Genomic DNA, 71,048 nt, shown 5'->3' on the forward strand with positions numbered 1-71,048 from the left:
TGTGGCCATTGCACTCATAAAAAATTAAGATCCATTTGATTAAAAATATTTGAAAAATCTGGAAAAATATTATATTTTGATTCAAAATGTTGAGGTAAAAAAAAAAGTTTTAAAAATGTTAAAGTGGCATTTGATTAAAAAAAATGAAACAAAATCAGGAAAAATATTACATTTTGATTCAAAATTCTAAGGTACATTATTTTATATAAATAAAAAGTGGCATTTAATTACACCGATAAAAAAAAAATTAAAATGATAGAAAATTACGAAGTCTTTAAAAAAAATCTATTAAAGGTGACATTTGATTTAAATATGGAAAACTTAAAATAAATATGACATTTTGATTAAAAACTATGACGTCAAAAAAGTTGCATTTGATGAAAAATATAAAACAAAATCAGGAAAAATATATATTTTGATTAAACAAATTATGAGGTCATGTTTCTAAGCAGTCCTTGATTAGAAATATGAAATAATTTGGAAAAATATCACATTTTGATTAAAAAATTTTTTTTTAAATAAATATTAAAAGGGACATTTGATTTAAATATGGAAAACTTATAATAAATTTGATAATTTTGATTAAAAATTACAAGATCAAAACTTTGTTTTATTTTTTCACTGAAACATTTTTTCAAGTAGTTTTAAAAACTAAAATAACCCTGATTTTTTTTTAAACATTATTAAAAATATGTGAACATTTACATTTTTATAAAAAAATAATGAAGTCCAAATAATACAAATATAAATATATACATAATACACATGGACGAATCATTCACAATCAAATGAATAACATACATTTATAAAATAGGCAGGGTGAACTTTCATTTCATGCTGAATTTAAACAGCAAAAATGAATGAATGAATGAATGAATGAATGAATGAATGTGGCCCACACTATTTTAGACCATCAGAAACGCTCTTTTCCTGCATGCTCAGGTTTGCTGAAGTCATGGATGGCATGTTTTTGGATATAAAACCAACAGCATCCCATAAGTCTGTCGATTCATGACCTCCTACTATTCCCCTGTGTATTTCTCAGGTTCGCCCACCCCGGTCATTTCCTGGTCGAAGCTGCGGGCGCCGTTGCCGTGGCAGCACAGCGTGAGTGGAGGGAGTCTGACCCTCAGTAATGTGGGACGACAAGACTCAGGTACAGAGTGAGTGAGGGAACGAGGGATTTACACACAGGATGAACTGATATTACGGTCAATTTTTAATTCTAAAATTTATTTCAATTTTTGTGTGAAATTGTTTCTGTGCTATTCCTTAACGTTTACATAACCAGTCATAAGAAACAAAAATAAAAAATAAATTATAAACCTGGACATTTTTGAACATTCAGAAATAACGTTTGCATTACTTAACGGGAATTTAGCAAAATTCTTAAATATATAGCTGGGTAGCTCAGTCAAAACAAAAGCACATTATCTGAAAGGAAACTGAACTTCTGCAGGTTTCTGACATCACATTGACAAATAATAAAAAAGATGGAAAATGTATGGTTCGGCCTCAGTGTAGTCTCATTTCAGTCTCTCTCTCTCTCTCTCTCTCTCTCTCTCTCTCTCTCTCTCTCTCTCTCTCTCTCTCTCTCTCTCTCTCTCTCTCTCTCTCTCTCAGGTCAGTACATCTGTAACGCCACGAGCGCGGCGGGCTTCAGCGAGGCCTACGTGCAGCTGGAGGTGGACTGTGAGTGACAGAAACACACTCTTATCACTGCTGACCTTGTTGTCGCCGTCAGACAGACGTTCTGTGAGCCGGTCAGTGTAGATGGTAAACGTTGACTTTAGGCGGAGATACTGTAAGAAATCTGAGCTGAACCCACAGCAGCCGCGGTCACTGAACTTTGAGCAGATGCTGAGCAGCCAAAGCCAGCCTAAACTCATGGGAACTGGAAAAGAGCTGCATTGAGTGTTTTTTCTTTTTTACAGAAATCAAGAAGAGCGCGTGTTTTTAGATCAGATTAGCAGATCTTTGGACTGAGGCGTAGTAAGGGATCGGGGTGAACGAGCCTGTGTGTTAACAATAAGGGAGTGTGCGGAAACATTACACAATTTATAATGAGTTATGCTTCGTCACATTAAAAGATAGATCAGCCGAAATTGAAACGTACCCTATGATAAACTCACCATCATGCTAGTTGTACAGACAAATATCTGAATTATTAAAAAAATGTCTTGGCTCTTTACTGCAAAAAATGCTCTTCTTATTTAGCTTTTTTTGTTGTTGTTTGTTTCCAGTCCAAATATCTAAAAATTCTTAAATCAAGATCCATTTACTAGATCAGTAAAATGACATAAGATATGTTTTGCTTTCTGTGGAAAACTATCAAAATGAAAGTGAGAAAAATAATCTTATTTCTGTTTGGGACGGAAACAAGAAACAAGATTTCAGTCAGAAACAAGATTATTTTTCTCACCCCATTGGCAGATCATTTTCCTGTTTTAAGCAAAAACTCACTTCATTTTGATTTTATTTTCAACAAAACAAGAAAATATCTTGTGATTTTACTTATCTAGTAAATTCATCTTGATTTAAGAATTGTTAGATATTTAGACTAGAAACTAGACACAATGACTGAGAAAATGACAAAATGCGTGTTTTTTGCAGTTTTCCAAGCATTAAATTAGTGACAATGATGTCGGACTTAGTGTAAATAAGCATAACTGGCACGAAGCAGTTATATGATGGATAGATGCACTTTTATGTCCTTAAGATGCATCCATTCACTGCCATTACAAAGTTTGGAAGAGCCAAGACATTTTTTAATATAACTCAGATTGTATTTGTCTGAAAGAAGAATGTCCTATACATCTAGGATGACTTGAGTGAGTAAATGTGTATTTTTTAACTCTTTAACTGTCTCGTCTCCTCCTCAGCGCCTCCATATGCCACCACACTGACAGATGAGATTGTCGCTCGTCCCGGCGATGCCTTGCGTCTGCAGTGTCTCGCCCACGGTACTCATCCAATCCGCTTCCGCTGGATGCGTGTGGGCGGAGCCTCCATGTCACCAGGGGCGGAGTCCACCAAAGACGGTCTGCTGAAGATCGCTCGGCTTAAAGCAACAGACAGCGGGACGTATAAATGTGTGGCCACCAATCACGTGGGATCCAGCGAAGCACTGACCAAAGTCACCGTCAAAGGTGCGTGAAATCTGGAAATCACTAGGACTCCATTGAGTAGTTACAATAATAATGTTTATCCATTTCTCTCTCCTTTGCTTTTACCTCCCAATAGCTTGATCAGAGATGTCCGGATGACTGTACAAATCTGCCCATTAATTATGAGGACATCAAAGACCTGCAAGACAATGAAGCTCGGACACAAAACACACACATAACATTTTGCTATGGTGTTCAGAACACCAGCCTTGTCTGTATGTATTCTGCAATGGCATGGCGGAATGCTTTAACTTTGGCACTGAAGTCTAATAAATAAACCCATAGTGAAGGTCACCATCAGAGGACTGTGTGTTTATGCTGTTTTTACTTAATGAACATGAACCTCTATGTCATTGACCAACACAAACCTGCTCTAAAGTCAATAATGCAGTATTTTTTGTTATTTAAAAGGTGTGTTAGTAATATGAGCCTATAAGCAGTGCACAACACGCAATACTATGCTTAATATTCACACATTTTTATATATAATAAAGCTATATATAGCTATAGTAAGTAGTGAATCCGCAATGGCACGAGCACAACTGGATTTTAAAGGGAAAGGGAGATTCTGATTGGTTTATTGCACGTCATGCCCAAAACACACACGGCTCATTAAGAGATGAGGAACGACCCTTTTAGACTGGGGCGCTAAACATTTTGTCTGCTGTTAAACTAGCAAAAGTGGATGCGGACACACCCTAAGAGCAGCTGTGCCATGAGCTTCAGACCAGGAGCTGAGATCGGTACAATAGGGCCCTAAATGTTTTCAGTGTAGAATATATCAGTGACATGTGTTTTCTTATGACCACCACTTGATGACCATATATTAACAGCCATACAAGCCAACACAATCAGCTACACATCAGATATAAAACCAAGCTGGTTTCAAAAATTTAAACAAAGAAAACGAGCATCCAAACATTGGACGGCAGCGACAAATTAGTCTGTTCTGTTGGAGCCTCTAAAGCACCTTTCACACTGCACGTCGGACCCGCAATATTCCCGGAGCATTGCCGGATCGCCTTCTGTGTGAAAGCAACCACGTCCCGAGGGGGACGAGCGCAGTGTGAACAAAAGCCGAAACTAATGCCGCAGCGTGTGCGTAGTTATCGTGCGACTCCTAGAGCTTGTTTTTTCAATAATTCAACCCTGCAGTGCCAGAAGAGCTATTCGGTGTTTTAAACGCAGAAAGTGTTCGTATACAAAAGAAACTAAAATTAAACAAGCAGAAATGAGCGCAAACTGGACACAAGTCGAGACCACGGAGCTCCTTACTATCCGCGCTGAAGCGGAGATCGCTCGCCGTTATCCGTCACATCAGGATGTCATGTGTCAACTCGACCCGGGACCGTTACGGGTTGTGTGTGAAAGCGCACATATTACGGTATTTCGCTGGCAGTGTGAATGGACCAAATCTAGCGGCCCGGGAACAAATGCCGGGTCGCATTATCCGTGTATTTGCCAGAATCGCAGTGTGAAAGGGGCTTAAGAAATCAGTTTTTAAGATTATGTGTCGCTTTGACGCAAGTCGCTTTGGATAAAAGCGTCTGCCAAATGCATAAATGTCCAATGTGCCTCATCATTCACTCTTCATTGACTGACATGTGACAACTTAAACCAGGGGTCTCCAAACTCTGTCCTGGAGGGCCACCCTGCGTCCCAATTCGCATTCTATCCATCCTAAATAGTATTCGAAAATAGATTTAGTATGTTCCAAATCGTAGTATGTTGAAATGAGTATTCCAAAGATTCCCGGATGGTTTACTATTTCCAGTCCGAATTCGAAGTATGGATCCATGGGCACTCAAACGGCTGATATTACCCACAACCCACTGCGAGGCGTACGGGGATTCGATTAGAACTACAAACGCGGATAAAAAGTGTTAAAAAACTACAAATATGACGGATGTGCGAGTCAGACGGTTAAGTAGAGAAGTTTAGATAAAGGGGTTTGAGTGACCAACTATCAATATTTAACCTGACAAAAATATATTTATTCAGTGTTGTCACATTATATTTCACCTGCAGCAGCATTGTGAACTTTTTTTAATGACACGTTTGGCCATTAACTTTTAAAAGCATCATTATATTTAAACTGCAAACACATGAGGAGAGTCTCTGACCCAAAAAGAGAGATCAACACACATGGCAGATCAACGAGCGGCTACATTTCTCTCCGATACGGTAGGAGATTAAACTGAATGTGGAGGATTTGAACTGTGACGAATCTGACGATGATTGACAGGGCAGATAAACGGTGACGGGATGCACGCAACTAAGCTACAGAACCCGTTAAAGATGGCGAAATAGTATGTCCCGAAGCTTGCATACTTTTCTGCTACACACTCTAAAGTATATACCTTTTCTTCACAAAAAGAGTACATACTTTTAGGACGTAGTATAAGTAGGCGAATTGGGACGCAGCACCACTATCCTGCAGAGTTTAGCTCCAACCCCAATTAAACACACCTGAACAAGCTAATCAGTGGCTTACTGGGGCCTTGTACCAGAATCTACAAGGATATTCAGATCTCTTTACTATTTCTTGAGTTATAAGCATGCAAACTTGAGGCAAACAACAAGTGTTTTTTGCCATTTTGAAACCATCGCTGTTAAGACTACACAAAGACTACTAAAGTCAACGGATTTGTCTCATAGATAGACCTACCAATCTCTGTAAAAAATAAAACGATGCTGCCATCTTTCTAAAGTCATTTTTACACCCCTGTAAACTGGCTCCAAATCTCAGGTGAAAATTGTAATTTTGACCCCCCTCTACAAAATAGTAGATTACTAAGCAAATATACATCTGTGAGATTTAATTTTGTGGCTTTTTAATATTTATGTTTGTCTTTCTACAGAAAAAATATGAACAAAATCAAACATTTGAGTCAGGGACATATCTGGTTGAGTTGGCACAGAATTACCCAAAAGCAACAACAACAAAAAACCTTACTGCAGTACAGTACATGGTAGAACTTGACCCCCATTTGTTAACCTTAGAAGAACTGTCTACTATGCCATTTCCGCCATAGTTGAGTAAAAAAATATGATTCTTTAAGTCAAAATAATGAGAAACTTTCTTGAAATATTGACTTAGTATCTCGAAATAATGAGAAACTAAGTCAATATTTTGAGAAAAGATCTCAAAATAATGAGAAACTTTCTCGAAATATTGACTTAACATCTCATAATATTGAGAAACTATCTCGAAATATTGAGAAACTAAGTCAATATTTTGAGAAAGTTTCTCATTAATTCGAGATGCTAAGTCAATATTTTGAGAAAGTTTTTCATTATTTCGACTTCAAGAATCATATTTTTTTACTTAACTGTGGTTGAAACAGGCTTCCATAGTCAGTCTACTGTACGGTCCTTGCTTCAGTCAAACGGTGGGAGTGGACGGGGGGTGGAGCAGGATTTTGTGTTGCTGTTGATTTGAAGTCCGTTTGCTATTTGGGGAATGAACCCAACGCTATGATTGGTCAAACTCTTTTTTTTTTGCTGTTTTTTGTATTGCTGTTGCTTGATTGAGTACTGCACATGCACAGAGGTGTCACCAATAGCTAATTTTCTTTAGTTTTTTTTAAAAGTTTTTTCTTATAGACAAAATTGCACCAGCGTACAGGTTGGCATGCATGAAGCTATGCTTATTCTGGGGTTGTATTGTTTTACTGTAGTGAAACAATAGGACATTGCTTTGGTTACTCTTGTAGAACCATGCTTATTTTTCTTAAGCTAAGTGGGCGAAGAAAAGCTTCATTTCAACTTATTAAAAAGACAGACAAATAATAACCTGAAACACATAAATAATGTTAAACAGATAAAACTCACCATTAGTGCTACAGTTGTCTTTCTTTCTTCAGGGGTTTTACCGGTAGATGAAATAGCATCACAGCGCCTCCAACAGTATGAGCAATGGCATAAAAGACTAGAGATTAATTTCAAGATTCAAATCTGTAAATAAATGCGGCTGTCAAGCCAAAAAACTAACATTGTGACTTTAGACCATTTTACTGTACCTGATGCATATCTATGTCTGGATCATTTCAGCTTTGTGTAACAAATTGACTGAGGGGAATAAATCTCATTCCATCATGTTTTACAGTAAGTATTAAATAATTACTAAAATAATTAGGCCTAAACTATCTTCAAGTGCAAGGTGTAGTTATTCAGAAAACAAGTCACAGTCATTGACCATTAATGTGTGTTTATAAATAGAATTTAAAGATAAAGAAAATATATTAATTAACTGACTTTTATTTAGACATCAAAAAATTATGAACGAAAGAATATAATACTTCCAACTTAAAAAAATCAACTATATTACAAATAGGCCTACATAGATTTTTGTGAGTTTTCACTCATGAGCCTTTGTTTAAAACATGCGCACATTTACAAACATATACAAATACACACATACAGTGCACCCGGAAAGTATTCACTATGCTTTTTTTTCACATTTTGTTTTGTGACATCCTCATTCCAAAACTAATTAAATTCATAAATTTTTCCATCAATTCTATAAACAGTACTCCAGAATGACAACGTTTGTTTGAAAACTATGCAAATTTATTAAAAATAAAAAATGCAACAAAAAAAAAAATCACATGAACATAAGTATTCACAGCCTTTGCTTAATACTTTGTTGAAGCTACTTTGGCACCAATTAAAGCCTCAAGTCTTTTTGAATAGGATGCTACAAGCTTGGCACACCTATTTTTGGTCAGTTTCTCCCGTTCTTCTTTGCAGCACCTCTCAAACTCCATCAGGTTGGTTGGGAAGTGTCGGTGGACTGCCATTTTCAGATCTCTTCAGAGATGTTCAGTCGGATTCAAGTCTGGGCTCTGGCTGGGCCACTCAAGCACATTCCCAGAGTTGTCCCGTAGCCACTCCTTTTTTATCTTGGCTGTGTGCTTAGGGTCGTTGTCCAGTTGGAAGATGAACCTTTCTCCCCATTTTGAAGTCCTGAGCACTCTGGAGAAGGTTTTCATCAAGGATGTCTCTGAGTCTGTACATCGCTGCATTCATCTTTCCCTTGATCCTGACTAGTCTCTCAGTTCTTGCCACTGAAAAACACCCCCACAGCATGATGCTGCCACCACCATGCTTCACTGTAGGGATAGAATTGGCCAGGTGCTGAGTGGTGCCTGATTTCCTCCAGACATGATGTTTGCCATTCAGGCCAAAGTGTTCAATCTTTGTTTCATCAGACCAGAGAATTTTGTTTCTCACGGTTTGAGAGTGCTTTAGGTGCCTTTTGGCAAGCTCCAAGCGGGTTGTCATGTGCCTTTTACTGAGGAGTGGCTTTCGTCTGGCCACTGACCCATACAGCCCTGATTGGTGGAGAGCTGCAGAGATGATTTATCTTCAGGAAGGTTCTCCTCTCTCCACAGAGAAGCGCTGGAGCTCTGTCAGAGTGATCATCGGGTTTTTGGTCACCTCCCTGGCTAAGGCCCTTCTCCCCTGTTTCGCCGGGCTGCAGCTCTAGGAAGAGTCCTGGTGGTTTTAAACTTCTTCCATTTACGGACCTGTTAATTGAAACCTTCAATGCTGCAGAAATATTTCTGTACCCTTCCCTAGATCTTTGCCTTGATACAATCCTGTCTCAGAGGTCTACAGACAATTACTTGGACTTCAGGGTTTGGTTTGTGCTCTGACAGGCACTGTTAACTGTGGGACTGTATATAGACATATAGTGCCTTTCCAAATCATTTCCAGGATGCACTGTACATATACACACAGTGTCATCAAAAATCAACCCAATCGCTTCTATGGTTCGTATCTCTACATTCAAATCCTTCGTTCCCACTTTCCCGGTAAGCTGCTGTTATTTGCAGATGGAAAGCATACAATTACTGTAATACGCCGCATATTGCAGAAAAGCGCATGTTATCTAGGAGCCATTTGAATTATTTTGATAATCCAAATAGCTGAAGAAATAAGGCCTGTTCACACCAAGGAGACTAACTACAAAGATAACAAAAAAGATATAGTTCTAATAATATCTCAATAGTAAAGAATAGTAGAGTTCACAACACAGCTATAACGATGACAATATCGTTAGAATCACTTTCAGAATGACTTTATCCTGCTGATGAATGGGTCTCCATGGTAACACGAATACAGCTTGTTTGGATGTGTTGGCGGTTGTACACTCATCACTACAGTGCATTGTGGGATGGAATGAGTACACGCGATAACGTCCACTTATGGTTTCGGACACCCCTAAAAATGGCCGCCTCCTCAAATAGTGTAAAATCTTGATTAGCTGGTTCAGGTGTGTTTGTGTTGGACCTAAACTCTGCTGGACAGTGGCCCTCCAGAAGCAGGTTTGGGTACCCCTGTTTCTAAACGCATTTTAGTTTTTTTTTTACAACCATAAAAAAATGTTCCCGTAACAATAAGGTCATGAAGCTATGATGGTTCTGGGGCAGCGTGTTTCTTCTGGTGAGTCTGAAATCCCCATTTAAAAGAGAATCTCTCGCCACAGATGGAGCAGCGGTACGGTTTCTCTCCGGTATGCCATCGCTCATGGATCTTCAGGTCACTTGATCGAGTGAAAGTCCTGCTACAATGTGAGCATTTAAAGGGTTTTTCTCCAGTATGAATCCTCTGGTGGAGTTGTAAGCCACTTGCATTAGTAAAACCCTTCCCACATTCAGTACAGGGATACGGTCTTTCTCCTGTGTGAACTCTCTGATGAACTTTGAAATAAAATGGACTGGCAAAGCTCTTCCCACAGTAGGAGCACAGGTACGGTTTCTCTCCGGTGTGAATCCTCTCATGGGTTTTGCGGTGAGTCGAATGATAGAAACGTTTCTCACAATGTGAACACTTATATGGTCTGTTATCAGAATGTATTTTTTGGTGTAACTTTAGAGCACTTGAGTTTGTAAAGGTTTTCTCACATTCATCGCACTTGTACGGCCTCTCATTGGTGTGTGTGAGTAGATGATTCTTCAGACCCGATGCCTGGTTGAAGCACTTCTCGCAGTGAGGGCACTTGTACAGCTTCTCATTGGAGTGTATGAGTAGATGGTTGTTCAGATGGGATCCTTGGTTGAAGCTCTTCTCGCAGTGAGGGCACTGATATGGCCTCTCATTGCTGTGCACAAGTAGATGTTTCTTCAGATGGGATCTCTGGTTGAAGCTCTTCTCGCAGTGAGTGCACTGGTATGGCTTTTCCCCCGTGTGGATTCTCTTATGCATCGAAAGATGTTGATTGGTGCGGAAATACTTGTCACACTCACTGCAGTGCAAAGTCTTTTCACTGTGTGTCTTTATATGAGCTCTCATATTATAAGGAGTTGTGAAAAAATCCTTCCCGCACTGTTCGCAGCGAAACTCTTTCTTCACGGTGTGTTCTTTTGCATGAAGTCTCCTCTCTTTTGAGGTAGAAAAGCTGATGTCGCATATCTTGCAGGTGAAGTCTTTCTGTTCTGTGAGTTTTCTCTGATGTCTCACTATATTTTCCTGTTTGCTGAATGTTTTTCCACAGTCAGTCACTGTCCGTCGCTCTTTGGATGTAGAGGCAGTTTCTCCATCAGAAGATGAACCAGCGTCGCCATCTGAAAGGAAGAATATTGACATATAACTTTTAGAGCTGAACGATCAGTCAAAATAATACTGAAATTGCAATATGTTTTAGTGCGATTATCAAAAAGCCAAGGCTGTGATTAAAATAAATACAAAGTCTGATTTGATATTTTACATGTGTGCAGCTAATGATATGCCGTTCTCAGTGTCTCAAATTTAGACGATTTTACAACATATTCTACCCCACATTAATTTAGATCAAAACATGGAAAATATATTATGAATTTAATACTGATTCTGTTACTTCACCATCTAAATGAGTAAATTCCCTGGTGTTGAATTAACACGACTCTGTTCATATAGGAACCACCAGCAGGGTGTTTAAGTAAAGCCTAGTCCACATGTACACAAAGATATATTTTTATAAAGAGTTTAAAAAAATTTTTTTTTAAATGCCTCAACATAAAAACACAAAACACACTATGAAACACTGTCAAGAGCATGCTAATCCAACAGTTGGAAACCGTAAAGCCATGTTGGCCAGTCAGACACCTGGCAAAAATATTTATTGCCAGTTCTGATTCTAACGTTCAAATCTCCAGTTTCTCTGTCCACAGGACAACACTGCAACCAGAGTTTCTAAAAATCTTTACCCTGACAGGAGTTTTGAAAAAAGTTAATTTTTAGTGTTCGGATTCTGAGGACGTGATTACAAACGGACAGTGTTCGGATTCTGAGGATGTGATTACAAACGGACAGTGTTCGGATTCTGAGGACATGATTACAAACGGACAGTGTTCGGATTCTGAGGACGTGATTACAAACTAAAGCAGTGCTAGAGTTAATTACTACCTAAGTGATTAATTGAGGGATGACTGTTTGATTATTAAAGACATCTGATGATAATGAGCAGAATCACTGAAGGACAGAGAAACACAAGAACTACAATTGACTTAAGCCACAGCTTTAGATGAAGTCAACTGAAAAGACATTAAATCTCTTTATTCTGTAATTTATCTACAGTTCTTTTTGAGAACAACAGAGGCTTAGCTGTTGATGGCTAATTAAAAGTGTTTGGTCATCATTATAGTGATCAGTGTTTCCTTTAGTTGGGCAGTTTATGGTCTTTGTAACTAAGGCTAAAAATATTTATTTCAAGTTGAAAGGCAGATATTTGCTCCTAGGTGAAAGTTGTAGAATCCAGATTTTTAGTTGTGGTTTTAAGATTATTTTTATTGTCAGAATACGACAAACATTTTTTAAAATTAGTTTTTAAGTCAGTTTTCCTTAAAATAAATTTCTTTGAAAAATGAACGTATAAAGACTTCAACCTACTCCGCAAGAACAGAGAAAAAAGTTCTCGCTCCCAGGGCAGTGAGAACAAAATGACATAATCTGGTTTGGGAGTTCTTGCATCTTGTTCTCGACACATCGCCTGAGCAGAACTTTTTTCTTGCAGGTGTCCGATAACTATTGTGTGATTGGTCATACATTTAAAGTGGACGTGGTTAATGCAGAGAAATGCATATGATTGGCACCTGCTTTTCTCATGAAGTATGGAATGTGCTGGCCAGAACGAACTTTGTTGTTCTTGCCACCTTGGGAAACTAACAAATTTCTTTGTTCTTGCAGAATATGTTCCAAGCTTTAGTTTCTGCATGTTCTGATAGGTGATATTGTTTCTACTTTCTAGTCATAAAACAGGTTTATGTTATCTGATATATCTTTGGCACAGTTTGCAGTGTAGCCTGCAGTATTAATCATTTTACATACTGTGTCTCAGAAAAGTTCTCAGTATTACAATTAAAAATGCAAATGCAATTAAAATGTCTGTCCAACATGAACAGGGCCCTTACGAGATGAGTTTAGCCACTTAGCCATTGTTTAAATTCACCTGTTTTAAGCCGGGTGCACACTGTGCGATTTTGGCCATGATTTGGCCGTCTGGGACAAATTTAGCAAATCCTAAAAGATTCCTCAGATCCTAGGCTAAAATCTGACGTCTTTGGTCGTTAGTTTGACATGTCCACCGGCAGCCGATTAATGAGCGCTGCGATCAAATTTTACCTCAGACGAAATTCTGGCAGTGTCAGAAGATTTGGCACACAATCCTGCAGTGTGACTTCTCCTACGACGACAGTCAAATATCTCCGTTTTTCAAGACAAACTATGACCAAAACGAGTACTAGAGATTTCTTTGTAGCCAGCATTTCAGTCCCGTGTGTAATGCAGCTCACCGTCACCGAACGCGTCGTTCATTGATGATATAAAACTCCGGGTGAGTTTTCTTGCGCGCGTCCGTTTTTAGCGCGCCTTCACTATCGTGCAGTCTGACATTAATGACAACTGAGATCTTACAGTGTGACACGGCGATCATGTTCGTACAGTCTGACAAGGGACATTCGCAAAGGATTTTGAAAAATCGCAGTGTGCAGGACCCATTTGACGGCTAGCTGTATCTCACGCTGAAGTCCCGTGGGAACTCAGCGGTAGCTGGAAAAAAGGCAGTCCATTTGGGAAGAGCGTCGTGTGTGTAAAGCACGATTATTTTAAATTACTGCACATCTTTCCTCAAGCCGTGTGTGCCCAAATGGAAGGATACAAGTTTACATTACCTCCACAGTGGCTGCACCCGTCTTTAACCATGGAATGGCATTATTCTTCAACTGGCTCCGTGTTGCAAGCACCAATCCTGTGTTGTGTCTTAGTAAGTTAGTCAAGTGTTCGCTGCAAATTTTCACAATTCGGAAAGGCACAAACGTGAACAAAAGCCCGATCGGATCATCACTCTAGTGATGTCCGGTTCACGAACGAATCATTCTTTTCAACCGGTTCTTTTTAGTGAACCGGGACGAACCAGTTCACCAAATTGGACTGAATCATTTTAAACGGTTCGCGTCTCAAATTAGTGCTGATCACACAAGTTACTTTAGTTACTCATTTTCTGACATGAGTGACAGGCCCTCTGAATATAAAAAAACTAATGTCTTGAATTATATGTTGTAACTCAAGCCGTTCACTGAACTGAGTCATGTTTTGCTGAGAGATCTGATGAACTCACGAGTAGCTGATACTGAGCATGAGCGAGTAACTGAACGAGAAGCGGTCCTCTCCTCAGGATCAGCAGTACAGAATCAAAAACTGTTTCTCCCGGACACGTTCAATACTGACGACCGACGAGCCGATGAGCAGAGCCTCTTCATACACACAATGCTCTTCTCGACTGGACTATTTGCCTTTTTCCGGCTACAACACCATGTCCCCACGGGACTTCAGCACGAGACACAGCTGGCCATCTAAAACAGGTGAATTTAAACAATGGCTAAGTGGCTAAACGCATCTCGTTGTCATGTAAGGGCCCTGTTCATGTTGGACAGACATTTTAATTGCATTTTGTGTCTGTTAAGAGGCACAAAGACACCCTTTACGTTATGCCCCCAAAGCTGCCGTTTTAACTGAGGGGGGCTCTGGGCATTAACTGTAATAACTCCGTGTTGCAAGCACCAATCCGATTCAGGTTTTTTTCTGTACACACAAAGATATAACGATCAAGATAAACTTAAAAATTCACCATAGTTGTCCTTTAACTGAATTTACCACAGGTGGACTCCATTCAAGTTGTAAAAACATCTCACCTGAGCTCTATTTTGAGTGTCATGTCAAATTTGAATACTTGCGTAAATGTGAATTTTTCATTTTTTATTTTTAATACATTTGCAAATATGTTATTATGGGGTTTTGTTTGTAAAATTTGGATGAAAATATTGAATTTAATCCTTTTTTGAATAAGGCTGTAAAATAACAAAATATGGAAAAAGTAAAGCCATATGACTACTTTCTGGATCCACTATACTGTAATTCAACAATAGGGAATTTACTGTGTGGTCATAAAAGAATAAAACATACCTGAAGGAACAAAGTCATCATCCTCCTCAAAAACATCATCATTCTGATCTTCATCCTCATCCTCAACATCCTCACGATCATTCTGATCTTCATCTTCTTTAACCTCCTCATAGCTCTGCTGTTGTTCGTCTTCAGTGGTCCCATCTCCTCTGCTCTCTATTAGGTTCCAGCAATCCTCCAGTTTGACGGAGCACATCTTCAGCGACATCTGCTGTTCTCCAGCATTACAGTCAGAGGTTTGATCAGTGGATCCATGACCCTGAGCTTCTGTCAAATCGTTCCCATCATCCTTATCCTCGTGTTGTTGGTCATCTGCTATGGTTTCGTCTCCTCTGCTGTCTATCAGGTTGTTGCAGTCCTCAAGTTTGATGGAGCACATCTTCAGCGGCGTCTGCTGTTCTCCAGCGTTACAGTCAGAGGTTTGATAAGTGGATCCATTATCTTGAGTGTCAGTATAACACAGTAAAGTGAGGCTGAGCTGTGAGTCCTGTGTGCCTCTGGATCTCCAGACTGAATCTGGAGCTTCTGTCCCATCAGTCACACACACTGAAACCTTCTCCAGATCCTGAAAAACACATCACAGATAAACACAAATAAAGATCAACCTGTTGATATTAGCCTCATTACTCCACTACAGTGAGTAAAATAAGTATTTGAACACCCTGCTATTTTGCAAGTTCTCCCACTTGGAAATCATGGAGAGGTCTGAAATTGTCATCGTAGGTGTATGTCCACTGTGAGAGACATAATCTAAAAACAAAAATCCAGAAATTACAATATAGAATTTTTTACTATTTATTTGTATGATACAGCTACAAATAAGTATTTGAATACCTGTCTATCAGCTAGAATTCTGACCCTCAAAGACCTTTTAGTCTTTAAAATGTCCACCTCCACTCCATTTATTATCCTAAATTAGATGCAACTGTTTGAGGTCGTTAGCTGCATAAAGACACCTGTTCACCGCATACAATCAGTAAGAATCCAACTACTAACATGGCCAAGACCAAAGAGCTGTCCAAAGACACTAGAGACAAAATTGTACACCTCCACAAGGCTGGAAAGGGCTACGGGGAAATTACCAAGCAGCTTAGTGAAAAAAGGTCCACTGTTGGAGCAATCATTACAAAATGGAAGAAGCTAAACATGACTGTCAAACTCCCTCGGACTGGGGCTCCATGCAAGATCTCACCTCGTGGGGTCTCAATGATCCTAAAAAAAGGTGAGAAATCAGCCCAGATATACACAGGAGGGAGTTGCACAAGAGCTGGGACCACCGTTTTCAAGGTTACTGTTGGTAATACACAAAGACGTCATGGTTTGAAATCATGCATGGCACAGAAGGTTCCCCTGCTTAAACCAGCACATGTCCAGGCCCGTCTTAAGTTTGCCAATGACCATTTGGATGATCCAGAGAAGTCATGGGAGAAAGTCATGTGGTCAGATGAGACCAAAATAGAACTTTCTGGTCATAATTCCACTAAAACTGTTTGGAGGAAGAAGAATGATGAGTACCATCCCAAGAACACCATCCCTATGAAGCATGGGGGTGGTAGCATCATGCTTTGGGGGTGTTTTTCTGCAACTGACAGCGCGATTGCACTGTATTAAGGAGAGGATGACTGGGGCCATGTATTGCAAGTTTTTGGGGAACAACCTTCTTCTCACAGTTAAGACCATTGAAGATAGGTTGAGGCTGGGTCTTCCAACATGACAATGACCTGAAGCACACAGCCAGGATAATCAAGGAGTGGCTCTGTAAGAAGCATATCAAGGTTCTGGCGTGGCCTAGCCAGGCTCCAAACCTAAACCCAATAGAGAATCTTTGGAGGGAGCCCGAACTCCGTATTTCTCAGCGACAGGCCAGAAACCTGACTGATCTAGAGAAGATCTATGTGGAGGAGTGGGCCAAAATCCCTCCTGCAGAGTGTGCAAACCTGGTGAAAAACTACAGGAAACGTTTGACCTCTGTAATTGCAAACAAAGGCTACTGTACCAAATATTAACATTGATTTTCTCAGGTGTTCAAACACTTATTTGCAGCTTTATCATACAAATAAATAGTTTTTAAAAAATCATACATTGTGATTTCTGGCTCTTTTTTTTATAGATTATGTCTCTCACAGTGGACATGCACCCACAATGACCCTTCCATGATTTCCAAGTGGGAGAACTTGCAAAATATCAGGGTGTTTAAATACTTATTTTCCTCACTGTACATCTTTAGAGGTTATATTGGTGATTTTATGGCATATTTTGCTGCTGGCTTAATTTGAGATGTGCATAAGAAGTGAGAAGCTAACAAAACTTTGGTTTGATTGAGCTGAAGGATGAAATGATGAGCGGCTCAAACCTCTCTGTTGGGTTTGTCTCCTCTTTCTCTCAGCTTTGCCTCCAGTGACGCCACCTCTTTCTTCAGCTGACAGATTTCACTGATGAAATCCTCAATATCCAGCATGGACAGATCAGTTCCTACTGATTTACAGCAGATCACGTCCATCTGTGCTTTCATGGTCAACATCTGAACACAAACACATCATCATTACAATAAAGACAAATGTATAATGTACTGACATGGATTTAAACTATAAAAAGGGAGCACAGAAACATTTTTTTCAGATGTAAAAGTGTTTAGGGGGTTTTCAGTATTGAGCCAGTACAAGCAGGAATGTTATCAAAAATATATGACATTATTACATGTATAACTAAAACATGAAATTGTTAGATATCTACTAATTCCTCCTGAAATCTTGAAAACTTTAAAAGCATCTGGCATTGAAGATTATTCTTTGTGTTTGTGTTAGTACAGTAACTGCTTACTACAATTACCATGGTTAAAACATGGTTACTGTAGCAAAACAATAGGACATTGCTATGGTTACTATAGCAAAACCACTTATTTGTCATAAGCTAAGTGGGCTAAGAAAAGCTTCATTAAGCTCATTAAAAACTAGAGATAGAGAGATAACAAGCTAAAACACATGAATAACGTAAAACAGATTAACACTCACTGTCGTTGTGCTCCAGTTGTCTTTCTTTCTTCAGTGGTTTTAACCGGTAGACTACTAAATAGCGTCACAGCGCCCCCTACAGCACGAGCGATGGAGCAAAAGACTTCAAGAGGTTCACCAAGCCAATTTATCTTCATAAAATTAGTATTGTATTTCAGCAGGGTCTCTCGGATCTTAAAATACACATTGTAGATGTAATACAGTCATATAATATAAGTATGTTAAGTCATTATTAAATAAATAAATCGAAAAACGAATATTAATCAGTCAGCCATTATATCAAAAAGACCGTCCATTTTTAAATTACCCTTCGCGGTTTTTATAGAAGTCAGGAGAAAGAGCGGGTGGAGATCAGAGGCGCGCATTAAAAGAAGAAACGTGCCAGACGCTTTCAATTTGAAATAGTTCCTGTTCCTCACTCATTCTGTTGATCTCTGTGTCCTGAAAAAACACTGTCAGTTTCCACAATTCATTTAGAAACACAAGCATTTTCAACTGCAATAATAAGAAATATTTCTTGAGCAGCAAATCAGCATTTTAGAATGATTTCTGAAGAGTCATTGGACACTACTTGGGGTAACAGCCGATTAAAATGCAGATTTGACTCAATGAAAAAAATACAATGGAATATAGAATAGTTACTTTAAATAGGAATATTTCAACACTATTAGGTTTTTGCCGTTTTTATCGCAACTCCAACAGAAAACAGACATTTAGAAAGCTGGCCACAAACACACGCTCACTGAGACAAACAGAGAGAAATTACACAATAAACGTACACTGTTAATTGCATTACATTGCTTTATTGTATTCTAAGACATACTCTTACTTTTGTCATTGTTACTACGGTTACCGATACCTAAATACAGGCTTGACACCTGTTCTACGTTACACAGTATTCACAGCGCTACTGTAAGTTGATTTATGAAGGAGACATTTCAAGCTTCAAACCTGCAAGTAAATGCGGTTGTCAATCCCAAAACTGACAGTGTGACTTTAGACCATTTTACTGTACCTGTAGTGTATGTATCCATGTCTGGATTATTTCAGCTTTGTGTAACAAGGTAACTGATGGAAATAAAGCTCATTTCATGCCATCAGTTTTTTGTAATTATTAAATAACTACTAAAAAAAATTAGGCCTAAACTATCTTGAAGTGCAAGGTGTAGTTCTTCGGAACACAAATGGCTTTCAATAAATCACAGTCATTGATCATTAATGTGTGTTTTTATAAATAGAATTAAAACACAATATTAATTTACTGATTTTTTTTTTAGAAATCAGAAAATCATGAACGAAAAAGTATAACACTTTAAACTTGGTAACATGAATAACATGAATACAGCTTGGTTAAATGTTGTGGCGGTTGTACACTCGTCACTACAGTGCATTGTGGGATTGAATAAGGTCCACTATGGGTTCGGAGACCCCTACAAATGGCCATCTCCTCAAATAGTGCCATATTTTAGGGGTCGATTTTGGACACAACTCTTGATTAGCTGGTTCAGGTGTTTATTTAGGGTTTGTGCTGAACTCAGTGGCCCTCCAGGAACAGGTTTGGGCACCCCGGTTTCTAGACGCATTCAGGTTTTTTACAACCATTAAACAATGCTCCCATACCAGTGCACAACCTAACAATAATAACACAAGCTATGATGGTTCAGGGTCAGCGTGTTTCTTCTGGTGAGTCAGAAATCCCCATTTAAAAGCGAATCTCTCGCCACAGATGGAGCAGCGGTACGGTTTCTCTCCGGTATGCCATCGCTCATGGATCTTCAGGTCACTTGATCGAGTGAAAGTCCTGCTACAATGTGAGCATTTAAAAGGTTTTTCTCCAGTATGAGTTCTTGTGTGTATTTTTAAGTCACTTAGCTTATAAAAACCCTTCCCACATTCACTACAGGGATACGGTCTTTCTCCCGTGTGAACTCTCAGATGAACTTTGAACGAATATGGACTAGCAAAGCTCTTTCCGCAGTCAGAACACAGGTACGGTTTCTCTCCGGTGTGAATCCTCTCATGGGTTTTGCGGTGAGTCGAATAATGGAAACGTTTGTCACAGTGTGAACACTGAAATGGTTTGACATCAGAGTGTATTTTTTGGTGTGACTTTAGAGAAGTTGAGTTTGTAAAGGTTTTCTCACATTCACTGCACTTGAACGGCCTCTCATTGGAGTGTAAGAGTAGATGGTTCTTCAGAGTGGTTTCGTATTTCAAGCTCTTCTCGCAGTGAGGACACTGGGACAGGCTCTCACTGGAGTGCATGGGTAAATGATTCTTCAGAGATGGTCCCTGGTTGAAGCTCATCTCACAGTGAGGGCATTTAAAAGGCCTCTCATTAGTATGTGTGAGTAGATGTTTCTTCAGAGTCGATCTCCGATTGAAGCTCTTCTCACAGTGAGTACAATTAAATGGTCTCTCAGTGCTGTGTGTGAGTAGATGGCACTTCAAAGTTGATCTGAGGTTGAAGCTCTTCTCGCAGTGAGGACACTTGTACAGCCTCTCATTGGTGTGTGTGAGTAGATGGCTCTTCAGTCCCCATTCCTGGTTGAAGCTCTTTTCACATTGATGGCATTTGTACGGCCTCTCATTGGCATGTATGGGCAGATGTTTACTCAGGTGGGCTCGCTGGTTGAAGCTCTTCTCACATTGATTGCACTTGTACGGCCTCTCATTGGTGTGTATGCGCAGATGGTTCTTCAGAGTTGATCTCAGGTTGAATCTCTTCTCGCAGTGAAGACACTGGTACGGCTTCTCCCCCGTGTGGATTCTCTTATGCTTTGAAAGATTTCCTTTGGTGCGGAAATACTTGTTACACTCACTGCAGTGGAAAGTCTTTTCGCTGTGTGTATTCATGTGAACTCTCATATTTAGAGGAGTGGTGAAAAAATCCTTCCCGCACTGTTCGCAGTGAAACTCTTTCTTCACGCTGTGCTCTTTTGAATGAAGTCTCCTCTCTTCTGAGGTAGGAAAGCTGATGTCGCATATCTTGCAGTTTAAGTCTTTCTGTTCTGTGTGTTTTCTAAATGTTTTTCCACAGGACGATCTCTTCCTTGTCTGTCGCTCTTTGGATGCAGTGGCCGTATCTCCATCAGAAGATGAACCAGTGTAGTCATCTGAAAGGATCAAAATGAGCATGAAATATGAAATAACTTTTTCTGTAGATTCTATATGAATTAAATGAGCAGGGCTGAACATTTGAGTGGGGTGGGGGGAGGGTTTCATCTCTAGCCCTATGTGGACGGGTCTACTATTCTAAACGATGTTTGACCAACTATTCTTATCCCTTGACTAACATCTTTGAGTTTATTACAGAGTTGGGAGTGTGTGTTTTCTAGATGTGCATGTTACAGAAGGCCGTGTGCTGTGAAAAATAGAAATCTGGAACTTTGTGTATATGCATGTATGTAGCAAACAGGGTTCGGTACATTTTAGATTTCATGATTATTATGGCTCTGAGGAAGAAACTGTCCTTGAATATTTTTGTCCTCGTTTTGATGGACCTGTAACGCCTGCTTGATGGCAGCAAGTCATACAATTTAAACCAGGATGTGAGGATAAGAGTGCCAAAAGCTGCTGCGTCCATGTGTGTTGCCATCTTTAATAGCAACGAAATATTAATGCTGCATTCTAGTTGGACGTTTGAACATTTTGAATCTACTCGTGCGTTCACAGCGAATTGGACGTACACATACATAAACCAAGTGTTTGAAACTAAATAGACGTGTGCTGGAGGCGAAAGGGGAAGTTGGGAGGAGCAAGCGCTAGGCGGTTGTATGTTTCCGAGATGGAAAGGTTCACCACTCTGTATATGCTCTGTAAGCATCACTGTACGTCTGGAGACCCTCTGGAGGTGTACCCACTTTGGAGTGTTTCACCACTTGCTCTAGGAGCTGTGCCTGGATGACGGCAGCTTTTTTGCAGTATTAAACACACATTTATTCTGGGTAAACCCATCTCGATTTGTTTTCACCCTGCAGCTCAGGCTAAAAACCTGAACATTTTTCTATCCTGCTTCTGTTACAAATTGCCTGGGACAATCACAAACTAGCTTATCCACCTGGTGCGCTATTGGCGGATTTAACACAAAGACAATAGAGAAGCAATCAGAAAATGGTCTGATAGGTTGAAGGACTATCCAAATGCACACAGAGTTATTTTGCAGTAGAAAGTACAGAGCAGACTCCCCAGAATAATGTTCAATCTTAAAAGATCAGTCTTAAGGAGAGATGGAACCCCGCAAGATATTAATAGTTTTACCTCATATCTATTTATAATTCTTGGCAAAGTAATAATTTGAAAATACAATTAGATTAACAACACAGGCCTGAAGTGTAACTAGACTAAACTTTTGTTGGCCATTGTCACTCATTAATCAGGTCATGTTGTGCGCGCTGTAGCTCCGCGTGAAAGATCGCTCTCGCTCTCTCTCTTCTAGTTTGCTAATAGTATTGCTTGTAGAACCAGCTGGAAATATAGAATTTGCATATAAATGTCTACAAAGCAATCATAAATAGTATGTGTATTTTCTTCATTTCTCTAATTACGACAGCAGAACCGATAGCATGAAAGCTGATCGATACTGCAATCTTTCATAATTTAGCACTAGGGCTCGTTTAATACGTCGGTTCGGTACACATCCCTATATGCAACAGAAAAGGTAGTTATCACTTGTGACAAATGCTGCACTAAACAAATTTAGGTCAGAACATACATCAAATATTTTACAATTAAATATTACTAATTCAGTTATTTCAGAATTTCTGGTCATAAAAGGAAGAGACATACCTGAAGGAACAAAATCATCAACATCATCATTCTGATCTTCATCCTCATCCTCAACATCCTCATGATCATTCTGATCTTCATCTTCTTTAACCTCCTCCTCATAGCTCTGCTGTTGTTCGTCTTCAGTGGTTTCATCTCCTCTGCTCTCTATCAGGTTCCTGCAGTCCTCCAGTTTGACGGAGCACATCTTCAGCGACATCTGCAGCATCTGCTGTTCTCCAGCATTACAGTCAAAGGTTTGATCAGCAGATCCATGATCCTGAGCTTCTATACCATTGTTCCCATTGTCAATCCAATCATCCTTCTCCTCATGGCTCTGCTGTTGTTCGTCTGTTGTATTTTCATCTCCTCTGCTCTCGATTAGGTTGCTACAGTCCTCTAGTTTGACAGAGCACATCTTCAGCGGCGTCTGCAGCATCTGCCGTTCTCCAGCGTTACAGTCAGAGGTTTGATCAGCGGATCCATGATCATGAATATCAGTATAACACAGTAAAGTGAGGCTGAGCTGTGAGTCCTGTGTGCCTCTGGATCTCCCGACTAAATCTGGAGCTTCTGTCCCATCAGTCACACACACTGAAACCATCTCCAGATCCTGACAAACAAATCACAGATAAACACAAATAAAGATCAACCTGTTGATATTAGCCTCCTTACTCAGCTGTTATCTCTAGAGGTTATCCGGAAAGTATTCACAGCACTTCATTTTTTCCACATTTTTTTATGTTACAGCGTTATACTAAAATGGATTAAATGCATTATTGTTTTACTCAATTTTATAAAACAATACCCCATAATGACAATGTGAAAAGTTTGTTTGAAATCTTTGCGAATAATTAAAAATAAAAGCCAAAAAACATCACATGTAAAGTGTTTACAGCCTTTGCCATGACAATCGAAATTGAGCTCAGGTGCTCCTGTTTCCACTGATCATCCATGAGATGTTTCTACAGCTAGATTGGAATCCACTTGTGGTAAAGTAAATTGATTGGACATGATTTGGAAAGGCACACACCTATCTATACAAGGTTCCACAATTAACAGTGCATGTCAGAGCACAAAGCAAGCCATGAAGTCCAAGGAATTTTCTATAGACCTTAGAGACAGGATTGTATCGAGGCACAGGTCTAGGGAAGGGTGCAGAAATATTTCTGCTGCATTGAAGGTTCCAATGAGAACAATGGTCTCCTTTATCCATAAATGGAAGGCCAAACTGAGTGATCGGGGAAGAAGGGCCTTAGCCAGAGAGGAGACCAAGAACCTTATGGTCACTCAGAGCTCCAGCCCTTCTCTGTGAAGAGAGGAAAACCTTCCAGAAGAACAACCTTCTCTGCAGCTCTCAACCAATCAGGCCTGTATGGGAGAGTGGCCAGACGGAAGCCACTCCTCAGTAAAAGGCACATGACAACCCGCCAAGAGTTTGCCAAAAGGCATCTGAAGGACTCACAGCAACTAAATTATCTGGTCTGACGAAAAAAAGATTTGACTATTCAGTCTGAATGGAAAGTGTCATGTCTGGAGGAAATCAGGCACCGCTCATCACCTGGCCAATCCCATCCCAAAATTTAAGCATGGTGGTGGCAGCATCATGCTGTGGGGATGTTTTCAGGGGCAGGAACTGGGAGACTACTCAGGATCGAGGGAAAGTTGAATGCAGCAATATACAGAGACATCCTTGATGAAATCCTGCTCCAGAGTACTCTGGACCTCAGAATGGGGAGAAAGGTTAATCTTCCAACAGGACAACAACCCTAAGCATATAGCCAAGGAAAACAAAAGTGGCTATATAACAGCTCTGTCACTGTCCTTGAGTGGCCAGAGCCCAGAGTTGAACCGGATTGAACATCTCTGGAGAGATCTGAATATGGCTATGCACCGACGCTTCCCATCCAACCTGATGGATCTTGAGGGGTCCGGCAAAGAAGAATGGCAGAAACTGCCCAAAAATAGGTGTGCCAAGCTTGTAGCATTATACTCGATAAGCTTTAATAGGTGCGTCAACAAAGTATTTAGCAAAGGCTGTGAATACTTATGTACATGTGAGACACCCCTTATTTTATTACCTTATTTTATCTTTAATAAATGTGCAAATAAATGTGCAAATATTTAAAACAAACGTCTTTCAGGGTGTTATTATGAAGTATTGTTTGTAGAATTGAGGAAAAAAATAATACATTTAATGCATTTTGAAATAAGGCTGTAACATAAGAAAATGTAGAAGAAGAAAAAAACGCTGTGAATACTTTTCGGATGCACTGTATGCAATCACCAGACCAAGCTCAATTTAAGGTTGAACATTGGTCTGGGGAGTTTGCTAGATGAGCGGCTCAAACCTCTCTGTTGGGTTTGTCTCCTCTTTCTCTCAGCTTTGCCTCCAGTGACGCCACCTCTTTCTTCAGCTGACAGATTTCACTGATGAAATCCTCAATATCCAGCATGGACAGATCAGTTCCTACTGATTTACAGCAGATCACATCCATCTGTGCTTTCATGGTCAACATCTGAACACAAACACATTATTACTATAAAGACACATTTATAATGGCCTTGCATTGATTAAAACTCAAAATTCAGAGAATATTCAGAAACATTCATTTCAGATGTAAAAGAGATTGGGAGTGTTCATGTTTAGTATTGAGCCAGCACATAGCAGGAATATTATAATAAATTACATGTAACATATATTGATTGATTTATCTTTATTGTCATTGTCAAAACAAAAACCTCAATTAAGCAGCTCTTCAAACAAAGCACATTACATTTAACAATAGAATTAATCCAAAAAGAAGTCAACCTAAAAAAAACTAAAATGCACTGAACATTAATTAGTACAGTAAGATATTGTTCACTACAAACGCTATGGTTAAAACATGGTTACTGTAGTAAACCACTAGGACGTTATGATTACTGCAGCAAAATCGTGGTTATTGGCAGGTGGGCGAGGAAAGGCTTCATTAAAGCTTATTAAGTATGACTTTGAATATCAAAAAACAACAAAACACATGAAATATGTAATGTAAAACAGATTAAACTCACCGTTTGGGTGCTCCAGTCGTCTTTATTTCTCCTTCAGGTGGTTTACCGGTGGACTAAACAGCGCCACAGCGCCTCCTACAGTACGAGCGAGTAAACATAATTGTATTGCGTTGCCAAGAGACGAATATACTACCATTTATTTACATAATTATTGAATAAACACGATACCGAATTAGTCAGTCAACCGTTAAATCAAAATGGCCGTTATTTTTTAAATTCCACGAGTTCGCGGTTTTCTGTGGAAGAGGCAAGCAGTAAGGAAAAACATGTTCCAGCGCTTTGAAATTAATGTTCTTCAATCTTTCTGTTGGTAAATCCTTTATAGAACTATCTTCTTACACACAATTTCCACATTTTATTAAGCAGCAATAGCATTTTAAACTGCGATAATAACGTGGAAATTTACAGAAAATCATTTTAGAATGATTTCTGAGCACTCATGTGACACTGGAGGCTGGGGTACAGCCAATCAAAAACGCAGATTTATACTCACTGAAAAAATAATCATTTTAATACAGTATTTAGACAGTATTCAGGGTGCTACTGTAAGTTGATTTGTGAAGGAGACATTTCAAGATTTAAATCTAAGTAAATAAAGCGGTCGAGCCCCAAAACGGACATTGTGACATTAGACCATTTTACTGTACCTGTAGTGTATGTATAGTGCATATCCATGTCTGTATCATTTCAGCTTTGTGAAACAAAGTGACTGAGGTAAATAAGGCTCAAGCTCAAGTTGTTATAGTAATTATTAAATAACTACAAAATTAATTAGGTCTAAACTATCTTCAAGTGCAAGGTGTAATTCTTCAGAAAGCAAATAAATCACAGTCCTTGACCAATAATGTGTGTGTTGAGTTCATAAAAAGAATTTAAAGAAAAGGTATTCATTTACAGATATTTTATTTCGAAATCAAATCAAAGACGCATTCAGGTTTTTTCCAACCATAAAGTAATATTCCCGTACCAGTGCACAACCTAACAATAATTACACGAGCTATGATGGTTCAGGGTCAGCGTGTTTCTTCTGGTGAGTCAGAAATCCCCATTTAAAAGCGAATCTCTCGCCACAGATGGAGCAGCGGTACGGTTTCTCTCCGGTATGCCATCGCTCATGGATCTTCAGGTCACTTGATCGAGTGAAAGTCCTGCTACAATGTGAGCATTGAAAGGGTTTTTCTCCAGTATGAGTCCTCGTGTGTATTTTTAAGTCACTAAGCTTATAAAAACCCTTCCCACATTCACTACAGGGATACGGTCTTTCTCCCGTGTGAACTCTCAGATGAACTTTGAACGAATATGGACTAGCAAAGCTCTTGCCGCAGTCAGAACACAGGTACGGTTTCTCTCCGGTGTGAATCCTCTCATGGGTTTTACGATGAGTGGAATGATGGAAACGTTTCTCACAGTGTGAACACTGAAATGGTTTGACATCAGAGTGTATTTTTTGGTGTGACTTTAGAGAAGTTGAGTTTGTAAAGGTTTTCTCACATTCACTGCACTTGTACGGCCTCTCATTGGAGTGTAAGAGTAGATGGTTCTTCAGAGTGGTTTCGTATTTCAAGCTCTTCTCGCAGTGAGGACACTGGGACAGGCTCTCATTGGAGTGCATGGGTAAATGATTCTTCAGAGATGGTCCCTGGTTGAAGCTCATCTCGCAGTGAGGGCATTTGAATGGCCTCTCATTGGTGTGTATGAGTAGATGTTTCTTCAGTTTATATTCCTGTTTGAAGGTTTTCTCACATAGAGTGCATTTATATGGCCTCTCATTGGTGTGTGTGAGTAGATGATTCTTCAGACCAGATCCCTGGTTGAAGCTCTTCTCGCAGTGAGGACACTTGTACAGCCTCTCATTGGTGTGTGTGAGTAGATGGCTCTTCAGGGCCCATTCCTGGTTAAAGCTCTTTTCACATTGATGGCATTTGTACGGCCTCTCATTGGCATGTATGGGCAGATGTTTACTCAGGTGGGCTCGCTGGTTGAAGCTCTTCTCACATTGATTGCACTTGTACGGCCTCTCATTAGTGTGTATGCGCAGATGGTTCTTCAGAGTCGATCTCTGGTTAAAGCTCTTCTCGCAGTGAAGACACTGGTACGGCTTCTCCCCCGTGTGGATTCTCTTATGCATTGACAGATTTTGTTTGGTGCGGAAATGCTTGTCACACTCACTGCAGTGGAAAGTCTTTTCGCTGTGTGTCTTCATGTGAACTCTCATATTTAGAGGAGTGGTGAAAAAATCCTTCCCGCACTGTTCGCAGTGAAACTCTTTCTTCACGCTGTGCTCTTTTGAATGAAGTCTCCTCTCTTCTGAGGTAGGAAAGCTGATGTTGCATATCTTGCAGGTGAAGTCTCTCTGTTCTGTGTGATTTTTCTCATATTTTGCTAAATATTCCTGTTTTCTAAATGTTTTTCCACAGGACGATCTCTTCCTTGTCCGTCGCTCTTTGGATGTAGTGGCCGTTTCTCCATCAGAAGATGAACCAGCGTAGTCATCTGAAAGGAACATAATGGGAATGAAATATTAAATAACTTTTTCTAATGGGACTACAGGACTAAGAAATCTGTGTTTATTACAGAGGTAGGAGAGGGAGTTTTATAGATATGCGCATTACAGACAGCTATGCACTCTGAGACTTTGATCAGTGCGTATTAGAGCTCATTATGGTAATAGTCGTTGTGTTAAAATGGATTCACAACCATTCGCCTATCCAGTGAAACCCACAAAATGTGGCACTGCTGCACTATTCATTCAAATTATTGCAGAAATAGAAGCTCAATGTGGAAATTATCCTGGTTACATCAAAAAACTATGTCATAGTTGTTCAAGCTCAAACCAATGAACAACCTTTGCTATGGTTTCTGGGTTAAACAACATGTGTCTTGGAAATGGTGTGCAACAGAGTTTGAGATACGTTTGGTGGGTGTGTCAAAAAAGTAAGACAAATCAGCAGCAACATGTTTATAAACCACATGGTATTGAATAGAAATCTCGCACAATGGATTCAAGTAAATTCGTTAACAAATGTGTCCGCTGCAGCTCAATATACGCAGCAAATTCTGCAAGTGTCGTCTAGGAACTCTCAATACCCTTTTGAGCTGTAATCGCCTAACTCTTGCCAGGCCAATCACATCGTGTATAAAGTCGGTGGGCGGGGCCATAATGACGACGGCCAAGTTGCGTTTGCGTGCTTCTAGTAAACACAGAAACTGGCGAACGGCGGTCTTTCGAATCAGCTTTGACCGCGACTCTGGAAGACTTGAGTTAAGCTTTTCTCTGAGAAAAGAACAAAGAACGGCACTGAAGTCGTTAAAAAGGGAAGATGTGTTCAGAGTTTTGCCGACCGGATACGGTGAATGTTTAATCGTTGCTCTGGTTGGTTGTAGCGCTATCCTATCGCGTGCAGAGGGAGTTTGAAAGACAACCGTTTATCCCGCCCCTCGGATTGAGCCCTGTCTATGGTGAGTTTCCAGACCAAACATCTTGATGTGGGTCTGGCTTGTCAGGCTAGCATTTTTTAGTATTAAACACGCATTTATACCATTTTCCGGCTTCGAAAAATATTCAAAAAGAGCACAAAGAATGGCCTTCTCAGCTGCAAACTCTTGCATCATCAGACCAGGGTGTTCAATGCACCACAGTTTACATTTAAAAAAACATTTTGTAACATTTTGTTCAACAATTCTGTAGAATGAGCCATATATAATTGCTGTCTATAGATCAGTTTCAATTTATATAGATCAGTGGTAGTAGCGGTTCAAGTGATTTGTCCCGCAAGTGAAACTGTTCTGAGTTTTCACTGCGTTGCCTATTATTGGTCTGAGCCAATGAACGGTCCACACTGTGCAGCTCAAATGAGTAGCTGTTTCTCATATGTAATTCAGCATATCTGGTCATAAAAGGAAGAAACATACCTGAAGGAACAAAATCATCAACATCATCATTCTGATCTTCATCCTCAACATCATCTTCCTCATTCTGATCTTCATCTTCTTTAACCTCCTCCTCATGGCTCTGCTGTTGTTTGTCTGCGGTGGTCTCGTCTCCTCTGCTCTCTATCAGGTTCCTGCAGTCCTCCAGTTTGACGGAGCACATCTTCAGCGACATCTGCTGTTCTCCAGCATTACAGTCAGAGGTTTGATCAGCGGATCCATGATCCTGAGCTTCAATCCCATTTTTCCCATTGTCATTAATCCAATCATCCTCCTCGTGGTTCTGTTGTTGTTCTTCTGCGGTCGTTTCATCGCCTCTGCTCTCTATTAGGTTGCTACAGTCCTCTAGTTTGACGGAGCACATCTTCAGCGGCGTCTTCAGCATCTGCCGTTCTCCAGTGCAACAGTCAGAGGTTTGATCAGTGGATCCATGATCATGAGTGTCAGTATAACACATTAAAGTGAGGCTGAGCTCTGAGTCCTGTGCATCTTTGGATCTCCAGACTGAATCCTTAGCTTCTGTCCCATCAGTCACACACACTGAAACCTTCTCCAGATCCTGATGAACACATCACAGATAAACACAAATAAAGATCAACCTGTTGATATTAGCCTCATTACTTAGCTGTTATCTCTAGAGGATATAAATTGCATAAGGACAATGTAAAAAAAGTTTGTTTAAAATCTTTACAAATGTATTAAAAATAAAAGCATAAAACTCATCACATGTATTAAGTGTTCACAGCCTTTGCTCAGGTGCTCCTGTTTCCACTGATCGTCCTTGAGATGTTTCTACAACTTGATTGGAGTCCACCAGTGGTAAATTCTGTTAATTGGACATGATTTGAAAAACACACAACTGTCTATATAAGATCCCACAATTAACAGTGCATGTCAAAGCACAAACCAAGCCATGAAGTCCAAGGAATTGTCTTTAGACTCCAAGACATGATTGTATCCAGGCACAGATCTGGAGAAGGGTACAGAAACATTTCTGCAGCATTGAAGTTCCCAATGAGCACAGTGGCCTCCATCATCCATACATGGAAGTAGTTTGGAGCCACCAAGATTCTTCCTAGAGCTGCCGCCCGGCCAAACTGAGCGATCAGAGGAGAAGGGTCTTAGCCAAGGAGGTGATCAAGAACCCACAAGTCACTGACAGAGCTCCAGCATTTTTCTGTGGAGAGAATAGAAACTTCCAAAAGAACAACCATCTTTGCAGCTCGCCACCAATCAGGCCTGAATGGGTGAGTGGCCAGAGGGAAGCCACTCCTCAGTAAAATACATTTTGTCTGAGAGTTTGTTGGGCAAGTTTGCCAAAAGGTACCTAAAGGACTCTCAGACCATAAGAAACTAAATTCTATGGTCTGATGAAACTAAAAATTTGACTCTTCGGCCTGAATGGCAAACATCATGTCTGGAGGAAACCAGGCACCCCTCATCACCTGGACAAACAGTGAAGCATTGTGGTGGCAGCATCATGCTGTGGGGGATGTTTTTCAGCAGCAGGAACTGAGAGACTAGTCAGAAAGACGAATGCAGCAATGCACAGAGACATCCTTGATGAAATCCTGCTCCACCTCCGACTGAGGTGAAGATTCCTCTTCCAACAGGACAATGACCCCAAGCACAAAGCCAAGTTAACAAATTAGTGGCTACAGGAAAACTCTGTGAATGTCCTTGAGTGACCCAGCCAGAGCCTAGACTTTAACCAGTTGAACATCTCTGGAGAGGTCTGAAAATGGCTGTGCACCAATGCTTCCCATCCAACCTGATCGAGCTTGAGAGGTCCTGCAAAGAATTGCAGAAACTGCCCCAAAATATGTGTGCCAAGCTTTTAGAATAAAACTCAAAAAGACTTGAGGCTGCAATTGGTCTAAAAGATGCTTCAAAGTATTGAGCAAAGGCTGTGAATACTTCTGGATAAGTGATTTGTTTTCTCCTTTTTTTTTAAATAAATTTGTAAAAAAAAACTTATTTCACATTATCAATATAGATTATTGTTTATAGAAGGAAAAAATAATGATTTGTAAATTAGGCTGTAACATAAATGTGGAAAATGTGAGGTGCTGTGAATACTTTCCGGATGCACTGTATTGGTGATTTGGTGGCATGTTTTGCTGCTGGCTTAATTTGAGATGTGCATAAGAAGTGAGAAGCTAACAAAACTTTGGTTTTGATTGAGCTGAAGGATGAAATGATGAGCGGCTCAAACCTCTCTGTTGGGTTTGTCTCCTCTTTCTCTCAGCTTTGCCTCCAGTGACGCCACCTCTTTCTTCAGCTGACAGATTTCACTGATGAAATCCTCAATATCCAGCATGGACAGATCAGTTCCTACTGATTTACAGCAGATCACATCCATCTGCGCTTTCATGGTCAACATCTGAACACAAACACACCATTACTATAAAGATGCATATAATGATTTGACACTGATCTATACTAAAAATTCTGAGAATATTCAGAAACATTTCAGATATAAAATGTTGAGTGTTCATATTTAGTATTTAGTCAGCACAGAGCTGGAATATTATTAAATATTATATTACATTATTACGTATAACTCATATATTGATAGATTTATCTTTATTGTCATTGTCAAAAAAGAAGACAAAAAAGTTATACAGAACATTAAGCATAGTGTAACTATTGTTCACTACAAATACCATGGTTAAAACATGGTTACTGTAGTAAAACAACAGGACATGTTATGTTTGCAGCACTAAAATCATGGTTATTTTTCAGGCGGGCGTGGATGGCTTCATTTAAGCTCATTACCTATGTCTATGAACATAAAAAAACAACAAAACTAAACACATGACCTATGTAAAACAGATTAAACTCACCATATGGGGGCTCCAGCCGTCTTTAATTCTCCTTCAGTGGTTTACCCGTGGAATAGCGTCACAGCGCCTCCTACAGTACGAGCGATTATACGTCAGAGGTGTTGACCAGAGACAGATATACTTCCTTATATTTACGTAATTATTGCATTAAAATGATATCGAGTCAGTCAGCCGGTAATTCAAAATAACCGTTAATTTTTAAATTCCGCGAATTCGCGGCTTTCTGTGGAAGAAGCGCGCAATCAAATAAACATCCAGACGCAATTTGTATTTGAAATATGTTCTTCGCTTTCTTTTGTTGAATCCTTAATAAAACACTTTGTCAGTTTCCACATTACATTAAGCAACACTTGCAAGCATTTTTAACTGCGATAATAATATGGAAGGTTTACACTTTACAGCAAAGCATATTATAATGATTTCTGAAGGGTCATGTGACACTGAAGACTGGGGTATCGTCCAATCAAAACGCAGATTTGACTCATTGAATAATAATAATAATAATAATAATAATAATGCATTTTATTTAACATTTTATTTATGGGACATTCTACCAGAAACGTACATTATCTGTCCTTGAATTGTTTACAGGGAATTAAAAGTATTTTATCCAAAAATGTCTAAAGCTGACTAATGGTTGATTTCTGTGAATTGTTCTGTAAAGGAATATGTCATTCATTAGGTTTTCAGATGTTTTTTTCTTTATTAAAAACACTTTTTAAAATTACAAATCCTGTCCTTGTGTCAATTGTTAAATTAAATATGTTTTTATATTGAAATAAAATGATATTAGTTTATTGAATTAAAAAGATGTTTGGACTTCATCAGTTGTCAGTCATAATTTTAACAAATCAAGTCCTTATTATGTCCTTGGTTGAACTTTACCATAGTCTAATATTACATTAACATTAAAATTATGATGATTTAAAATAATTATGTTAATCAAAACTTAAATAAAGAACACAAAACATAGCTTTATCTGCACGAAATCCATAAAGTCAGTCCTGTATCGCCACCGTCAGTCCTGTCACACAGGAAATTATTATATAAAAATGTATAATTTGAGGAAATATTGATGAATTAATCTCTTTAACTGTATAGATGAATGTGGGGGTATATATCCACTACTATGTTTTTGTAAAAATCTCCTATGTAAAGGTAGTTATTTTATAATTATATGAGTGCCTGGCGGGTATTCTGTGATTTTTGTGTACTATAGTTGACCTTATATTTCTTATAGAAATTACAAAACCATGTGAGATACAATCAGGGACATGTGACCAATAAGAAAATGCTATTTATATATAAAAAAATCATTAGGAAACCATTCTAACATATACAAATTTGTCTGTGACAGGGCCTGACATTTTAAGGGTGCAGGGCGTGTAAAAATGTATTTTATTCAATCATAAAAACATGCTGAGATGGCATGATATGTGTTTCTTATAGTTTAACATGTCCTCAATATGAATCAATGTTCAGATTTAAGAATAAGATCTTTTCCCCCAAGATTTTTTACAAGTGGAAATGTACGTTTCTGGTAGAATGTCCCTTATGCCTTTCAAAACACCCAAGGTCACTTTACAGGGAAAAACCGCAACAACAATATAAATACATAAATCAACACACTTAAAACACACATGCATTATAGAGACAGAAAAATAAGTAGTAAATCATAAAAAAGCCTGTGTAAAAAGGTAGGTCTTAAGACGAGATTTAAAAGTATGTAGACTTTTTTCAATATTACGGATAACGAGAGGGAGAGCATTCCACAAGCGAGGGGCCGCATGGCTAAAAGTTCGAGCTCCCATGGTCTTTAAGCGTATACGTGGTAAGACAAGAGAGAGTGAGGATCGTAAAGTGCGTGAAGGAGTGTGAATATGAAGAAGATCAGATAGGGAGGCGCTAGACTGTGAAGTGCCTTGAATGTGAGAAGCAGGATTTTAAAGTTAATTCTATATTTCACTGGTAGCCAGTGAAGTTGCTGGAGAGTTGGTGAAATGTGCATGGTGGAAGGGGTTCTAGAACACGAGCCGCAGTCTTCTGAACCAAATTAAGTTTATGGAGAAGTTTGGAAGGAAGACCAGTAAGAAGAGCGTGGCAGTAATCAATACGTGAAGTAACCAGTGCATTAAAGGGGGGGTGAAACACTCAGTTTGAGTCAATCTCATGTCAATCTTGAGTACCTATAGAGTAGTATTGCATCCTTCATATCTCCGAAAAGTCTTTAGTTTTATCATATTTATAAAAGAAATATGGGCTGTACCGAGTCTTTCCGGAAAAAAACGAGCGCCTGGAGGCGTATAGTGTGGGCGGAGCTAAAGAATGACAAGCGCGCAAAGCGGTGACGTCCTCAAGCGTGGAGAAACCCATCTATCTCAGCTAATACAGATAATGATCCACAATCAAATCTGAGGCTGAAATAAATTGAACAGGAGAAACGGCAACATCAGGATGTCCGTCTCTGTGGTATGTACTGTATTTAGGGGCCTTTGTGTGCAGTTTATGAGGACATGATTCGGTTTATGGACTATTGTATGTGACTAGACCTTAGAGGAGAGCAAGCAAAACGGTTTTGCACGTCAGAGTCAGAATAGTGTAACGTTATACAGAACAACAATGGAGTAACCGTTAGCGCATTTGAATGACGAAGCACGCGATCGTATCGTTTACTGATGTTTACTCATGCGACGGTAGCCAATAGCAGAGACATTTGAAGTTGATTTACTCACCGGCATCTTCCAAAGCAGGACCGCTCTGTCAAAAACACACTTCTTTGGTATGATTTGGTGAAGTCCTGTGACAGCAGTGGCGTGGAAATCCACTTTGCGACGCGACTGAAGCGATGCCTTGAAGCTTCCCGTCATTTCTGCGTTCAAATCGGTTCAAATGCAGCGCTGCCTTCCCGGAATGCTGTGCTGAAGCGTTGAAGTCGCTCGACGTCACCCATAGGAATAAAGTGGAGCGCGGCGCGACAGAAGTGTTCACGGACGACTGGATCTGCACCTGAGAGACTGTTTACAGCGTGCATTTCCTCTCTCTCGCTCTAGTCACGCGCGCGCACCCTACCGGGAGAAGAGCCCGTACGGCCCATACAAGGACCTTCCGCTCTATTAACGTCAAGCCGACCCATACTCGAAAAAAACTCGCCAAAACTTGTGAGAAACCGGAAGGAGTATTTTTAACACAGAAATACTCCATCAAACGTCCAACATTAGTTTTTGAAACTTTGTCTATGTTTAGGATGGGAATCCAAGTCTTTAAAGGTGTAAAAAGCTCAGTATGCATGAAACAGCATTTCACCCCCCCTTTAATGAGAATTGCAGTGTTGTTCATTGAAAGGGATAAACAAAGACGATTAATATTACGCAGATGAAAATATGCAGTACGTGTAATATTATTAATATGGGCTTCAAATGAAAGTGTGCTATCCAGAATTACACCCTAACTCTTAACCTGTGAAGAGGGATAAATGAGATGTTGATCAATATCCACAGGTATATAGTCAGAGTTTGTCAATGTGGATTTTGTCCCTACAAGTAGGACCTCGGTTTTGCTACTATTAAGTCTTTAATTTCAGCCAAACAACGGGACAAAAGAGGTGGTGGAAAAAAGTCAGAGGGTTTGGAAGATAGGTAGAGCTGGGTGTCATCGGCATAGCAGTGAAAGTGAATGCCATATTTCCTGAAAATATGACCAAGTGGAAGTAGATAGATAATGAATAAAAGCGGGCCCAAAACAGAGCCCTGAGGAACACCAGTAGTGACTGTCGATGATCTTAATCTGAAGTGCTTTAATTAGACAAACTGAGTACGGCCAGAGAGATACGATATAAACCAGGACTGGGGTGTGCCAGTGATCCCAATAGAAACTAACCTGTCAAGGAGCATTTTGTGCGAGATGGTGTCGAAGGCCGCACTCAGGTCGAGAAGGACAAGAATGGTTAATAAACCAGAGTCAGCTGCCAACAACAAGTCTTTAGTGATTTTGACAAGGGCTGTCTCTGTACTGGGGTGCGGACGGAAGCCAGATTGAAACTGCTCTTATTTTTGGAAAGACAGAATGAAACCTGTGTTGCAACACATTTTTCCAGAATTTTAGAGATGAATGGAAAATTAGAAATCGGACGGTAATTATCTTGTTTAGATGGATCAGCCCCTGGTTTCTTAAGGATTGGAGTAATAATAGCAGGTTTGAAATAGGAGGGTACATAGCCAGAAGCAAGTGAACAACGGATCATTTTAAAACTTAATGTAGATAAAGAGTTGGCAGAGGATCAAGCCAACAGGAAAACCACAGAAAAAAGAGATCTTGAATTTGTTTCTCTGGCTCCAATTAAAATAGAGTAATAATCAGATTTAGCTTTAGACAGTGCATCCTTATAAAGTTGGACATGTTCAGAAAGCATTTGTTTATGTACAGTGAGACCAGATTTGGCAGGCGGACGCTCTAACCTACGACCTTTAGTTTTAAGCTGACGAAGTTCTGGGGTAAACCATGAAGCAGAATGAATGAAAGAAACAGTTCGGGTTTTCACAGGTGCATAATCATCTGAAATCTTAGTTAGTCCATTGTTATAATAAGAAACCAGTACATCAGCATCAGTAAAATCAGCTTTGCTGGAAAAGATGGCACGTTCATCAGAAAAAGAGGACACATCAATGATCATACTGGTCAGAAATTGGATAAAACGACACAGATTTACCTTAAAAACTGTCTGTTGGATGCAGAAAGACACAAGTAGATGGTCTGATATGGACAAGTCGAAAACAGAGCAATTATATGGAATAATGCCAGGACTGCAAATGAGATCAAGGATATGCCCTTTAGAATGAGGGGGAAGTTAGTGAATTACTCCATACCAAAACTATCCAGACAGGATAGAAAATCACTTGTGCTTGTGTTATTGACTTCATCTATATGAATGTTAAAGTCCCCCAGCATGATAACATTTGGAGACATGGGACATATGTAAGTCAGAAGCTCAGAGAGTTCAGTTAAAAAGAAGGGATTGCTCTTAGGGGGGCGGCAGATAGTCATGAGAATGGTAGGAATAGCCCCATTTATATTTTTAGGGCAATCGATTCAAATGAAGAGTATGTTGGAACAGTTAGCTGGGATACTTTCCATTTCTCTTTATGACATATTTCCAAACCCCCTCCCCGTCCAGTAACGCAGAATTTACAAATAAAGACATAACCCGGAGGAACAGACTGGTTAAGATGGAGAAAATCATCCTGTTTCTGCCAAGTCTCAGTTAAACAGAGGAAATCAAACTTACAGTAGGAAGGCATATCATGCACCAGAGGTCCTTTATCGGAGAGTGATCGTACGTTGAGTATCCAAAAGAGAGATTGTTTTTTCAGTATCGTTGCCAACTGATCTGGCCAAATTCTTCAAAAAAAAAAAAAATGGGAAAAATTCATTGAAAAATACATTTGAATTGTTTCAAGTCGAAAACAATGATTTTAAAGGAACATTACCCAATTGTACTGTTTTTGCTTCACACCTCTACAGAAGTCAAGTCGTGTACATCTTCACCATCCTCCAGTTCATTTCATCATGCACTGCCTGCTGTCCAAACACTTGCACACACTAACGCAAACACACTAAAAAGGGAAGCACAGTACCTGATGGTTTTCAGACCAAATGTGACGGCTCTCATCAAATTCTAGTCGCATTGACCAACTTCAGACAATCGGTATTAATATTGGTTAAAATGTTTCTGTATTCAGGCCAAGAGCCGACCCCGCATTGAGGCAATCTGTGTTATGAGAAGTGCTATGAATGTGACTCGACGTGACATTAGACATGAAGAGAGTCTGCCTGACATATGAAGTGTTTTTGTTATGTGCCGCCCCCTTCAGCTCAGAGTGTGGTGCACTCAAAAAAATGAACTTATGATGCTGTTCACTTTATTTAAGCAATTCACATTGATTTAACACCATTATATCAGGTTTCTGGTTCAAATGTGATTGATTCATGTTAAACTGACTTAAAATCGTTACTCTTTGACATAACTTGATGTGTTTAATTTGAAATAACATGATTAATTCAAGTAAGCTGAACAAACAGGACTTTCACTTCCCATCATGCTTTGCAAATGGGCTGAATTTGGAGAGTAAATGTTTAAATAAAGTGCTATTTTATGCATTTCTAACGAGATGAGAAAATGGAGAGACTTGTTTGGTTGTTATTTAAAAGTTTGTGTTATGTTAGTGTTTTTGGACGTTACCATTATAGTGAAGTGTAGACCTTGTGGTTAAGCTGTGCTGTTCTCAACAAGCTGTTAACGCCAGTGACGAGATATGCTTTCCTTGATTATAGTTTACAATTAGCTAGTGTTGTTGACTAATAGTTTTTATAGATATAAAGAAAACTAATTCATGTGACGCAGTTCCCATAGAATAAATATGGCCAACAGTTCTATCCCTCTCTATCCTACTTTATCTACTTGGAATGACATGATATATTTTAGTAGTTTTGACTAAATGATTTTAAGCTAATACAACAAGATAGTTGACCTGACACTATTAAATTAAGCTGTGCCCAACCATAGTAAATAAGTTGAATCAACCTTAATAAATTAAGTTGACCCAACGTAAGTACATTAAATTGGAATAACAGAATTGCATAATGCTGAAATAAAGCAAGTTAATCATGTGGAAATACTTTCCATGATTTTTTTATGTTCATTCAAAGAGTATTTTTTTTTGAGAGTGTATTATTGCATATCCAGATTTCTGCTAAGAGTTAAAAGCTTTTCATTCTGTCAGTGTGATTAAATACTGCTTAAACACACACTTTAATCCACTATAATACACTGATCTGCACATTACAGTGCATTACATTAAAATGGTCACAAAGAAACCACAAGCTTCATTTCTACACAGTAAACAATGTTCTAAAGATATTCTTGTTTTAGGTTTACTATTTAAAACCATAAAGTAATGTTCTCATAACACAGCGACGTGTGTATTTTTACACAATGTAACAATAATGACATTAAGCTATGATGGTTCAGGGTCAGCGTGTTTCTTCTGGTGAGTCTGAAACCCCCATTTAAAAGCGAATCTCTCGCCACAGATGGAGCAGCGGTACGGTTTCTCTCCGGTATGCCATCGCTCATGGATCCTCAGCTCGCTTGATCGAGTGAAAGACTTGTCACAGTGTGAGCATTTATAAGGTTTTTCTCCAGTATGAGTCCTCTTGTGTATTTTTAAGTCACTTGGCTTATAAAAACCTTTCCCACATTCACTGCAGGGATACGGTCTTTCTCCCGTGTGGATTCTCAGGTGAATTTTGATAGAATATGGACTAGCAAAGCTCTTCCCACAGTAGGAGCACAGGTACGGTTTCTCTCCGGTGTGAATCCTCTCATGGGCTTTGCAGTGAGTCGAATTATGGTAACGTTTCTCACAGTGTGAACACTTATACGGTTTGAAATCAGAGTTTGAATTGGTTTTCTCAAATTCACTGCACTTGTACGGCCTCTCATTGCTGTGCAGGAGTAGATGGTTCTTCAGACTGGTTTCGTATTTCAAGCTGATCTTACAGTGAGGACATGTATATAGGCGTTCTTTGGAGTGTGTGAGTAGATGTTTCTTCAGACTGGTTTCGTATTTCAAGCTCTTCTCACAGTGAGGACATGTATACAGGCGTTCTTTGGAGTGTGTGAGTAGATGTTTCTTCAGTTTAGATCCTTTGGTGAAGCTTTTCTCACATTGAGGGCACTGGTGCAGCTTTTTCTCCCCGTGGTATCTCATGTGACTTCGAAGATATCCTTTGGTGCGAAAAAACTGGTTGCACTCGCTGCATTGGAAAGGTTTTACGCTACTGTGTGTCTTCCTATGACGGTAATAACTAGCAGAGGAATTAAAATCCTTCCCACACGGACCACAACGAAACTCATTCTTCATACGGTGCTCTTTTGAATGAAGTCTCATCTCTTCTGAGGTAAAGCTGACATGTTCGCATATCTTGCAGGTGAAGTCTTTCTGTTCTGTCCGTTTTCTCTGACGTCTCGACAAATTTTTCTGTTTTTCACAGTCGGTCAATGTCCGTCGCTCTCTGGATGTAGAGGCAGTTTCTCCATCAGAAGATGAACCAGCGTTGTCATCTGAAAGGCACAAAATGAGCATAAAATTACTAACTTCTAGAGCTGAACTATCAGTCAAAAAACTAAAATTGTCATATGTCAGTGCTGTTATCAAACTGCAAAGGCTGTGATCTTAGTAAATACAAAGGCTAATGTCATATTTTACATGCGTGCAGATCATATGCCATATACAGTGACTCAAATTGGGAGAATTCAAAGCAAATGCTGTGAAAAAAATTTATGATACCGGCATTTTCTTCTAGCATTTTAAGTGCTGTTAGTGGATTCTTAATCACCTCTGTTTCGCCATTGTGTTCAGACGCTCAACATATACGTCTCTGATTGACCATTGGGTTTACGCACTCAACATATCTGTCTCCGACTGGCCACTGTGTTCATGCGAGTGCTCAAAATATGTCTCTGATTGACCATCGGGTTCACGCACTCAACATATCTGTCTCCGACTGGCCACTGTGTTCATGCGCTCAACATGTCTCCAAATGGCCATTGTGTTCATGCACGTGCTCAAAATATGTCTCTGATTGACCATCATGTTCATGCATTTAACATACGTATATGCCTCTGATATGCCATCGTGTTCACATGCTCAACATATATATCTCTGATTGGCCACTGTGTTCATACGCTCAACATATGTCTCTGATTGGCTATTGAGTTCACACGCTCAACATATATATCTCTGATTGGCCACTGTGTTCATACGCTCAACATATGTCTCTGATTGGCTATTGAGTTCACGCGCTCAACATATATATCTCTGATTGGCCACTGTGTTCATACGCTCAACATATGTCTCTGATTGGCTATTGTGTTCACGCGCTCAACATATATATCTCTGATTGGCCACTATGTTCATATGCTCAACATATGTCTCTGATTGGCTATTGTGTTCACGCGCTCAACATATATATCTCTGATTGGCCACTGTGTTCACAAGCTCAACATATCTCCGATTAGCCATCGTGTTAATGCACCTCAACATATGTCTCTAATTGGCCATTGTGTTCACAAGCTCAACACGTGTTCACAGGCTAAACATATATGTCTCTGATTGACCTGTTTCCAACACTCCTAATGAATCCTCATCTGAGAATGATTTCTGAAGGATCATGATCACTGAAGACTGGAGGAACCATCCTGAACATTCAGCTCTGATCACAGAATAAATCAGCATTTAAAGTAGAATACACTGAAAACCAGTTATTTTAAATTGTAATAATAAATCACAATATTACATTTTTCTGTATTTTTGATCAAATAAATGCAGGCTTGATGAGCAGAAGAAACTTCTTTCAAAAACATTACAGATAGTAATGTGTCCAAACTTTTGGTCTGTACTGTACGTCTTCGACTGGCCACCGTGTTCACAGACTCAACATACACTCACCTAAAGGATTATTAGGAACACCTGTTCAATTTCTCATTAATGCAATTATCTAATCAGCCAATCACATGGCAGTTCTTCAGTGCATTTAGGGGTGTGGTCCTGGTCAAGACAATCTCCTGAACTCCAAACTGAATGTCAGAATGGGAAAGAAAGGTGATTTAAGCCGTTTTGAGCGTGGCATGGTTGTTGGTGCCAGACGGGCCGGTCTGAGTATGTCACAATCTGCTCAGTTACTGGGATTTTCACACACAACCATTTCTAGGGTTTACAAAAAATGGTGTGAAGAGGGAAGAGCATCCAGTATGCGGCAGTCCTGTGGGAGAAAATGCCTTGTTGATGCTCAAGGTCAGAGGAGAATGGGCCGACTGATTCAAGCTGATAGAAGAGCAACTTTGACTGAAATAACCACTCGTTACAACCGAGGTATGCAGCAAAGCATTGGTGAAGCCACAACATGCACAACCTTGAGGCGGATGGGCTACAAAAGCAGCCATTGTTTTCATACTTCATTGAGCAGACACGTTCTGTTTTTAATTGTAGTGCCAGTTCTCTAACTGAACTAAATTATTTTTATTACTATCAAAACAATTCTGAGGTGGAAAAGTGATGTAATCGGTGTTTCTGCTGAACTTCGGTAACACCGGGCATTGCAGCAAGGCTAAAATAAACATACCTGAAAGAAGAAAGTCATCATCATCATCCAGATCTTCATCATCATCATCAACATCCTGATCTTCATCATCGTCCTCAATCTGATCACAATCCTCATGATCTTCATCATCATCCTCAATCTGATCTTCATCATTCTGAGCTTCATCCTCATTATGATCTTCATCCTCCTCCTCATTAAAGCTGTGTTGTTTTTCGTCTGCTGTGGTTTCATCTCCTCTGTTCTCTATCAGGTTCCTGCAGTCCTCCAGTTTGACGGAGCACATCTTCAGCCTCTGCTGTTCTCCAGCGCTACAGTCAGAGGTTTGATCAGAGGATCCATTATCATGAGCGTCAGTATAGCGGAGTAAACTGAGGTTGAGCTCTGAGTCCTGTGTGCCTCTCTGGGATCTCTGATCTTTGATGGTCAACAATGAATACTGAGCTTCTATCCCATCATTTTCATCATCATCATGGCTGTGTTGTTGTTCGTCTGCTGTGGTTTCATCTCTTCTGTTCTCTATCAGGTTCCTGCAGTCCTCCAGTTTGACGGAGCACATCTTCAGCATCTGCTGTTCTCCAGCGTTACAGTCAGAGGTTTGATCAGCAGATCCATGATCGTCAGTATAACACATTAAAGTGAGGCTGAGCTCTGAGTCCTGAGCTTCTGTCCCATCAGTCACACACACTGAAACCTTCTCCAGATCCTGACAAACACATCACAGATAAACACAAATAAAGGTCAACCTGTTGATATTAGCCTCATTACTCAGCTGTTATCTCTAGAGGTTATATTGGTGGCATATTTTGCTGCTGGCTTAATTTGAGATGTGCATAAGAAGTGAGAAGCTAACAAAACTTTGGTTTGATTGAGCTGAAGGATGAAATGATGAGCGGCTCAAACCTCTCTGTTGGGTTTGTCTCCTCTTTCTCTCAGCTTTGCCTCCAGTGACGCCACCTCTTTCTTCAGCTGACAGATTTCACTGATGAAATCCTCAATATCCAGCATGGACAGATCAGTTCCTACTGATTTACAGCAGATCACGTCCATCTGCGCTTTCATGGTCAACATCTGAACACAAACACAATGAGACAGACCTTAATAATTAAATATCTCATTATGTAAATGTGTTTATGAGTTAAAATACTGAGTCACAACAGAGCAAGATTATTATGTTCTAATACTGCATGCATTCTGATAATACACGATATGGTCAGATTTGTACTAATTTCTCCCAAAACTGTAATTTTAAAAACATCTAGCACTGAGAATGAATGTGTTAGTATACTAATTATTGGTACTACAAATATCGTGGTTAAAGCATCCTATAGACATTTGTTATGGTTACTGTGGCAAAACCACGGGTATTTTTCATATTATTTTTCCGGGAGAAAAGCTTAATTTAAGCTGATTAACATACTATAGAGACAGAAAAATAAAAACTACAAACTGCTAAAATACATACATAATGTAAAAGAGATCGTCTGAGTGCCCAGTCCAGTCGTCTTTTTCTTCAGGGGTTATACCTGTGGTGGACCAGCGTCACAGCGCCTCCTACAGCTCGAGCGATGGAGCGAGTGGAGGCTTCACCAAACAGAATTTATCTTATTAAAATAAGTAAATCTTTTAATTTATTTTACTTAATTAAGAAAGTACTACTTTTTATGTTATTAAGTATTAAATAATATTCAATATGAAACGTAGTGCAGTATTAAGTAGTACAATATTATTTTGTGAAATACAAGTTTTCCAAAGAAAAACAGTGATCAAGTATACTTGAAAAATGCACTTGAGTAGAAAGTAAAAATATTTCACTACTGTCAACCTCTGAATCATATGACCACTTGATGGCGATATTTTCACAATCATCATATTTATCCAGCTAGACCCAAATAAAAGATTAAAACAGAAGAAAATACAGAATAAGCAAGAGCCCAGTTTGTTCTGTTGGAGATTTTGACTGATGCATGAGAATGACCTGAAGTATTTGACTCGTAAGTGTTTCCGATAAGTCACAATGATACCATTAATGTCTGGTCACTTCCTGCATGAAGGTCATGTCAACATTATCTTTATCTCTTTCTCTTTTTTATTTCTTCTTCTTCTTCTTCTTCTTCTTCTTCTTCTTCTTCTTCTTCTTCTTCTTCTTCTTCTTCTATTGCAATTTTAACAAATGAAGGATACAACAACATACATAGAAACAGTACAAGTTATGACATAGTTAACATAAATTATATAAAATGGAAAAGAAGCATATTAAAAATGAATATTAAACATGATACAAATTCTATACAGTTTTATAGCTTTCTTGTGTATTTACATGTATGGCTTTAAAACAATAAATAAAATAAAAAATTGGTTTATACAAAAACTTGCGTTGATTAGATTATAAAACCCAAAAAGACCAAGCCAACATTGGCCAAAAAGAGTCGTGGTAATGTAAGACAGAGCATATCCTAAAAAGCATTACACATATCATCAAAGACGTCCATTCAACTTTCATTTTGGTGCTATTATCAACCATGATGGGACATGTCAGAGGGATGTCTTAAATATGTTTTTATTTTGAGTAAATGCAGTTCTTTTGAGCCTTTTATTCCTTAGATATATTAGTGATCAGAACTGTCTCCAACACTCGTAATGAATCCTCATCTGAGAATGATTTCTGAAGGATCATGATCACTGAAGACTGGAGGAACCATCCTGAAAATTCAGCTCTGATCACACAAATACATCCGCATTTAAAGCAGAATACACTGAAAACCAATTATTTTAAGTTGTAATAATATATCACAATATTACATTTTTTTCTGTATTTTTGATCAAATAAATGCAGGCTTGATGAGCAGAAGAAACTTCTTTCAAAAATATTACAAATAGTAATGTGTCCAAACTTTTGGCCTGTACTGTACTTCCACTTAATATCATCAAATGTTATTCCAATAAGAAATGGTGGATGCATTTGAGGTAACAAGGGCCAAAAATATCGACCTTCAGACCTGATTTTGACAGTGTATTTTTGTAATGAGAAACACCCACAGTGTGTTCATTGAGCCGCTGTTATCATTTCTGAAGATCATACACATTTCCAAAGAGATGGCCTTGAGAACTATGTTCAGTTCTTTCCTAGATTCTGGAAATTGGTATCTCAAAACAAAGTAAATGAGTATATCATTGTCAAACAGCTGGTTTGTCACTCAAATAGTGACCCGGTTTCCAAAAAACAATGATTTCCTCTTATGTAGAATATTATTCCAAATAAAAAAATTGTGTGGAAAGAAATGATGCTTGCAGACAAGACTGCTGGTGATAACCGGAGACTTTAACGCATACCTACCCTCATGCGTCATTATACCCTCCTCCTCATTCATTTTTTAAAGTTAGACATTAAACTTCTCAGTATTCCTCAATCCATTCCCTATAAACTATACAACAAGAAAAATATAATACAATTATAAAAGAATGTCTGTTTTTCCATTAATTAAAAAATAATTATACTGGGCCGCTAACAACCCAAGGTGATATCCATTCCTGTTTGATATAGATCCGGGTCGCTAAAGACCCGAATATGTAAGAATGATTGGCGAAACAGTCATGCATTTAAGGGTTAAGGAAACCCCCCCAGTGATGGCCATTGTGCTGATGATGCATATGAGATTCGTTTGTATATTGATCGGCCTCTGTTAACCATGTCTAATAGATTGCTTAATGTTTGGCCGTGTTTTTTGAGATCCGTCAATATCCTCAAAGAAGAAAAAACAAAGACAATGCATGCCAATTTCCAAGTCAGTTGGACTTACAGTTGGGTGGTTATAGCCATTTTCATGTTTATTAACCTGTTAACTGTCACTGGCCCACCGGTGGGCCCATTTGCCACTGCATGTTTAAAATTTATCCTATATTTATATGTTGACAAACTGTATATCATTCGAAAGCTTACGAACTTTTACGAACCCGTTTTGAAATTGGACCTTGGGTTACCATGGAAACGGTGCTCTAAATTATTCTAGCGAGCTCCTCCCCAAGTGGCGGCGTCATGCTTCATATTTATTTAACAACTTTATAATAAAAACCTTTTCTAATCTTGACAAAACGCATATTGTCGGAAAGGTCTGAGTCTCACGGTTCTATATCTGCAAACTGTTTTGTGATATTTGCACAAAAATATATACACTTGACACAGGAAATTGCATAAAAAAGTCCAAGGAATTTCAATGACACCCGGTGGCTAAACCTCATGGGAACTTTAATTTTTGTGATATCAACTTCAAATTTGGAACACAAATTTATTACACATATGGTTTTGATTTGATAGTAATTTTAGAGTACAAATTATTTTGTAACATATATATTAAATATTAAATATCTAGTACAGTACATTTGATTTACAGTACATTAAACTTCCATAACTTTTTTATACTTTATGTTTTTGAAGTGATTTCACCTGAGCAATACTCTGCTAACCGTCGTCTTTAAAATGAGACCAAACTTATTTCTATAAGCATTCTTGAATGGCAACCATTTAAGTTTGGATAGTGCATTTTCATAATGGCAGTTAACAGGTTAATATGAAGTTTACTAATATAATAATTGCACATTCTTCTCCAAATAGAAGGCTGATATTGGAGGAAACGTTTAAGCAGTTAATTATTCTTAAGGGACTCAATATCAATACAATTAAGCCACCCTTATAATAAGAATTTAATAACTGATTTCCTAATATGGTGAGTTTTATTTTTCCATTGAAATTTAGGCAACATTACGTCAATCAACTGCACATGGATTAGCCTTCTGCTTTCTGTCCGCGCCTCTTATGAGTCTCCGCCCACTGAAGCACAAGCCCCGCCCCTCTCATGATATTGGCAGCGCTTTCTGCTGATATGTGCATTTATTTGTTAACCGCACATTATGAAAATATTGAAGGCCTTGCATTAATTATCAGATATCCCCCCTCTCACAAAGACACAAAAACAAACGCATGCAATCTGTTAAACGGCTGGAAAGGAAACATCTGCTCGTCTCAGGTCCCGCCCACTCAGTTCTCTAACGGCCCCTTTTATTCACTCAAGAGTCCTTTAGCTTTTACGTGGCAAAGCTTTCTGCAACATAGATATGTCCTGCATTAGTCCGGTCATTCGGCTCTCTCGCAAATAGTCACCGAAAATGAGGACACATCACTTTTAACCGTTTTATTGATTATTATTATTAGAATTATACTGACCCACATCTTGCCTAAAAGAATGTTTTCCAGGAAAGTTTGTGAGATTTAATTATGGGTAAAAACATACAAATTATATGACAAATACGTCTCATCTGCTCACCAAGACTGCGTTTATTTGGTAACCCTTATTTGCTAACCCTAACCCTAACCTTGAAATATTACTCCAGTGTAACAGCTGTGACATTATAGGCCGACAGTCCCTTTTTTTTTTTTATTTCGAGCGCTTTGATGAATAAAAGTATAAGAGCCCATGCTCAAATGTTGGAGAGCATGAGAGGAAATGGAACTATTATTGGCCAATGCTTTGTTTTCAATGGCTCCAAGCAGGAAGTGACCAGCGTGTGAATCGATAGCGTTTCCTAAAGGGAGGATAGGTGGAGTGACTGTGGGTTCCAGCTGATAATCACATAAACTGGACAGCCGTTAACAAAAAAAAAATCAGCCGGTTTCTGTTTGATATGTGCTTTTAAACCTCAGGAGCCTGAACTAAACAGTTACATCTCATGAATATTTAATAAAGCACAAGCGGTTCAGAATTGTTTAAGTGTTGCTAAGCGACAACTGTTTGTAACTGTGATCTGATAATGCAACGGTTGGCACCATGTCACATGATCATCAAACCTTGTTTCGCTGCCATGGTTACCACTTCCCCTCAAACAAACCGAATAGAGGAAGTGAAGGTGCGAACGCTTTCAGAGAATCATTCAAGCGCCTTATAAAGATGCTTCACAGGATCACTCAATCACTAAAAGTCACACACAAGGCCCAAAGAGCTTTAGGAGATACAACAGGAACAAAAATGTAAACAGACTGTGTGTATAAAGCGAGAAGCTAAAGGAAAGTTGCACACACACACAACTACAGCGACTTTACTAGAAGTAAAACCCTGTGTGGAAAAAAAGGCCGTGTTTCCAAACCGCAAATCATACGTTTTTATGCGCTGTGTGTATTTTAGTCTGTGAAGAGTAACATCATCAATCACTGGGGGATTATCCATCCTCATGAGCTTTATATGAACACGCTGAGATCAGAAACAGACCCTGATCTGCTGCAAGTTTAGTTTTCACCATAATCGAAGACTTTGTGTTTCCAAGTTTGCGTAATTACCGTTCTTATCGTTCTTCTGTGTTTTCTGCCTTAAAAAAGGCGCTGCGGTTGAATGTGTGACGGTTTTAGACTAAATAGAGAAGAATACTTTTAGAAGTGTGATGAATTGTGTAAGCGTCTGGCGGGTTTTAGATGATGTGATCCATCATTTTGATGACAGTCAGCGGTTCTGAGATAATCAGCTGTGAATACAGCACATCATGTGTGAGGGACGGTTTCCTCTTTTCTACCTCAGAAAGTATACAACAAAATTGGAAGTTTACTTTCTAGTTCTAGATGTAAACAGAAGTTACTGACCTCAAGGAACAACACTCAGCTGACCCATAAGTCTCTCTCTATGTGTGTGTGTGTGTGTGTGTGTGTGTGTGTGTGTGTGTGTGTGTGTGTGTGTGTGTGTGTGTGTGTGTGTGTGTGTGTGTGTGTGTGTGTGTGTGTGTGTGTGTGTGTGTGTGTGTGTGTGTGTGTATACACCGATCAGGCATAACCCTTATGACTATTGTGTTGGTTCCCCTTTTTGCTTACTCGTCAAGGCATGGACTCCACTAGACCCCTGAAGATGTTCTGGGAACAAGATATTAGCAGCAGATCCTTTAAGTCCTGTAAGTTGTGAGGTGAGGCCTCCATGGATCGGACTTGTTTGTTCAGCTCATCCCACAGATGCTCGATTGGATTGAGATCTGGGGAGTTTGGAGGCCGAGTCAACGCCTCAAACTGGTTGTGCTCTTCAAACCATTCCTGAAGCATCTGGCCCTTGTCAAACTCGCTCAAATCCTTACACTTGCTCATTTTTCCTGCTTCTAACACATCAACTTTGAGGACAAAATGTTCACTTGCTGCCTAATATATCCCACCCACTAACAGGAGCCGTGATGAAGAGATCATCCGTGTTATTCTCTTCACCTGTCAGTGGTCATAATGTTATGCCTGATCAGTGTATACTGCGCAGCCAAAAAAAAAAGTTTGATGTTTGGATATAAATAGGCAAACACTTGACTCTTGCATTGATACAAGATCTTGACCGAAAAGGGATACATCACAACATTTACGTCCAACAAGAAGAAATAAATGTTTTGGTCAGGATTTTGTATTGAGCAAGAGGCCAGCACTGTGTAAAGTCTCCTGCAGCACATCCCAAACACTTTCAATGACTTTAAAGGGGTAATGAACTGAGAAATCAACTTTTCCTTGCACTTTTCACACATAAGTTGTTGTCATACTATAAGAATATCCAGTAAGTTTCTGAATGAAAACTTCATTGTTAGTCCAAAAACGTATTTTATTGTCACCAAGTCCGGATAACAACTCACTGTGGAATGTGCCTATTTATGACATCATAGTTCGACGCCTACTTCTCCATTGCAACTCTGGCCCCGCCCACTGGAGAGTTAGTGAGATGACGAGGAGAGAAGCGCGATACAGGCGCACAGTCAAAGATTTAGGGAACGAGGGTACAAAAATACTGTGATTAACAGAGCATACAATAAAGTGAGAAACATTAGTAGAGACGAGCTACTACGACAAAAACGTGAATCACAAGATCCGGATAATTCGGTTTATTTTGTGACACAGTATAGTACAGAGGCTAACAGAATTAAGAAAATTATAAAAAGTAACTGGGAAATAGTTATGAGTGATCCTTATCTAAGAGAAGTCATGCCTGAATCTCCTTCTATTGCATTCCGGAAAGCACCCACGATCAAAGATAAAATAGTAAGAAGTCTAGCCTGACAAGCCAGACCCACATCAAGATGTTTGGTCTGGAAACTCACCATTGACGGCTCAATCCGAGGGGCGGATAAACGGCTGTCTGTCAAACTCCCTCTGCACGCGATAGGATAGCGCTACACCAACCAGAGCAACGAAGGTGAAGCGGAGCTGACAGATTAAACATTCGCCGTATCCGCTCGGCTAAACTCGAACACATCTTCCCTTCTTCAGAATGACTTCAGTGCCGTTCTTTGTTCTTTTCTCAGAGAAAAGCTGAACTCAAGTCTTCCGGAGTCGCGGTCAAAGCTGATTCGACAGACCGCCGTTCGCCAGTTTCTGTGTTTACTAGAAGCACGCAAACGCAACTCGGCCGTCGTCATTATGGCCCCGCCCACCGACTCTATACACGATGTGATTGGCCCGTCAAGAGTTTGGCGATTACAGCGGTCAGATTAAATTTGCTGCCACTAGGGTGCGTCTAGATTTCTAGGCTATAAGAAGCCATCTTCCCTCCAAAAAATCAAACACCTGGCTAAGTTTGAGTACAGGAAATTACAGGTGTGGCAACTGTAATCACTGTGATAATATGATTAAAACTAATACATTTAGAGATGTGACCTCAGACTTAGAATTCAAAATCAGATCATTTATTAACTGCAATACTTCATTCGTGGTGATAGGTTGGAGTGTCCGTGTGGCTGCTTCTACATAGGGATGACTACAAGAAGATTAAAGACAAGATTATCAGAACATAAAAATGCTATTGGAGTCTGTAACCCTCTGTACCCTATGGCTACACACTATAGATATACAAATCATGGTAGCCCAAGTACTCTGAAAATAGTTGGCATTGAGCATATTCCTAAATCAATAAGAGGAGGAGATAGAGTTAACAGACTTTTAAAACGAGAGTCTTTCTGGATCTATACGTTAAAAGCAACTTCATTTCCAGGCTTAAACGGAGAGCTAGATTTTGTACCATTTTTGTAATATTATTTAGTCGTTTATAATATTATGTTTCTAGTAATATGAATTATTGAACGCTTTTGAAGTATGTTGAATTTAATTGTATGAATTACTTGATTTATGAGTTGCTGTATTACTTAATCTCATTGTGGAATATATATAATTTTTTTATTTTTTCCCTCTCTCTTTTTTTTCTTTTATCTCTCTCTTTTTATTTTTATTTTTCTTTTTTCTTTTTATTATTTTATATATATATATATATATATCTTTTTTTTTTTTTTTTTTTTATCTCTTTTTTCTCTCTCTCTCTCTCTCTCATTCACACTTACATACACACTAGACACACTCTCTCTCGATACACACACCCGACACTTTCACACTCTTCATTTTCATATTTAAAATGTATCCTCATCATGCAGCCTACAGAACATCAGAAATGCCTTCGATTTCAGTTCTTTTTATATATATTGAAACTTCCCATAACTAAAAAACAAACAAAAAAAAAACATTAATATAACTCAAGTTTGGCAAGTACTTCATCCACTGCTAAAAATGATAATAACACTATAAGTGCACACCAGGAAACATTATAAAACAATGCAGTTCATGACCCCTTTAAGGTCAAAGGATTGCGCTGATGTGAAGAGTAACATCATCAATCACTGGAGCATTATTCATCCTCATGAGCTTTGAGATCAGAAACAGAAGCGAAACAGACGCTGATCTATTTAAACGCCGCATGTTTCAGGTTTAAATTAGAACGGCTCAAGCACATTTAGTTTTCTCCATAATAGAAGATTTTGAGTGGACGAAAATAATTGCTGCATTAACTATAACTACCTTTCTTATTGTTCTTCTGTGATTTCTGCCTAAAAAGGCGCTGTGGTTGAAGTGAGGAATGTGTTTTGTTGACATTGTTTGACTTTGACTATTAAATTGTGCAAACTTTCATTGTTTGTGGTGTTGGTGCGCTTTTAATCTGATTATGTAAGCGTCTGAAGCACTTCAGAAAGTACAACAAAATTGTTCGTTTGTTGTCCAGCTGTTTACACAGATGTCATGAAGAACTCAGCTGACCTATACATCTCCGTCGCTCTGTGTAAATGCATACAGTTCGTGCAGAGTAACCTATGAAGCTCTTTCTTCCTGGCCTTATAGGCAGTTTGCGAGGGTCAAATGTCCTCACTAATATAGTGGCAAGCATTGAAAAGGCTCATTATTGATAAATTTATTGATGTTGTTGGGTTCGTTTAGGGGTCGGGCGTCTGGCAGAAAAGCAAATGATGAGACAAGCTTTCTGAAGTGAGTAAATATATAACTACGCTCATATTCTCACTACAGTGTTGGGCAGTAGCAGTAGCTTAGCTACATTTTTCAGTAGCGTTCGCTGTCTGCGCGGTGTCAAAAGAGAAATGCAAAGAGTCTTTTCAATGCAAAGTTTGAAAATAATCTACTGTCGCTTGAATACCTCTTGTTAAAAGCATCGGCGTCCAGCCTGGCCACCTCTTGATATGAATGATAAATGACACTTGTTTTCCTGGAGATAGATCACACACACACACACACACACACACACACACACACACACACACACACACACACACACACACACACACACACACGTTTGTTTTTGTGACATATGGGGACATTCTATAGGCGTAATGGTTTTTATACTACAAACCGTATTTTCTATCCCCTTACACTCCCCCTACCCCTACCCCTAAACCTACCCATCACACACACACACACACACACACACACACACACACACACACAGCCCCTAAACCTACCCATCACAGGAAACATTCTGCATTTTTACTTTCTCATAAAAACTCCTCCTGTGTGATTTATAAGCCTTTTGTAAAGTGGGGCCATGGGTAATGTCCTCATATTTCACCCTCTCCTGTAATACCTGTGTCATACCCATGGCATTATACACATCTGTGTCCTCATATGTTTTATGTGTTTTATATTGTTGGCAGTGGGTAGGTTTAGAGTAGGAGTGGAGTTAGTTGCTCCAAAATATAAAATATAAATAATCATAAAATCATGTCTACTTTGACAAATGCAAATAATTAAATGTGTGTTGGGAATCCGTGTGTGGATCACGGATGCTGACTGTCATTGACTTACACAGGCATCCCTTCCGTGAACCACACACAGAATTTTCGGCGATTCCGTGAAACTACCACAGATTTTCGAGTTAAGGGTCCGTGTTCATTTCACGGAAATCTGTGAGATTGGGTTGGCCCCTTTCTCCTGTTTAAGACGCTTGAACAAACGAACGATTTTGAAATAAATGATTGTGGTATCCGATTATAATAAACCTCAACCATGACTGTTGACATATGAAAAGTCCTCACGTCTCCTGCACAACCTGAATATGACATGTCATGAGAGCCGTTTTCGCTATCTTCGAGTGTCTTGTTTACCTGCAGTCTCAAGGATTCAGCTTCGTCAGTTCTGCCTGACAATGAATATGTTCAGACAGATGTAAATGTTAAGGGCGTGCATATAAATGATCCCCAACGCTTTCCGCCACGGTTGGGTTTATGTTGAGAAGCACTTTTTTTTCGAGGTGTTTTTGATTTACGAGATTTACCTCAGAAGGAGGAGGCAATGGTGTTTGAGACTCACAGTATGTGATGTCCATGTACTGAACTCTTATTATTTCACTAGTTTAATTAAATGTTTCATTCTAGGGCACCTTTAAAATTATGGATCACATGTTTTTGTTGCCAAATTGTTTTCGGACAGTTTTTGAATAACTGAAAAAATACGAATGTTTATATGCTTGACTTTTATTGATCACTGAGATAGCATTGAGGTCCCGTTCTTTGCGTGTTTTCGAAGCTTTGATTGTGTTTACAGTGTGCAATATAACATGAGTTCATGTTTTGTGTGTAAAAAACAGTATTTTTCACACAATTGACTTATCTGTACAGCGCTGTTTCCTCTGTCCTAAAAACGGCCTGATGATTTCCTCGTTCTATGAAGTCCCTCCTTCAGAAACACGTAACGAGTTCTGATTGGGCCAGCGCTTCCCGTGTTGTGATTGGACAGCAGCTTAGCGCACTTTGCCCGGAAAGGTCCCGCCTCTCACCATAACGGGGCGATGCAAGCGCTGAATGCGCGCTCTTCTCCACGTGGGAGAGCAGCGAGACCACGCCCCTATTTTGCGTGTTCTTGTGGGCGGAGCTTTAGTCAACAAACGGTTCTAGTGACGTCATCACAGCAGGAAGTGCAGCGGTGTAGACCAAACCGGCCGTTCGCTGTAGGCTTTGAAAGGGAACTTCTGTTAAATAAAATATCTCGCTTGGCATTGAACTTTGAGCTTTATAATTTTACAGGTATTATTTATGCTCTAACAGCAACATTACACACTAACTAAAGTAAGTTAGTGAGTAACTTAGCTCACTACGTTTTTCAAGTAGTTTGCCCAACACTACTGACTCATCAGTCAGAGCGGAAGTAAGGTTAAAAAAAAACGCAACTCAGGAAGTGAAATATTCACTTTAAATGTTTGCACTCATCTGTGACCCATCTTGTAAACTGAACATAAAGGACAAGAAGTGAGAGTCAGCCAGACTTACTTTTATATTGTCTTTTGGGAATTTCATATCACAAACCAAAACAGACAGGAATCATTTCCTAACATGGAGCTGAAGTTCACACTTGCTCTTTTTGGTAAGTTGCTTCACAGTGTTAACATGTGTGTGTGGTGAATATCTTTACGTTAAAGACAGTTCTGTCAGGAACACTATCATCAAAGATGATTGATTGACAATTAACATACAGTTTGGATTGGCGCCGGTACGGGTCTGTTCTGGGCCGCCTAGCATGGATAAAAGCAGAGAGAGCAGCAATAACCCCCTAAGGGTAAACAGAACAGAATCCACTTAATATATTGCAGATATCATTAATGTTGATATTTAAATGGACAAAATAATTTGGGAATTCAGTCAGAATACCAAATCCTGACTGGATGAGAGGAGGAGCTGGGGATGGAGGAGGGTAAATGGGTAAAAAATGGTAAAAAGCTCTGGAGAAACGCAATAGCAGCTGATAATACTAATGCTGTGATAGACATCGTACTATTCCTATATCTGACAGTTAGATGACGCAAGCTTAAATGACCTGCCCTGCCAGAAGTTCGACTTTAGTTAATAATAGTAAAATACACTATATGTAAGGAATAGTTGACAACAATCTGTTGAGTTATTAGAACATAATGTACAACTGAGGTGGTAATGTGGCTTCGACGGGAAGCGTCAAGAATAGCACCATTATTACCTCGCTAGAGAAATGTCATGAAGCTTTTAAGTTGCTAAAGTATTTCACTGATAAAATCATCAGAGCAGCACTGAAAACGTGTGTTGTTATACTGTATGTGTGTGAGAGAGAGTAGGAGAAAGAGAGTATGTGATGTAATTTTGTGGCAAAAACATATAGTTTCTTGTTTTTATCTTATTTTTTTACTATATTTATGTGCTTGGTCAGGGTTTGGTTCTTTCGCTGTTGTCGGCTGCAAAGACGTTTGAAATAACTGAGATCATTTGGGCGGCGTGATATGGGACTGTAATGCGGTCAGGACTGGAACTACTTTAGCCGTGCTTTCCCTGAAAATAATTAGACACTGTAGAAACGTCATCGACCAATCAGAATCCAGCATTCAACAGCCCGGTAGTATAAAACACTAGCCTAGACATCTAGACGCACCCTAGCGGCAGCAAATCTAATCTGCCGCGAGTGTCGTCTAGCAACTCTCAATACCCTTCTGAGCTGTATTCGCCTAACTCTGGACGGCCCAATCACATCGTGTATAGAGTCGGTGGGCGGGGCCATAATGACGACGGGCGAGTTGCGTTTGCGTGCTTCTAGTAAACACAGAAACTGGCGAACGGCGGTCTGTCGAATCAGCTTTGACCGCGACTCTGGAAGACTTGAGTTCAGCTTTTCTCTGAGAAAAGAACAATGAACGGCACTGAAGTCATTCTTAAAAAGAGAAGATGTGTTCGAGTTTAGCCGACCGGATACGGCGAATGTTTAATCAGTCAGCTCCGCTTCACCTTCGTTGCTCTGGTTGGTGTAGCGCTATCCTATCGCGTGCAGAGGGAGTTTGACAGACAGCCGTTTATCCGCCCCTCGGATTGAGCCGTCAATGGAGAGTTTCCAGACCAAACATCTTGATGTGGCTCCGGCTTGTCAGGCTAATAAAACACTATAATGCTGTAGCAAACCAGAAGAGTAGTGTGTGTCCTCTTTGTTGGCGTGCCGTGTTGTTCAGTTTACGTCAACAAGTGTAGATACCTTTAGAAATCATTAATATGTTGATTTGCTGATCAACACACTTTTATGATAGTTATCAGTGTTTAAAGCAGAAATGTATGTGGAAACTGCGGTGCACTTTATTTTTTAGGATTCTTTGATTAATGTAAAGCATCATTTAGCTGAAAAAGAAATATTTTGTAACAATATACATGTCTACATTTTATTCAATATTTTTCCAAATGTTCGAAATTGTACACAAAGGCAGATGATTCTACAGATCTTGCTTTTCTTTATCTTCAACAGGTCTTTTCCTGCTGTCTGTTGAGTCTCGTGAATGTGGCATTGGATACAAAAATTATAGAAACGACTGTGTTGGTAATGAGCACTATTTTGTCACTCAAAAGATGTAGTTTGTGTAACTGTAGTTTTTCTAATTTGTAATGATATTTCCTTTTTGATTCCTGCCTCCTTTACAGATGTAGATGAGTGTGAGAGGAATCTGTGTGGTGAAAACGCTCAGTGTTTCAATACATTTGGAAGTTACTACTGCATCTGTAATGACGGATTTAAATCAAATCCAGCCAATTTCACAGCAGCAACGAAAGGACAGTGTGTGGGTGAGAAAGGGGATTATTATGGGATAAAACAGTCACTACTTTGATTAAAATACTATAATTAATACCAACTGCTCCCTCCGACAGATATCAATGAGTGTTCAGAGAAGACGTTTGAATGTCCAGGGGATTATTATGGGATAAAACAGTCCACTACTGCACTGTAGACTTTTCTCTTGGCTCTCCCTGGCCATAGTGAATGTGCCTTACAGACACACAATACCAGCCAGAGAAAACTAACATTAAAGAGTTACTTCACCCAATGAAAATTACCCCACATTACTCATCCTCAAGTCACCTAGTTGTGTATCTTCTTTCAGACGGACACAATCTGAGTTATTTTAACAAATATCCTGACTCTTCCAAGCTTTATAATGGCAATGAATGGCTGTTTCTGTGTTGAAGACTACTATGATATGATTAAAATACTATAATTAATACCAACTGTTCCTCCAACAGATATCAATGAGTGTATAGAGAAGACATTTCCATGCCCAGGTAAAAGGGAGTGTGTGAACAGCCCTGGCTCCTACAGATGCTCGTGTCCTGAAGGATATCGTGGAAAAACCCCAGACTCCGCATGTGAAGGTGAGCGGCGACACTCGTATTGCTTATCATTCATTTGAGGATTAATCAAACTGAAGAGCATCAAGAAATTATGTTGGCTCTTTATATTTAGTGTCAGCTACTTAAAATGTTTTAATATACTGTGTAAACCCATAAATAGGCTTAGAATTTAATCATATATTTTTAATTTATTATAAAATTATCGCATAGTTCAAATATCCTTCCTATCGGGGCATTTTTGTAAGTTTTGTTGGCATGTTTGCCCCTGGCTGTTTTCTGACCCTGATTATACCATGGTTATCCATCTGATAAATTTAGCGTGTAATTTAACAGTGCGTTTCTATACAACTTTGCTGCATGCAGGTACGGTTCATTAATCATTTTAGGGTATGTTTATAAGCACGATGAACATGCTAAAGATGGAAACGGTTGTCTGTACAGACGACAACATTGTCAATGTTATTCCCGTTCACACGGATCCATAAAAACAGCTAAAAATGCTGTAGGCCAGGCCAAGAGATGGGGATGTCATTTTTTAAAGAAACACATATGACATAATTTGTCACGCGTCACTCGTAGATAACTGACAATGGGCAAAGAGGCGGGACGTGGGCGGAGCTGAGGTGATGACTAACAGATAGCAGACACCCACCTGTCACTCAAAGTGGCCACGCCCCTAATTGTGCAGAACTTTAAGGCTTTATATAATGTAAACAAATGAGTTATAAAAATAATTCACCCCCTCACAGATCTCATGAAGGGCAAAATCAGCCGTATAGACCAACACCACAGTTTGTACCAGACTGTAAACGTGTGTTTCTGCTGTAAATTTGGGCATTGGGCTCAATGAGAGTCTGCTGCTTCTGGAGCCGCTCTAGTGGCCAGTCGAGGGACTTGATCACTTCTGTATTGGCTTCAACAAAAACTATGAGATGTTGTTGCTTGTTTTTTTAATGCATATGATTTCATAAGCGATCGCTTGTTTCTGCTTCTTCATGTGTTTTGATCTGGAGATGCTGTACTCGTATCGGGGAAAGACTTCACTGTCATGTTAAAGTCTGTTTATGGTTAATGGTACAAGGTACACTTGTTGATTGTTTGAGCTGTGGTTTTTGGTTCATATACTTCTGTTGGTATGCCGTCATTTCATCATCAGAAATATTGAAAAATATATATTTTACAGTTATCCGAGGAGTTTCCACATGAAGCTCATCTCTTAATCTGTGAACTTGTGCTTGTGACTAAATGAAACCCTCATCTCTTTCTGTGTGTGTGTATGTGTGTGTGTGTGTGTGTGTGTGTGTGTGTGTGTGTGTGTGTGTGTGTGTGTGTGTGTGTGTGTGTGTGTGTGTGTGTGTGTGTGTGTGTGTGTGTGTGTGTGTGCGTGTGTGTGCGTGTGCGTGTTTTGCTGCAGATGTGGATGAGTGTTTGTCCTCAGTGTGTGGAGTTCACAGCAGTTGCACTAACACACATGGCAGTTTCCTATGCTCCTGTTCTCCAGGGTTTCAGAGACTTGAGAACGGCACCTGTGCAGGTGAGCGCCGCTGTGCTGCTAATGATACTGATGCTAGGTCAGGTCACATGCTATTGCAAATTACATGATGAAAATGTTAGTTAGTAATGTAATTGCATTACATGATGTATTCTGACTACTTTTAGATTACTTTTGTCCTGACTCATTCATCAAATTAATTTGAATACAACCTAAAACATGCTGGGTTGTTTGAACCAAAAAATGGACATTGGGTTACATTTTTGTATTCAAGTTTTAACCCAACAGTTGGGTTTGTCTAGCCTGACAAGCCAGACCCACATCAAGATGTTTGGTCTGGAAACTCTCCATTGACGGCTCAATCTGAGGGGCGGATAAACGGCTGTCTTTCAAACTCCCTCTGCACGCGATAGGATAGCGCTACACCAACCAGAGCAACGAAGGTGAAGCAGAGCTGACAGATTAAACATTCGCCGTATCCGGTCGGCTAAACTCAGAACACATCTTCCCTTTTTAAGAATGACTTCAGTGCCGTTCTTTGTTCTTTTCTCAGAGAAAAGCTTAAATGGACTGGACTGCATTTATATAGCGCTTTTATCCAAAGCGCTTTACATTTTTGCCTCACATTCACCCATTCATACACCGACGGCGATGTCAGCCATGTAAGGCGCCATCCAGCTCGTCGGGAGCAGCTGGGGTTAGGTGTCTTGCTCAAGGACACCTCGACACTTGGTCAAGTGGAACCGGGGATCGAACCACCAACCTTCTGGTTTGTAGACAATCTACATGAACCACTGAGCCACTGCCGCCCACAGCTTAACTCCAAGTCTTCCAGAGTCGCGGTCAAAGCTGATTCGACAGACCGCCGCCGTTCGCCAGTTTCTGTGTTTACTAGAAGCACGCAAATCGTCATTATGGCCCCGCCCACCGACTCTATACACGATGTGATTGGCCCAGCAAGAGTTAGGCGAATACAGCTCAGAAGGGAATTAAGAGTTGCTAGAAAACACTTGCGGCAGATTAGATTTGCTGCCGCTAGAGTGCGTCTAGATTTCTAGGCTAGGTACAAGGTACACTTGTTGATTGTTTGAGCTGTGGTTTTTGGTTCTTATACTTCTGTTGGTATGCCGTCATTTCATCTTCAGAAATATTGAACAAATATATAGATTTTACAGTTATTCGAAAAGTTTTCCAAAATATAAAATATCTTAAACTGTGTGTGAAGATGAACGGAGGTCTTACGGGTGTGGAACGACATTAGGGGGAGGAGTTGATGACAGACATTTCATTTTTGGCTGAACTAACCCTTTAAAGGTGCATTAAATGGTTGAAGTAAAATATCCAAAAACCACAAGGCCAGTGTTATATATTTTGTTCAGTTGAGTATTTATAACACCCTAAAGGTTTCCAGCTGTTTGTAAATCGTGAGAAAGTTGCTATTTTAACCAAGGAGCCGGGACGTGTGAGGGCGTGGCCTGTCGATTGACATCATATCTGCATTACTCTCGGTTTCTGGTTTTATTCCTGTAGTGTGAACAAGTGTCACAGCAGCCGCTGAGCGAACACACAGAGTAACGTCTGAACATCATCTCAACACACTCAGATGTGTCTGATAGGATAAACAGAGCTGTGTTACCTCACACTCATGACTGGAAAAGAGGAAATGGCGTCGTCGACTGTGGCATAATTAAAGTCCCGCTGCTCGCGAAGCGCGTGTTGTTCATCTCATTAACAATCGCTCCTCGACACTCAGTCCTGCTCTGCTTCACACTACACTACAGTAACGTTAATAATCACATCCATAAACATGATATCTGCCCGAGTCCTATCCCGATTCTTTCCCACCGGCTGTGAGGTGAAGTCCACATGTCCCAAGATGCTGAGCTCAAACTTGCTGTCATCAAACTGTGCCTTTGTTTTGAAAAGGCGACTTCAAGTGGACGGAAAAGTTACATAGTGCAGCTTTAATGAAGATAAGCAATAGGCTTTTTTAGAAAGGAAAATTGAAAAGATATTTGGGGACAATCAATGAGTCCTGCAATCAATAAAACGTAATATAATACACTTTGCGACTGACAGCCTCTCTCTCTCTCTCCTCTCTCTCTCTCTCTCTCTCTCTCTCTCTCTCTCTCTCTCTCTCTCTCTCTCTCTCTCTCTCTCTCTCAGACATCGATGAGTGTACAGTTGCAGATGTTTGCGGCACAAACGCCGACTGCTCCAATCATCCAGGCAGCTACAGCTGTAACTGTCACCAGGGTTACAGTAACTACGGCAACAACCAGTCAAAATGCATCGGAGCCTGCATTATGAGTGTGCTGATGTATCTGCTAGTGCACTGTTAAAATAAGTATTAGTTAATAATTATATTTTGTTCTTGTGCACAGAGATGGAGTATTTCTGTGTGTGAGTCTCATTGGTCGAAGACGACGTCTGGCTTCTGTGGCAATGTTTTCAATAAATCTCGAACAGATGAGGACAAATTATGAAACAAGCAAATAAAAAGAAGGTAAAACAAACATGTCTGTGTTCATAAATGCTTGACCGACAGATGCAGAGTTAAAGATGAAGACAGTCAGTATTGTGTGTGTGTGTGTGTGTGTGTGTGTGTGTGTGTGTGTGTGTGTGTGTGTGTGTGTGTGTGTGTGTGTGTGTGTGTGTGTGTGTGTGTGTGTGTGTGTGTGTGTGTACGGTCGGTTATTGGAATTAATTCGACTCAGTTGTATGATAGTATGTCCCAAAGCTCATCTATTCTTCTGCTACACTCAAAAGCTTCACAGAAAGAGAACATACTTTTAGGGCGAATTGGGACGCAGCGTCATCCACTAAAAATCAACAAAACTCCAGCTGAATGCTTCATCTCCCATTTCCTGAGTGTGTTTAGTCTGTTTCTCTCACTCTCACTCACACACACACACACACACACACACACACACACACACACACACACACACACACACACACACACACACACACGGTCCCTCAAGTCAAGTGAGTGATTTAATAATTATTTTAAATAAGTTGAAATCCTGTGTCTCTTTTCCTGACCTTTCCCATGACCCAGTAAACTCTCTGTGTGTGTGTGTGTGTGTGTGTGTGTGTGTGTGTGTGTGTGTGTGTGTGTGTGTGTGTGTGTGTGTGTGTGTGTAAAGGAAATATAACTTCAATCAGGGGACATAGAGAATGTGTGTGTGCTTAACCATATTTTAGGGACATTTAAATTGAAAGTAAATAACCAATAAGTTAAGATTTGATATGTATTAACCTTACGGATATTTAAAATATTATTGTGAGATTTAATGAATAATAGAAAGATCTTAGAAAACATCTAAAATTGTAATACTTATAAATGCTTTTTATATGTTTTAGTTTGGTCTCACGCGTAAATATCTGGCATTTAGGCGACAATACATTGTACGGGTGAAAATTATACATTTTTCTTTTATGCCAAAAATCATTAGGATATTAAGATCAGGTTCCATGAACATAATTAGTAAATGTCCTACCATTAATATATAATATCTGTGTTATAAGTAGTAGTAATATGCATTGCCAAGGACTTAATGTGGACATAAGAGATGTTCTCAATATTTAGATTCAGTTTTTCAAAGAGTTTGGCCAAATATTGCCTAACAAACCACACATCAATGGGAATATTATTTATTCAGCTTTGAGATTATCTCAATTTAAAAAACAAATTACCATTTTGACTGGCTTTGTGGTCCAGAGTCACATATATTTACATAAACCACTTAGGTATGCCAATGTGTGTTTGCATTGGTACAACCCCTGTTGTGCAACTCAGGACATGACGTCATCGACGCGAGTGTCAACAGCGGCCACCATTGTGTGTGTGTGTGTGTGTGTGCGTGTGTGTGTGTGTGTGTGTGTGTGTGTGTGTGTGTGTGTGTGTGTGTGTGTGTGTGTGTGTGTGTGTGTGTGTACGTGAAGAAATGAGTGTCTAAAACCCCCTTTTGCTCTGAGTCATTCCGACCACCGAAAGAAAAAGAAGAAAAAAAAAAAACCTGTCGGTGTGGTAAAAAAAGAAAAGTGAAATAATAGACACAATCACTGATTTACTGTTGCTTGTAGTTTAAGTTTTTTTTTTTAGAGGTTTTTAATCGAAAAACAAATAGAAAAAGACACTTTTTAAAGATATTTTGCTGTGTGAAAAAAGTGAACGGCTGCAAAAAAAAACAAAAAAGGCGCGCGTCTGACTTATGGCAAAAAGGAGCGAGGAGGACAGCTGCGCTCTCTCTCTCTCTCTCTCTCTCTCTCTCTCTCTCGCTCTCTCTCTCTCTCTCTCTCTCTCTCTCTCTCTCTCTCTCTCTCTCTCTCTGTGACATAAGCTATGAATAGCTGCTGACTTCTCGCACAGTACACACAGTAGCAGAGTGAAGGAGGAATATAACGGACGAGGCCAGTGGGGGGGGAAAGAAGAGGAATAGTGGAAACTTTCCGACCGCCTGGATTAAGAAAAATAGAGGCGAGGTGAAAGACGAGACAACCCGAGGAGGAATCATCTGGAAAACTGACTGGAAACTTTTGAGAAAAAAAAAGATTTAAAAAAAGCTTCTTATCGGATCAGTCGAGGCGACCATATTCACTAGAGGAGAGAGATTTCAATCCGCCTCAGGAGCTCCAGTGAAAGCGAAGGTGACGGGAATCTCCATCCGACTATTTACTGGAATACAGATTGGGAATTAACCTTAATTATCATAGCAGACTGGCGTCTGACAACACGGTTCCTAACATGGAGCTGAAGTGGGCACTTCTTCTTTTGGGTGAGTAGGTTATTTGGTGTGTGTGCTGATGGTGGACTGGTCATTTTAAGAGTTAGACAGACAAAAGGGTGTGTGTGTTTTAAACACAAGGACTCTTGTTCCCCATGAAACCAGACACACATATTCTTCACGGCACTGAATCATAATGAAAAGTCTCTTTCTTAGACACAACACAGACAGTAAGATAAGACTGATAAGAAACTACATCAAAACTGTCTGTGTGTGAAGATGGAATGTGGGATTTCATTCATTTAGATTTGTAGAGTAAAGTTGGCATGTTTATGGTGTTTTTATTGGTTAATGTACAAATTAGTATGATTCATGGAGATTTTTAAACTATGCCATTTCAATTAAATTTACATTCAAAGATTCAGCAAAATCTAAGATTTTCAATTTGTGACCCTGGACCACAAAATCAGTCATAAGAGTCATTTTGGTCTGTTAGGATAGGACAATATTTGGCTGAGATGCAACTATTTGAAAATCTGAGGGTGCAAAAAAATCAAATATTGAGGAAATCTCCTTTAAACTTCCTAATGAAGGCCTTAGCAATGCATATTACGACTAATAACACACATATTTACGGTAGGAAATTTACAAAATACCTAAATTGAACATGATCTTTACTTAATATCCTAATGATTTTTGGCATAAAACAAAAAAAATAAATAATTTTGACCCTTACAGTGACATACAAAGACTTGTGACTGGTTTTGTGCTCCAGGCACACACAATATAAAACATATTTTAAAGAATATATTATTAGATGTATCTCTCTCCATAATTACATTTAAGAGAAATACATTATGAAAATGTCAAATTTTACATGGAAATTTGGATTTTGATGAGATTATTTTATCTTCTAAATGTAGAATAATCAAACAGTGCATTAACAGATACTATATCCAGTGTACATTCACTGATGGGGCAAGGCGCGATATTGCAATTTTATCAATACATCCTTAGCATCATCTATTTCTTATTAGCTATGTTTTTAGTTGTATTTTTAATAAAAATGTGTATAAATGCACAACGTTTTGGAAAGGTCTTGTGGGGTAAACTGTCAGGCAAGTGGGAAAACTGTAAATTGGATTTCCAAAAGTACAACTTCAGCCCCCAGTACTTCCCCCATTGATCGATGACGACAGAATGTGGTACAGCAAAAGTTAACGCTTTCTCAATGTTTGGTCCCATGACGGGGCATCAGTTTCACAACCCCTTGTGTTTTTTTTCTTCAACATCCCACAACAGTGCTCTCTGACGGTGTAAACCTTGCGTAGGTGCCATACTTTCATTTGGCATGTCATCATGTGTCTGGGTCTGGGTTTGTGTGTACACATTTCACACTCTTAAAAATATAGGTTCCCTATTGGCATTGATGGTTTCATAAGTAACCTTTAACATCCATTCTTAGTCTTTATAGTGGAAAAAAGGTACTTTATACTAAGAAATTAATGGCTATTTTAGGATTCACTTTCCTTGATGGCACTGTCATGAATGCACATTTTTAAACCTTTATTTTAAGAGTGTGTAACCTAACATACCCACAAAGACTGCCAAAGCTCAAATGAACTCTCAACAGGAAAACCACTTTTAAAAAAACATACCAAAAAATGTATTAATATAAATATTTTTAATAGAATTGTACCTACAAGTAACCTAACCAAGAGGCTTGCCAAGTAGAGGTGTGAAAGCATCATAAATATACCATAACCACAGATGGTTGAGATGAATCTTCTACCACACGTACCACAGGAGTCAACGGCCCTACTGCAGATGGCACTGAATTCAATTTACATATAATCCTTTGGCAAACACTTTTATCCAAAGTGAGTGACTTACAAATGAGAACTAGTCCTACTTAGTCAAGCACAGTTTACGAAGCAAGGGTTCTTATTAATGGGTCAGGTGTTGATCTTCATTTGTTTCTTGAAAATGACTAAGGGTGCGTTCACACTTGTCATGTTTGGTTGGATTAAAACGAACCCTGGTGCGATTGCTCGTTTAGTGCGGTTCATTGAACATATGTGAACGCTGCCATCCGAACCCTGGTGCGCACCAAACAAGCGGACCGAGAGCGCTAAGGCTGCGTTCACACTTGTAGTTCGGTTAGTTTGGTTCGTTTGGTCCGGACCAAAAAACAAAAACAAAACATATAGTCCTGGTCCGATTAGCGTTCACACTGGCATTTTTAACAGCGAACCTAAAGTTACCGAACCAAAGGCTCAGGGAGACGGTCACAACCTGATTGGTCGGCTTATATGACGTAGGAGCTGCTTACCGAACATTCAAAACAACGCTGTGCCGGATTAAACGCCATCATTTTATGTGTGTACTTATGGCATTATTTTACCATCTGAGAACTCATGAAGAGCTCATAAAATGTTCAAAACATTCAAAACAGCAGCAGGATTTCCTCCGTTGTGCAGAAAAGAGACGGCCGTCCTGTCGTCTGTACCTGCTAATGGGCAGTACAGGTCCTCTGATGAGAAGAACCAGGTCTGCTTTTTGTGCGTTTTTTCTAGCATTTTCGAAAAATGCTTGTTGGACCAAATATTGATTAGGCACCTCCTCGTTTCTCCACGTTTGCCCTCTAACGTTAACGTTATTCATTTTGGATACACCGATCTTTCCGCATCGTCAAATCAAACCGCACCAGAGTTCGTTTGGAAGCGGACCGAGACCCATCTTTTTAGCGCTCGGTCCGCTTGTTTGGTGCGCACCAGGGTTCGGATGGCAGCGTTCACATATGATCAAATGAACTGCACTAAACAAGCAATCGCATCGGAGTTCGTTTTAATCGAACCAAACATGACAAGTGTGAACGCACCCCAAAAAGATGGGTCTCGATCCGCTTCCAAACGAACTCTGGTGCGGTTCGACTGATATATGAACGCAACACGGACCAAAGACATGTAAACGGACCAAAAACAGGACGAGATGTCACAAGATGCGACGCATAATGCAGCTGATTGGACGACGCGGAAAGATCGGTGTATCCAGAATGAGTAACGTTAACGTTAGAGGGCAAACGTAGAGCAACGAGGAAGAGCCTCATCAATACTTGGTCCAACGAGCATGTTTCGAAAATGCTAGAAGAAACGCACAAAAAGCAGACCTGGCTCTTCTCATCAGAGGACCTGTGCTGCCCATTAGCAGGTACAGACGACAGAACGGCCGTCTCTTTTCTGCACTACGGAGGAAATCCTGCTGCTGTTTTGAATGTTTTGAACATTTAATGAGCTCTTCATGAGTTCTCAGATGGTAAAATAATGCCATATGTACACACATAAAATGATGGCGTTTAATCCGCACACAGCGTTGTTTTGAAGTTTCGGTAAGCAGCTCCTACGTCATATAAGCCGACCAATCAGGTTGTGAGCGTCTCCCTGTGCCTTTGGTTCGGTAACTTTAGGTTTGCTGTTAAAAATGCCAGTGTGAATGCTAAGCGGACCAGGACTATATGTTTTGTTTTTGTTTTTTGGTCCGGACCAAACGAACCAAACTAACCGAACTACAAGTGTGAACGCACCCTGAGACTCTTGGGTTGAGATTGGTCATTCCACTAACAGGGAAGCAGTCAGGTGAATGTCCGTTTAGTAAACTTTTGATCAGATTATTCTACGTTATATTCTAAATGTACATTAACATATACTATTTCCGGTGTACATTATACATTAACAGATGGGGCAAGGCACGATTTAGCAATTTAACAAATCTAAAGCGTCTCACACCATCAATTATTTCTTATTAGCACATTTTTTTGTTGTATTATTAATTGAAATGAAGGAATATAAGTGCATTAGGGTTTGTAAAGAGCTGGTTGGGTAACTTGTAAATTGGATTTCCAAAAGCTCAGTAATTCCCATTGATCAACGACGTCAGAATGTGGTACAGCAACAGTTAACGCTTTCTCAATGTTTGGTTCCATGACGGGGCATCAGTTTCACAAATCTTTGTGCTTTCTTCACACCATCCAACAGAAGTGCTATCTTACGCAGTATCCTTGCATAGGCTCTTATCGTCTGTATCATTTTTCATCGTCTTTATCAGTCGACTTTATCTGTTTCTTGAAAAATGACTAAAGACTTTTGTGTTGAGTTCAGCAGGTTATTCCTCTAGCTGGGAACAGTCCAGGGGAAGGCCTGTGAAAAAGTGATCTTATTGTGATTTTTATAAGTGATTTTGTGCACATCAAGGCGCTGTTCACTTGCAGAATACAAACTTCTGGAGGGCATGTAGGTCTGGAGTAGTGAGTTTTTAGGTACAGGGGTGTAGATCCAGTGGTCGTTCTATTGGCAAACGTCAGTGCCTTGAATTTGATGCGAGAAGTTTATGAAGAGTGGTGTGAAGTGCACTCTCTTCACCTTGATAAAGACCATTTTTCTGGATTCTGGATCTGTTGCAAAGGTTTGACAGTGCATGATGGAAGGCCTGCCAAGAGAGCATTAAATAGTCCAGTCTAGGTAGAACAGGAGCTTAGGCGAAGTGTTGTGTAGCTCTGATAGGAAGGGCCTGATCCCCCTGATGTTGTAAAAAAACATATCCACAGGATCGGGTACAGCACCATTTGTAATAAATCACCACCAACAGTCAAACTGAAACCCAGGTATAAAAGTGAAGGCAGAAAGCCGCTCTGTGACCTATGTCAAAGCAGCTACGTCATTAGGGTTTCAGTGTTTTTTATTTGATTTGACACTGACATAAAGTTAACATAACTATTGCATTACCCAAAAAATATGAAATGCATGACTTGAGTGTGAGTGCTTGGTGGAAAGTTGTGCGTTGCATTTTCCGTGTTCATCAAAAAAACAAACAGCAGAACTGAAAATGGTGTGAAGTGCGTGTGCTCTCGTCCTGCAGACGTACAGATTATTCGGAGAGTTTTAAGCAGAGATGCTCATTTAATTCGTAGAAACTCTTGACACATCAGCCACAGTGCTCACAGCAGATCGTCCAGGACATCTTCAACACATCTGTGGTTTCCTGAACACTCACATTTATTTAGGGTTGTTTCTATGAGTGCAATGAGTGTTATGTTTTTATGTGTGAAAGTGTACTGTTTGTATGCATGTGGTGTTCATTTTAACCCTGTGTCAAATGTACTTTTTAGCTTGTATCAAATTATTCAAGCTTGACCAAACATTTTCAGTAAATCATCAAGATCTCTGTTCATTCTCAGTAAGAGCTTCTAGAGATAAAGTCTATCTGGTTAGTACCGCGTGAAGCTGATAATGCAAATAAGGCTTTGGTGGGATCAGGGCCGTTTCTAGCCTTTCTGGCACCCTAGGCAAGATTCATATGTTGCAATGAAGCCGAAGCCTTGCGCCAGTTTCATATAACTTATGTTTTAAAGGTTAATCACATATTTTTTTAGGGGGGGGCTGAGGCATAAGTTCATAAAAAAGGGCCTAGTGATGCCCATGGTTATGACAGTATTAGCCTACTTGATCAATTTACACTAAACAGCTATCTCTGATGTAAACATTATTTTATTCAAATTAACTATGCTATAATGTTCTGCACCTGAAATGAGCATGGCGTGTGGTCCGTCCAGTACTAATACTCAGTGTAATGTTTTGCTCAACGTTATGATAGAGAGACCAGCTTAGTAGAGAACAAGTAACCAATGAGTAGGCTAACATACCTGTATATTTCGCTTTCTTTTTTATATTTCCTCTTTTTTCTTTTTACGCTACTGAGCCCCTGATGGCTTTGACCTTTTCATGATAATGAAACTAAAGCACGCTGTAACGAGTAGAAATATAGTGTGGCCCCTTTAAGAGTTGCGCGCGCTCCCTGCAATCGAAGTCTGCATTTTGTGTATGTGCGCACTCGATGCGAGTCGATGTTTACTCACGCGACGATAAGCACAGCACAGACATTTGAAGCAGTTTTACTTACCGGCTGCTTCCAGGACCGAACCTTTATTGCTGGGACCGCTCTATAACGACGTCTGGATCTGCAGCTTAGTGTGTTTATGGGCGTTCATTTCCTCTCTCGCTCTAGTCACGCGCGCGCGCACCCTACCGGGAGAAGAGCCCGTACGGCCCATACAAGGACCTTCTGCTCTATTAACGTCAAGTCGACCCATACTCGAAAAAAACTCTCCGAAACTTGTGAGAAACCAGAAGGAGTATTTTTAACACAGAAATACTCCATCAAACGTCCAACATTAGTTTTTGAAACTTTGTCCATGTTTAGGATGGGAATCCAAGTCTTTAACAGTGTAAAGCTCAGTATGCATGAAACAGCATTTCACCCCCCCTTTAAAACGTATCGTTGTCTTGACGAGCAGATTCCCGCTCTTTGCTAGTGGGCCAGGGGCAGGACATGGCCTGCACGTCTCCATCAAAACAGCTGCCTATAGACGCCTGTCTGTAAATAATGCTGGGAAAATCTACACCATCGGCCGAAAAAACGCAAATATCGGCCCCATATATCGATCACTAGTAAGAGAATGTCTTTCTGTTGACTTCTGTATGCCAAAACACACACACAAACACAGCAGAACTAGTGTAGTCCAGCTCCGATTCACACACAAACACAGCAGGACTAGTGTAGTCCAGCTCCGATTCACACACAAACACAGCAGGACTAGTGTAGTCCGGCTCCGATTCACACACAAACACAGCAGGACTAGTGTAGTCCGGCTCCGATTCACACACAAACACAGCAGGACTAGTGTAGTCCGGCTCCGATTCACAAACAAACACAGCAGGACTAGTGTAGTCCGGCTCCGATTCACACACAAACACAGCAGGACTAGTGTAGTCCGGCTCCGATTCACACACAAACACAGCAGGACTAGTGTAGTCCGGCTCCGATTCACAAACAAACACAGCAGGACTAGTGTAGTCCGGCTCCGATTCACACACAAACACAGCAGGACTAGTGTAGTCCGGCTCCGATTCACACACAAACACAGCAGGACTAGTGTAGTCCAG

At 39.7% G+C, this 71,048-nt stretch overlaps 6 protein-coding genes across 6 annotated transcripts in view; 2 read left to right on the top strand and 4 right to left on the bottom strand.

The window, feature by feature from the left end:
• LOC137072694 (basement membrane-specific heparan sulfate proteoglycan core protein-like) overlaps positions 1-3,467 on the top strand; it is a 9,194-nt gene extending 5,727 nt beyond the window's left edge. The window contains exons 6-9 of the mRNA XM_067440617.1: positions 1,046-1,156; positions 1,624-1,692; positions 2,883-3,149; positions 3,244-3,467. Coding sequence (XP_067296718.1) covers positions 1,046-1,156; positions 1,624-1,692; positions 2,883-3,149; positions 3,244-3,248 — 452 coding nt within the window. The 3' untranslated portion in view covers positions 3,249-3,467. The remainder of the gene's footprint in view (positions 1-1,045; positions 1,157-1,623; positions 1,693-2,882; positions 3,150-3,243) is intronic.
• A 4,014-nt stretch (positions 3,468-7,481) lies between these two features.
• On the bottom strand, positions 7,482-17,667 carry LOC137072677 (zinc finger protein ZFP2-like). The gene is made up of 4 exons (XM_067440591.1): positions 17,624-17,667; positions 16,966-17,133; positions 14,613-15,177; positions 7,482-10,738 (listed from the first exon to the last, which is right to left on the bottom strand). Exons 2-4 carry the CDS (start codon positions 17,131-17,133, stop codon positions 9,585-9,587), a joined length of 1,887 nt encoding a protein of 628 aa, XP_067296692.1. The 5' UTR covers positions 17,624-17,667; the 3' UTR covers positions 7,482-9,584.
• A 749-nt stretch (positions 17,668-18,416) lies between these two features.
• Positions 18,417-25,508, bottom strand: LOC137072671 (zinc finger protein 271-like). The gene is made up of 4 exons (XM_067440582.1): positions 25,445-25,508; positions 24,742-24,909; positions 22,412-23,003; positions 18,417-20,739 (listed from the first exon to the last, which is right to left on the bottom strand). The coding sequence occupies exons 2-4, from the start codon at positions 24,907-24,909 to the stop codon at positions 19,274-19,276; spliced, it is 2,226 nt and encodes a 741-aa protein (XP_067296683.1). The 5' UTR covers positions 25,445-25,508; the 3' UTR covers positions 18,417-19,273.
• Positions 25,509-26,330: 822 nt separating this feature from the next.
• On the bottom strand, positions 26,331-32,515 carry LOC137072670 (zinc finger protein 271-like). Its single transcript, XM_067440581.1, has 4 exons — positions 32,221-32,515; positions 31,590-31,757; positions 29,357-29,933; positions 26,331-27,937 (listed from the first exon to the last, which is right to left on the bottom strand). The coding sequence occupies exons 1-4, from the start codon at positions 32,221-32,223 to the stop codon at positions 26,442-26,444; spliced, it is 2,244 nt and encodes a 747-aa protein (XP_067296682.1). The 5' UTR covers positions 32,224-32,515; the 3' UTR covers positions 26,331-26,441.
• A 5,893-nt stretch (positions 32,516-38,408) lies between these two features.
• On the bottom strand, positions 38,409-43,955 carry LOC137072675 (zinc finger protein ZFP2-like). The gene is made up of 4 exons (XM_067440587.1): positions 43,841-43,955; positions 43,279-43,446; positions 42,400-43,081; positions 38,409-40,339 (listed from the first exon to the last, which is right to left on the bottom strand). Exons 2-4 carry the CDS (start codon positions 43,444-43,446, stop codon positions 39,231-39,233), a joined length of 1,959 nt encoding a protein of 652 aa, XP_067296688.1. The 5' UTR covers positions 43,841-43,955; the 3' UTR covers positions 38,409-39,230.
• A 10,968-nt stretch (positions 43,956-54,923) lies between these two features.
• LOC137073664 (adhesion G protein-coupled receptor E5-like) overlaps positions 54,924-71,048 on the top strand; it is a 33,651-nt gene continuing 17,526 nt past the window's right edge. The window contains exons 1-6 of the mRNA XM_067442371.1: positions 54,924-55,063; positions 56,951-57,022; positions 57,124-57,264; positions 57,721-57,849; positions 59,243-59,362; positions 61,487-61,660. Of these exons, the coding sequence (XP_067298472.1) occupies positions 55,033-55,063; positions 56,951-57,022; positions 57,124-57,264; positions 57,721-57,849; positions 59,243-59,362; positions 61,487-61,660 (667 nt within the window). The 5' untranslated portion in view covers positions 54,924-55,032. The remainder of the gene's footprint in view (positions 55,064-56,950; positions 57,023-57,123; positions 57,265-57,720; positions 57,850-59,242; positions 59,363-61,486; positions 61,661-71,048) is intronic.

This window comes from Pseudorasbora parva, chromosome 4 (genome assembly GCF_024679245.1).
Source record: "Pseudorasbora parva isolate DD20220531a chromosome 4, ASM2467924v1, whole genome shotgun sequence".
NCBI lineage: Eukaryota > Metazoa > Chordata > Actinopteri > Cypriniformes > Gobionidae > Pseudorasbora > Pseudorasbora parva.

What these genes read in the sequence shown, in the direction of transcription:
- LOC137072677 (XM_067440591.1), bottom strand. Translation starts at nt 17,133, where the DNA reads ATGTTGACCATGAAAGCACAGATGGACGTGATCTGCTGTAAATCAGTA. An exon ending in GAGACAAACCCAACAGAGAG is followed by an intron (nt 15,178 to 16,965) that starts GTTTGAGCCGCT and finishes TGTGTTTTTCAG; the next exon opens with GATCTGGAGAAGGTTTCAGT. An exon ending in TGATGACTTTGTTCCTTCAG is followed by an intron (nt 10,739 to 14,612) that starts GTATGTTTTATT and finishes TCTTCCTTTCAG; the next exon opens with ATGGCGACGCTGGTTCATCT.
- LOC137072671 (XM_067440582.1), bottom strand. Translation starts at nt 24,909, where the DNA reads ATGTTGACCATGAAAGCACAGATGGATGTGATCTGCTGTAAATCAGTA. An exon ending in GAGACAAACCCAACAGAGAG is followed by an intron (nt 23,004 to 24,741) that starts GTTTGAGCCGCT and finishes TTTGTTTGTCAG; the next exon opens with GATCTGGAGATGGTTTCAGT. An exon ending in TGATGATTTTGTTCCTTCAG is followed by an intron (nt 20,740 to 22,411) that starts GTATGTCTCTTC and finishes TGATCCTTTCAG; the next exon opens with ATGACTACACTGGTTCATCT.
- LOC137072670 (XM_067440581.1), bottom strand. An exon ending in GAGACAAACCCAACAGAGAG is followed by an intron (nt 29,934 to 31,589) that starts GTTTGAGCCGCT and finishes TGTGTTCATCAG; the next exon opens with GATCTGGAGAAGGTTTCAGT. An exon ending in TGATGATTTTGTTCCTTCAG is followed by an intron (nt 27,938 to 29,356) that starts GTATGTTTCTTC and finishes TGTTCCTTTCAG; the next exon opens with ATGACTACGCTGGTTCATCT.
- LOC137072675 (XM_067440587.1), bottom strand. Translation starts at nt 43,446, where the DNA reads ATGTTGACCATGAAAGCGCAGATGGACGTGATCTGCTGTAAATCAGTA. An exon ending in GAGACAAACCCAACAGAGAG is followed by an intron (nt 43,082 to 43,278) that starts GTTTGAGCCGCT and finishes TGTGTTTGTCAG; the next exon opens with GATCTGGAGAAGGTTTCAGT. An exon ending in TGATGACTTTCTTCTTTCAG is followed by an intron (nt 40,340 to 42,399) that starts GTATGTTTATTT and finishes TGTGCCTTTCAG; the next exon opens with ATGACAACGCTGGTTCATCT.